This window comes from Ceratotherium simum, chromosome 13 (genome assembly GCF_057802395.1).
Source record: "Ceratotherium simum simum isolate JZ-2026a chromosome 13, ASM5780239v1, whole genome shotgun sequence".
NCBI lineage: Eukaryota > Metazoa > Chordata > Mammalia > Perissodactyla > Rhinocerotidae > Ceratotherium > Ceratotherium simum.
The window spans coordinates 38,159,805-38,212,647 of NC_141912.1; the positions used below are offsets into that span (position 1 = coordinate 38,159,805).

A 52,843-nucleotide genomic window follows, 5' to 3' on the forward strand; every position below is an offset into this window, starting at 1 on the left:
GGGTATGTACCTGAAGCAGAATTGCTGGGTCATAGGTTATGTGTGAATTATAATTTAATAGTTAACACCAGGCTATTTTCCAAAGTGGCTTTAGCAATTTACATTCCTACCAGCAGTGCTTGAGTTGCCATTGCTCCACTTCCTCACCAGCACTTAGTATTGTCAGTCTTTTTCATTTAAGCAATTCTGGAGCCTGTATAATATCTCAGTAGTCATTTCCCTAACTACTAATGATTAATGAAGTTGAATACTTTTTCATATGTGTATTTGCCATTTAGATATCCTCTTTTTTGATAACATCTTTTTGTGTTCAAATCTTCTGCCCATTTTTCTACTTGGCTGTTTGTCTTTTTCTTATTTGTGGAGTTCTTTATATATCCCGGACACAAGCTCTTTGTCAGTTTCTCTCACTCTACAGGTTGTCTTTTTGTTCTCTTAATCTTGCCTTTTGTTTTTTTTTTTTTAAAGATTTTATTTATTCAGTTTTTTCCCCCCAAAGCCCCAGTAGATAGTTGTATGTCATAGGGTCACATCCTTCTAGTTGCTGTACGTGGGACTCGGCCTCGCGTTGGACGGAGAAGTGGTGCCTCGGGGCGCTCCCGGGATCCGAACCCGGGCCGCCAGCATCAGAGCGCGCGCACTTAACCGCTAAGCCACGGAGCCGGCCCTTAATCTTGCCTTTTGATGATCAGAGTTTTCTAATTTTATTGTAGTCCAATGTATCAATTTGATTTCTTACAGAACATCTCAATTTTGACTAGCCACATTTCAAGTACTCAATAGTCACTTGCATGGCAATGGTATTGGATGCAGCAGCTCTAAAGTTTTTTTTTTTTCTGGGAAAGATTTGCCCTGAGCTAACATCTGTTGCCAATCTTCCTCTTTCTTTCTTTTTTCCTCCCCAAAGTCCCAGTACATAGTTGTATATTCTAGTTATAAGTCCTTCTAGTTCTTCTGTGAGCCACCGCCACAGCATGGCTACAGACAAATGAGTGGCATGCTTTCACGCCCAGGAACTGAACCCGAGCTGCCAAAGGGGAGCAGGGAACTTTAACCACTAAGCCATCAGGGCTGGCCCAGCTGTAAAGTTTCATTGTTTTGTTTTTCTCATATAGATCTGCAATGCACATAGAATTTACTTTGGTGTATGGTGTGAGGTAGGAGTCAAGTTTCATTTTTTCCTATATGGATATGCAACTGACCCAGCACCATTTATTGAAAGCATTATCCTTTCCTCACTCCTCTGTTGTACCTCTATGTTATAAAGCAACTGTCTATATACGTGTGGTTCTGTTTTTGATCTTTATTCTGTTTAATCGGTTTGCCTACCTCTGCATCAATATCACACTGCCTTTGCAGCTGTAATAAAAGTCTGAACCCAGTGGCATTTTGTTTGTAGATCTCTTGTAGAAGGCAGTTAAGATCTTTGGCACTAAAGACAAGGAAAGATAAGGGGCCTGGGTTCAAATCGTGACTCCACCACTCTATCGGTGTAATCGTGAGCAAGTTAAGCTTTCCACAAACCTCAGCTTGGTTGGTATGAGGATAAATGTTGTGGGGCTATTTACAACTTAGGGTTGTTGAACCAGTTTCACAAATATCAAGTGCTTAGTGATGTCTGGCACAGAGTAAGCTCTGACTAAATATTAAAGAATGGGCCATGTATAAATCAGAGCGATTTGTTTGCTTGTCTTTCTCTCTCTCTGACTAGGAGCTCCCAGAGGTAAGGGCCTGCCCGCCATTTACGTTTCCCTCCCACTCCCACCCCCCAATGCCTAACACGCTGCCTGGCACGCAGTAGGGCGGTCAATAAAAGCTTGTTGCATGAATCAGTTCAGCTATGAAGTCTGCGCTGGCGCAGCAAGGACACCCCGGCAATGACTGAAGGGGACTAAGGAGGAAGAACCAGACGCCAGGAAACAAGAACCCGCGCTCTCGTTATCCCGCGAGAGTTCCGCCGCGCGCCGCGACCTCGCGCGTTCTATTTCGGGCGGAAGCGCGAGGCGGAGGAGAAGGAGCTACCATACGGCGCGCGGCGTCGCCGGTGGGCGGGAGCAGCTTCCGGGTTGCGCGCCCGGAAGCAGGAAGTTGTCGGCCTCTCCTCCCCGCCCGGCGGCGGCTGTCCCCGAGGCGGGAGGAGCCCGAGGGGGCGCGGGCCCCGCATGTGAGTGATTGGGGCCCGAGGCCGGGAGGGGGGAGGCCGGTCTGTGACAGCCTCGCCGCCGCGCCCGTCTGTGACATCCTCGCGCAGCCCCTCCCTCGCCGTCACTGCCACCTCTTGCCCCTGCGCTGACCCCTTTTCTGAGCCTCTGGCGTTTTGCAGACTGACAGCATCCTCCGGCGATTCCCCGGGGGTCGACTCCCTTGAGACATCTCCGTTTCTTTCTCGGCTCTGCTGAGGAGAGCGAAGCAGGGTCGAGCCCGCTTGAACTTGTTTTGCGGGCGTCACAGCAGTGTCCAAAACATGAGCGGTGCTAGCGAAGTCTAGATTTCACTGCCCTTTTGACAGATGTCTAATTTTTTTGTATATTCAGAGTAGATTCCTCTCCTCGCTCCAAAACATCTTTTTCTAATAATTGTTAAGGAGGGAAATATTTTTTTTTAAGTGTGTACTTGGTATGTGATAAACATGGCATCTCGGATTTCAGAAAGGAATATGATTTGGTTTATTGACCCGAGTAAATGAGCTGTTTGTAATCGCCTGTTAGTACAAGGGAATTCGCCTGCTTCGTGTTTCGTTGTATTTTAAGGCCATTAACCCTCCAGGCCAGACTTTTTCTGGTCTAAGAGCCCACATAGTCTTGATATTTGCCAGTATATTTCTTTTAAAGTACTTAGTCATCACCTTATAATAGAAACTACTCACAGATACTTATTATTCTGACTTTTTCTGGTTGCTCATTTGGTTGTTCCCGTGGTGGAATCTTCTATGGGCATCTCTCCCTTAATAAATTTGTTTGAGTTTGAGTTATCACCATTTCCCTGTGAGGAACAGCATGGCTTAACCTAAATTCAACTTTGTTACATTGAAGTTTTGACTGAAGTTAACATGGCCCAATTTGTATACCAGAAAGAGGCCCTGTTTGCCCTGTTAGGCCCTTTCTGCTTTGGACCAAAGCATTCCAAGACCCAGTTTTAATCCCTGTGCCTACACAGCTCCCTGCAACACCACAGAGAATGTGCAAGTGTGAGGTTCCTAATCTGCTCAGCTAAACACTCATTAGCCTGATGTATTAAAAAAAAAAAAAAAGTAAAATGAATAAACCATTAATTACATTAAATTAGTTTGGGAACAGAATGATCACTTTAGGTCCTTTCTATAAATTTGTTCAACAGAGATTGATTCGATTCCATGTCTCTGAGATGAATTTCCATGTCTGTTCTTAGTTTCTTTTATTTTCTCCACTTATCTCTGCTTTCAAGAAACAATTTATTGTGAGAGGGAGACAGGAAATAGATGTAATACAGAGGGATAGAGTTGTGTTTAAGGTGCAGAGGGCAAAAATAAAGGTTGGCATAAAGAGTTCACTCACTGGACGAAGCCCTGGATACTCAGCTTTGTAGGAAGAGGAAATTATGTATACAAAAGCAAAAAGATGTGAAACGGTTTGGCAGTGAAGATTGTGAGGAAGGAAGAAATGAGACTGAACTAGTAGACAGTGACCAGATCATAGAAGGCCATGCTACATAATTTGGGCTTCATCTTTTTTTTTTTTCCGTTTTTTTCCCCAAAGCCCCAGTAGATAGTTGTATGTCATAGTTGCACATCCTTCTAGTTGCTGTATGTGGGATGCGGCTTCAGCATGGCCGGACAAGCGGTGTGTCAGTGCGCACCCGGGATCCAAACCCAGGCCGCCTGTAGCTGAACGCGCGCGCTTAACCGCTAAGCCCCGGGCTGTCCCCTGGACTTCATCTTATAACAATTATTGAGTATTTAATTTGGGTACTGGGACAAACGTTTTACATACCTCATCTTATAATCCCTTAACAACGTTGTTGGAAAGATACGATTATCCCCATTTTATGAGTGAAAACTGAGGCTTAGAAAGGTTAAGTAGTGTCTCATGAGCACACAGTAGATGGAGAATCTAGTATTTGCATCCAGCTTTTTCCAACTCCAGTGCCTGTGTTCTTAACCACCATGCTAAATTGTTCCCCACTAGGGCATGGGGAGTCAAGGAAGGTGCTTTATTTTTTATTTTTTTTTTTTTTAAAGATTTTATTTATTTTATTTTTCCCCCCAAAGCCCCAGTGGGTAGTTGTATGTCGTAGCTGCACATCCTTCTAGTTGCTGTATGTGGGACTCGGCCTCAGGATGAAGGGAGAAGTGGTGCCTCGATGCGCACCCGGGATCCGAACCCGGGCCACCAGCATCGCAGCGCGCGCACTTAACCACCAAGCCACAGGGCCGGCCCAAGGAAGGTGCTTTAAATAGATGAGTAATGTGAACCAATTTGTCTTTCAGAAAAGTAACTTGTGAAGAGGGTAGAGGATGGATCAGAGAGGAGAAGGAGGACTGAAAGTATAGAGATTACATATATGTTTATATGGTCCATGGGAGAGATGTGGATGGCTTTGACTGCCATTAATATAGAGCTAAAGAGGAAGTGATGAATGTGAGAACTATACAGGAGGTAGAATCGAGGATTTAGTGATTGGTTCATTGGTGGGGATGAGGAAGGAGGAGGAGAGGTTTTAAATTTGGAGAATCCATTAATTAAGAAAAAGAATATAGTAGGAGAAATGGGTTGCAGGGGGAAAATAATGTCAGTTAGGGACATTGCATATGGGGGACTATAGGAAATTTGGGCCACGGTGTCTGGTAGGTAGGTAGATAGATGGTGTCTTGAGTTCTGGAGACAGAACTTCTCCTAGACTGGAGAAGAGATTTGTGAATCACTAACAGCTGGTGGTTAAAGCCTTGAAGGGAATAAGAAGATCAAGGACAAATGTGATGAATCGCAACGTTCAGGGATGTAGACTCTGAGAAGAGAACCAGAGAATTATGCCAAAGTTTGAGAGCAGTTGAGGGAGATGATGGGTAGCAACGGCAGCTGCTGCAGAGAGGTCAGGTAAGGTGGTAACTGAAAAAACGTCCTTTGGTCTTGGCATGTAGAAAGCCATTGGTAACCTTAGTGAGAGCAGTATCAGTGGGTGAGGGGAGCAGAAATATGATTTCAACAGGTTCATAAACAAATGGAGACCTGAGAAACAAGAAGGTGAAGTGAGGCCCTTTTTTTGTTTTTTTAAAGGAGCTTGTCTCTGAAGGGAGGGAGAGTACGAGCACTGGAAATCTAGAGAGGAAGAAATTTTTTTAATAGTAGAAACTAGAAAAGGATAGGAGCAGGTAGAGATAAGTTTAAAAATGTGGGGGCTCCTGCTTCAAATATGTCGGTGTTGTAAAAGACAAAAGAAAAAAGAAAAAGCTAGGATCTGTTCTAGATTTAAGTAGACCAAGGAGACATGACAGTTAACTGCAATGTGTGATTGTTAGTTGGATCCTGGATTTCTAAAAAGGTATATGGCCTTTTTTTGGACAGTTAAGGAAATTTGACATGGACTGGATATTACATACTGTTGAAGAATTATTAATTTTAATAGGTATGATAATGATGCTTGTGGTTATATAGAATAATGTCCTTATTAGGAGATGCATGCTGAAACATTTAGAAGTGATTTCATGATGTATAGCAAGTAACTTTCAAAGGGTTCTGGTAAAAACAGAGAGACAGACAGACAGACAGAAAGCAAATATGGCCAAATGTTACCAGTTGATTAATCTAAGTGAAGGATATACAGTTGTTCATTGTACTATTTCAGTTTTTCTGAAATTTTTCAAAATAAAAAGTTGAGAGAAAAATGGAAGAGGCATATTTTCAGAAAGTGAAGAAAGTACCAGACTCTTCAAGTCTCACTGGGCAGAGATGTCCAGAAAGACTGTTAGATTCAAGTGATGATAAAAGTGCAAAAAAGCAGGGCCGGCCCAGTGGCGCAAGCGGTTAAGTGCATGCGCTCCGCTGCCGCGGCCCGGGGTTTGCTGGTTTGGATCCCGGGCGCGCACCGACGCACTGCTTCTCTGGCCATGCTGAGGCCACGTCCCACATACAGCAACTAGAAGGAAGTGCAGCTATGACATACAACTATCTACTGGGGCTTTGGGGGAAAAAATAAATAAAATTATAAAACAAAGAAAACCTTTAAAAAAAAAAAGTGCAAAAAAGTAGAATTCCTTCAACTGCAAGTTTTAAGCACTTATTATAGTTTCAAATTGCTACTCTTTTAAATCATATTGTTTTAATGTTTTATCAATTATTTTTTCTTTAAATATGATGTTTGTTTTTTCTTAGTGATTTTTACTATAATCCAAAAATCATATTTTTTACCCTTTAGTCAAACATGTCTTCAATTAATGGGAATCATTGGATAAAATAGGATGGAATATATTCATAACACTAAAGAATGGATTATCATACTACATAGCTAGCAGAATACTAAAAAACCTAGTAGGGGAAAAAGAAAATTTAGTATTACTCTGGATGTTGCTCCCATTCTTGAAGATTGGAACATATTTAGATGAGTCTTAGAAGCTTTCTTTCTGAACTATAGCGTTTCTTGTTTTGTGTTTTAACTAGGTGAATCAGTACTGCGTCTTAGAGTTGCCTAGCGGGCATAGCTGTTTAGTTTGGAAAACTGAGAACCTCCAAGGTGATGTCACATCAGTGTTTAGGACATATTTATATCAGTAGAGGAATTAATTCTTTATTAAACAGGGGAAAGGAGAGGTTTACATGTAATCTGACCTTTTAACCTGTTTTCTGCTTTAAACAAACATTTTTATTGATAAGTTCTATCGGAGTCATTCTATCAGCTGGGCCTCTGTCCTGTTTTTTCCTAGACTGAGACTCAGAAGGAATTGTGGAGAACATCTCATCAGAGCTGTCAGTTGCTTCCTCCTATTCCTGAAATGCTCCTTCAGAAGTGAACAGCCCCTGGCCTACCTCCCCCAGACCTCTCTTGAAAGCAGGATTTCTTTCTTTCTTTTTTTTTTTTTTATGTGAGGAAGCTCAGCCCTGAGCTAACATCTATGCCAATCCTCCTTTTTTGCTGAGAAAGACTGGCCCTGGGCTAACATCCGTGCCAGTCTTCCTCCACTTTACATGGGACACCGCCACAGCATGGCTTGACAAGCGTGTGTCGGTGCGCACCCGGGGTCCGAACCGTGGGCCGCAGCAGTGGAGCGGGTGCACCTAACCGCTGCGCCACCGGGCCAGCCCCAAAAGCAGGATTTTTTAACCTTAGCATTCCTAACAGTTTGAGCAGGACAGTTCTTTGTCTTGGGGGGCTGTCCTGTGCGTTGTAGGATGTTTAGTCTCTACCCACTAGATGCCAGTAGTACCCCTCCAGTTTTGACAATCAAAAATGTCTCCAGATATCGCCAAATGTCCCCTGGGGAGCAGAATCACCCCTAGAAGAGAACTGCTGTTCTAAAGCAGTGTCTCCTCGTTGGGAGTGTGCCTCTACTCAGCAGGGAAAAGGTTTGAAAACTTTTGCACCTGGGTCTCACTTCCAGAGGTTCTGGCAATTCAGTATGTCCAGGGTGGTGCATGATACCTTGATTTTTGTAACTGTCCTAGTGATCCTGCCTGTGCCCTTACAGGTATAAGCCACCGTTAAGAATCAAGCTCACTCTTTGGAACTTTCTTCTGTGGCAAAGCTCATTTCTGCCAGAGTTGGACCTTCTTTCTGGAGGTAAAGGGATTGCCATCAAGCCTCAGCTGATTTCACTCAGTCTGCTCATACTTAATGGTTAGCCATGACTTGTGTTTGATTTCTTTTTTAAAGGGACAGGATTTTTTTTATACAAACCTTTGTGTTGAGAGTGGACTTTCATTGGATCGCAGTGAGGGAGCTGCTCTGCTAGTATGAAACCCCGACCTAAAGGGACAAAATTTTTGTTGTTGTTTAATTAACATCATATCCACTAGATGCTAGTAGTACTTCTCAAGTGTGACAATCAAAAATGTCTCCAGATTTTCCAAATGTCCACTGGGGGGCAGAATAACCCCCAGTTGAGAACCACTGATCTAACCAAAGGCAAAAGGAGGACATATCATTAAGATTCCCATGTGCTCTTAGAAACTTCGCTAAATGGTTGGTAGCTACCTTCCCAATAACTTGGGAAATGTGTCAGAATCTCAGGGAAAAAGGATGTACAGCTTGCAAAAATATATTCAGTATCGTAAGATCATTGTATACTTGAATTACAAAAAAAAATTTTTTTGCAGTACAAACTGGGAGTTTAATGGGATTTTTATGTGTATCAGAAGGGGGCAGAGGTTTACAAAGATTGCGAAACAGTCATCAAAAATGATGATAGTTGGTCCTCCTTTTGTCCTCACCTACACTTCTGTCCTGTCCGCAGTTCTCCTAAGGGCATACCAACGTGACGTTCTCTTCTGCCTGAGGGAGACCTACATGTACCCTACCTCCCAACACTTTATAAGTTTTTACTAGGATCTTTTCTAGAATTCTCACCTCTTTCCTTTCTGATCCTCTACTGAGTTTTAATGGATTTCGACTGGGTATTGTTGGATAATTTATTGCGTTTGCTTAAATGAACATCCCTGCTTGCTTGCTTGCTTGCTTGCTTAGAATATCTTTGTTAATTTAAATAGGAAAATGCCATCTCTGGAATCACTAGTCACAAAATCAAGATGTAAAAAGTATTGTAATAAGTTATCACTTTATTCTTTTTCCAGGAATCATTGTAGTCGATCACTTTCCAGTTCTCAGCCACTCAGTTGTGATAATCGAGGGACACGGTGTTGTGGTTTCGGAACTGCCAGCTCAGAATAGGAAAATACTTGGTAAGGGAGGCAGCATGCATAAAGGTTAAAGGCACCAACCCTGAAGTCAGGCACACTGGGGTTCACATTCTGGCAAGTTATGAAAACTTTCTGAGCCTCAGTTTCAACATCTGTGAAATGAGATTAATTACACCTATCTTTATGGGATTGCTGTGATGATTTACTGAGATAATCTTTCTAGAGTGCTTAGCACAATGCCTGGCGTATAGGAAGGCATAACAGGAAATGATAATATAGGAATGCAATTGAACATAAGTCTTTCGTTTCAAATGAATTGAATTTTTTCTACTTCCTGAAGTGTTCATACTCTTAAAATTTTAGAGCCAGAGGGGACTTTAAAAATCTTCTGGATCAATCCTCTTATTTTTTGGATGAAGAAATAGACCAAGTGACTTAGCCAAAATCATAACAGTGTAGTGTAATAAATGCCACAACAGGAGTAGGTTCAAATTTTATAAATATTTTAAAAACATCTTTTAAATATTTTATATGCTGTAAAATTCACCATTTAAAATGTACAGTTCAGTGGTTTTCTGTATATTCACAAAGTTGTGCAACCATCACCACAATTTAAGTTTAGAACATTTTTGTCACTCCAGAAAGAAACTCTATTAACAGTCGCTCTTCATTCCTCCCCACCCCCTCCCCTAGAGAACCACTAATTAATCTACTTGCTGTCTCTACAAATTTGCCTATTCTTGACTTTTCATATAAATAGAGTCATATAATATGTGGTCTTTTGTGACTGTCTTTTTTTCACTTAGCATAATGTTTTCAAGGTTCATCTATGTTATAGCATGTATCAGTACTTCATTCCTTTTTATTGTCCAATGATATTCCATTGTATGGATATACCACATTTTCTCCATCCCTTTAGCAGTTCGTGATATTTGGATTACTTCCATTTTTGAGCTAGTATGAATAATGCTGCTTGAACATTCAGGTACAAGTTTTTGTGTGGATATATGTTTTAAATTCTCTTGGGTTCATACTTAGAAGTGGAACTGCTGGGTCATGTGGTGATTCTATGTTTACATTTTTGAGGAACTGCCAAACTGTTTTCCAAAGGAGCTGCACCATTTTACACTCCCATCAGTGGCGTATAAGGATTCCAATTGCTCAACATCTTTACCAACACTTGTTATTGTCTGCCTTTTTGATTATAGCCATCCCAGTGGGTATGAAGTGGTTTTGATTTGTATTTCCCTGATGGCTAACGATATTGAACATCTTTTCATGAGTTTATTGGCCATTTGTATATCTTCTCTGGAGAAATGTCTATTCAAATCCTTTGCCCATTTTCTAATAGGGTTGTCTTTTTATTATTGAGTTGTAAGAATTCTTTATGTACTCTGAAGACCAGTCCCTTATTAGATATATGATTTGCAAATATTTTCCCCCATTCTTTGGGTTGTAATTTCACTTTCTTGATGGTATCATTTGCAGCACAAAAATAGTTAATTTTTGATGTAGTCCAATTTATTTCTTCTTTTGCTGCTCATGCTTTTGGTGCCATATCTAAGAAACCATTGCTTAATCCAGTGTCATGAAGATTTTCCCTTTTGTTTTCTTCTAAGAAAAGAAGTAGTTTTATAGTTTTAGCTCTTAAGTATAGATCTTTGATCCATTTTGAGTCAATTTTTGTGTATGGTAGAAAGAAGGGTCCAACTTCATTGTTCTGCATGTGGATATCCAGTTGTCCCAGCACTGTTGTTGAAAATACACATTTTTTTAATTGATGTTTTAATAGTTTATAACATTGTGAAATTTTTGGTTGTACATTTTTGTTTGTCCGTCACCATATACATGTCTCCTTTCACCCCTTGTGCCCACCCCCTACCCCCATTGCCCCTGGTAACCACAATACAGTTTTCTCTGTCCATGTGTTGGTTTATATTCCACATATGAGTGAGATCATACGGTGTTTGTCTTTCTCTTTCTGGCTTACTTCACTTAACATAATACCCTCCAGGCCCATCCATGTTGTTGCAAATGGAACAATTTTGTCTTTTTTTATGGCTGAGTAGTATTCCATTGTATATATATACCACATTTTCTTGATCCAGTCTTCAGTCGAGGGACACTTAGGTTGCTTCCACTTCTTGGCTATAGTGAATAATGCTGCAATGAACATAGGGGTGCATAAGCCTCTTTGGATTGTTGATTTCAGGTTTGTTGGATAGATTCCCAGTAGTGGGATAGCTGGATCATAGGGGAAAATACACATTTTTAAATAGGGTTCACACCTTCTTTGACCTGAACCTTAAAATGAAGGCCTGTATGGCCTTAAAACAACACTTTTAGCAAGAGCAGAAAGTTTGGGGAAACAATGTATCCCCTTTAGCGTGTGGGGTTCCTCCTTCCAGTTCCTCCCCCAATTCCTCAAAGTCTGGATTACCTGCCTGTTAATCCACCATTAGAAATCTGATTCTGATTTAATTGGTCTGGCTTGGGGCCCTAGTATGAGCACTGATTAAAAGCTCTCTAGGTGGCTCTACTGTGCAGGCACAATTAAGAACTAGTGCAGTAAAAGGTTAATAGTCATAAAGAGGACCAAGCGGAGGGAGTCATTTGGAGACGCTGCTGGAAGAGGAGATAAGCTGAGGTGTGTGCTGGCTGTGGCATCTCAGGCCTCCTTTTCTCTGCTGGAGCTACATGACTGTTGTCCTCTGCTCTACAGGTGGCAGCATCTCCTTACTGAAATAGAGTTCTGCAGTCTCAGTGCTCTTTGAGATTAGAAGCACTTTGGAGATGAAGTATGTGAAATAAAAGGACCCTCTGCCTTAAAAAACAAGCCCAATATCAGAGGAAAACATAAATCCCAAGCACTGTTTTTCATCCCATAAAGGAAGAAAAATATTATTGTTCCATAACACAAGCACTTTTTTAAAAAAAACTATTTAATTTTATTTTACAAATAATACAGAGAGAATTCTAGTCTGCCACTTTGTTTTTCGCCTTTTCTTCTGTGGCCACTGTGAAACAATTTGGCTTTAAAATAACTAGGAGAACAAGTTGAATTTTGAAATAGTTATAGATCTTAGGTCTTTTAAGTATATAAAATACAAATAAAATGCCCTTTATTATCTAAAATTGTATTTGTGGAAAAGCATAAGGACTGCAACCTGCAAGGTCTGGAGAGCCCCCGTGTCGTGGTCTTCGTGTTGTCTGACATCCTTGCTCTGCCAGGAACAAAGTATATCAGCACGTTCCTCACAGCCAATCTTGCCTTCAGTGATCACTTCCTCCTCTTGTGTTGCTGAAAGTTCTGTCTGATGTAAATGGAAATAAAGAATTGATCAACAACACTCTCCATATTTCATTTCTTTTTATTTTAGTCAGTTACCAGTATTAGATCTCCTGTGGTTGGTTTCAGAAGTCATTTTGGCTGGCACTAGTGTTTCAGAGCCCCATTAGGGGTTTATTATGCTCTAGACCAGTTCTCCTTAAAGTGTTTGGGAACCAGTGCTGGTCTGTAAACTGTTAGTAGCCCACAATTAAGTAACACTTAACTTGTGTGGCAACTTGACATTGTCTAGACATATTCATTGTGTTTTGTGGAAGTGTTGGCCTGCAGTGGGTTGGGAAAAACACAAAACTAGTCCTTCCCCACAGATGGTCAAGAAGCACTGTACTAAAGGAAGTAGCTTTGAGGAGGAAGTACCTTAAAGAAACCATTGTTCTTTTTACATTTATTTTCTTTCTCCCAGGGATTTTGTATGGGAAGACATGGATCTTGCTGCCAACGAACTCAGCATTTATGACAAACTTGCAGAGACTGTTGATTTGGTGAGACAGACAGGCCATCAATGTGGCATGTCAGAGAAGGCAATTGAAAAATTTATCAGACAGCTGCTGGAAAAGAGTGAACCTCAGAGGGGGCCACCCCAGTATCCTCTCCTCATAGCTGTGTATAAGGTAAAAATGTGTTCTGACTTGGAAATAGCTTAGATGGAGCACAAACTCTTCAACTTTCTCCCCAAATATTGCTGTTGACTGATTCTACCATTGAACCTTGGTTTTTCTATGAATAAATTGGCCTTTGCTCTTGTTACCATGTGTTACTAGGAAATTTGCCAATGGCGTTAAATGTCCTAGAGGAAAGCTGTGTATTTATAATTAAACTGTACTCGTGTGTATTTTTTAATGGTGGACATAGCCCCTGGTCATATGATAGGAGCTTGGTGAGCCTTGTAATCCTCATAGTTTTTAAACCTTAAATGCTTTCGAAAGTGAATGTAAATGGCTTGTTTATGAAAATGGATTAGTTCTCAAGGGACATTGGGCATAGTAGAAGAGGCCTGTTTTTTTTCTTGGCATTAAAGTATTTTGTTTGCTGGGACAGTTATTAATCCTTTTCCTGTCTTTCCTTGTAGGTCCTCATAACCCTGGGATTAATCTTGCTCACTGCCTACTTTGTGATTCAACCTTTCAGCCCCTTACCACCTGAACCGGTGCTTTCTGGAGCTCACACCTGGCGCTCGCTCGTCCATCACATCCGGCTGATGTCCTTGCCCATTACCAAGAAGTATATGCCAGAAAATAAGGGAGTTCCTCTGCATGGGACTGATGAAGACAGACCCTTTCCAGGTAGAACACTGCATTTACTCCTTATGAGATACAGCTTTCTCGACAGTATATAATGGGAAAGGAAATAACATTTATTGACATCTAATGAGAGATACTTTCCCTATACTGTCTCATTTAATTCAATCCCCACTAAAACTCTATGGGATGGGTTTTATGATCCCCATTTTTGCATATTGAGAAACTGAGGCTCAGAGAGATTAAGAAACTTGCCAGAGAAACACATCTGGTGGAGCCAAATTCAAACCCCCTGATTCCAAAACACACTTGGTGGGGGTGAGTGTTTTTGTTCATAGGAAGGATTTGAATGTATCTTATTCTGCCCTTTTCTCTCCTGTGATCCCTATCCATAAGAGATATTTTAATAAGTAGCTATTGATTTATTGAAAGCATCTGGGTCCAGCTTGCTTTTAACCAGATCCTCTAATGTTGGGCTGGGTTTTTGTCTAGGTATATCCCCCTCTTCCTATTTAGTCTTTTCTCTCTGTCTCACAGTGCACTTATTTAGTGCTCCTAAGTGTATAATTTTGCCAATAAGTTAAATTTAAGAAACATTTAAATTTAGTAACAGTGCATCAGTGGCAGCTTAGGAATTCCTAGTCTGACAGACCATTTGAGAAGTTTCCTTTTGAGAATAGTGTAACATGTAGTAAGACTTGAAGTTTACTTTTTGAGAAAGAATAGAGGAATATTATTTGGGGATTTAATTTTTTTGGTGGTATTAATCTTATTTGCCCATATGAAGAAATATGTAAATTAATATCACAAATGGATTGTACATATTTGTGTAACTGTATTCTGAAACCATTAGGATCCGGCATAATTGTTTAGGAAGTTTGTTTTCTCTTTGGTGTTGTTTTCAGAAAAAATTTACTAGTTGAAGCTAAGCTTTATAATCATAATGTCATTCTTTAAGTCAAGACCTAATCAGTTATAAAAATCATCACTTGGATTGGGTCTCCTTTGAAAGCTATTTTTGTACACTTGAGGAAATCATGGAAAGATTTCCAAAATTATGTCAAAATCAAAGGAAGGGAACATTGTAAAACAGAAACTTAGCCTCGTAAGTTTTTTTAAAAATTAGCCCATATATTTGGAATTTTTAATTCCGGATATAACTTCCTTGTATTTATTGGGAAGATTGTTTTTGAATTGTCATCAACAAAGCTCAAAAGAAATGAAGTTTCCAACTCCTATCAGGAAGGTCCAGAGCCTGTGGGGGAAAGTATTAGTCAGGCCGGCCTGTGCTGCTTCCTCAGATGCACCTCTCCTTTCCTTCCTCCCCTCACTGCCTCCCTAAAGGCATCTTCTGCTCTTTGGCATGTGAGATGAAGTCAGCAGTTTTTAGGATCAGGTTGATGGCAGTTACTTTGTTTCTCCCCATCCTATAAAGTAAATCTCCATAAACTATTGAGTTAAGAAGTGATAGTCAGTGGACAATGATTGCTCATTCTCTAAATCAGAGTTTAAAAATTCAAGAAATGTTAGCATCTTGTCAACAAGCCAGGTTGTTTGGTCCACTCCAAGTGAACATTTTGCCTTGCAGATGGAAATAAAACGAGTCCTTGGAGCTCAGTTGTAAAGAGAGAGCATTGGAAGAGTGTGGTTTTAGCTCTTTAATGTTGATTCTATTCAAGTGCTGCTTTTACTTGTAAAAGTGGATATTGATGCACCTTATTTTCCTACGCGTGATAATTCTGGGAGGCTATAAATGTAAAACTAACAGCGTTTTGCATAGCATTTGGAAGGAAACAAGAATGCATAATGACATAAGGGATAAATAGAAACACATGGGGGGAAGTAGGTACAAGAAGTGGGAACTGCTGGGCCTATAAGAGGGCCAGAAAAGTAAAAAAATATACGTTATCATTCCTAATGTCATGGTACCAAAAACAACTGCCTTTCAGTTAGGATTACTTAGCAATACCTTTAAAGTGAACGTAGCGGGAGGATGGTGTGGCAGATTCCACTCCTGAAAGGAAAGCCCTGGAGTGTATTGTTTCCTAAGGGCTGGCCTGTCTAGTGTTCCCTGGGCTCCTCTGACACCCCTTGCAGAGGCGCCTTGGGGGTGGTGGAGGGGAGCAGGAGCAGTGGTGGTGTACCAGAAGCACCATCACCAGTGGTGGTAGGTTTCCTCCTCATCACTGGTAGTTTTTCCTCTTCCCTCCACCCAGGGAACAGAAGGTAACGAAGTGGGGTTCTTTTTCTAGGTTTCAGCCTTGGGTAGGAAATCCTGCCCCTAAATCCTCTTGATGAGGAGAATGAAGTGACTCTGTAGTGAGTCACGTAAACATCCCACTCTGTGACAGAAAGTAGATAAGCTGACCCTTATTTCGTACTTACCAGATGCCAGGCCCTGTTCAAAGGGCTTTCCATATATTGGCTCATTTCATCTTTATAATATCCTTATGAGGTAGGTTCTGGTTTTATGCCTATTTTACAGATGAAGACACTGAGGTACAGTGAGATTAGGTCATTTGCCCAAGGTCCCAAGGCTAGTAAGTCACAGAGCCATGATTTGAACCCAGGCAGCCCGTCTTCAGAGTATGAGCTCTTAACCTCTCATGTGAATAGTTTGTAGCTATGCAGTATACCTGAAGAGACTAGCTTTACGTTTGATTTTGGAGTTCTACGTTCTTTCTCTCAGGTCACCAGATGTTTTCTCTCTCAGCTTCCTAGTCCCTGAAGAAACAAGGTTTTTTCCAGATGGTACTGCAAGTCCAAAGATAAATGGCCCTCCAAGCTATTGGCCCATTAGAATTTTCCTGAACTAGTCTTTTCCTAGGCATTCAGCCCAGCTCGTCCTCCCAGTCTGCACCCTTATAGGTAATGTTTGACCTATTGTTTGACTTACTCTTTTCTCTTATTATACCATAGTTTTCCCTTCACATTCACATTCTTATGCCCTCCCCTTCCCCCACTGGCCTCATATCTTTGTATCCACTTTGACCCTGCCAGTCATCCTCTTGGCTTTCACCCTTTCATGGAATCACTGAGTCTTAGAGCTAAAAAGGAACTTTAGAGTTGATCTAGTACATACCCCCATTTTATAACGAGGAAATTGAGGTCAGGAGAGGTGAAGTGATTTGCTTACCCAGCTATAAGTGGGAAACTAGCAGTTGAACCTTGGTTTCTTAATTCTAGTCTGCATTCTTTCCATCACGCCACACTTACTGCCTGCTGTCTCTGCCTCCAGCCAAGCCAGGTTCCAGCATGTTAGGCTCAATTACTTTGTTTATTTTGGGCATTTATAATTTTTAATTATCACCCCCATTTACACTGAGGAGGCCTGGGTTGTTCTCGCAGACAGTGAGAAGGTGCATCTCTGTATCTGTACTGCATAATTAGGACTTGATGTATCCATGAACTGTCAAGGGAAGGTTGATGTGGATCTAGCAACACCAAGGAGTTTTGGGAAGAGCAGATCACTCATTGACTTAGCACTGAGCACCTAATCCAACCTAGAGTCCAGGCCAGTGCCCAAAGATGAAATGCTCAGACATCAGGGAATGCCTTACTCTTTTATTTGCAAATAAAAGGTGATAATAGCAGCTCTGTCAAGCACTTGCTGTATACCAGGCACCGTGCCATGTATTTTCTCAGTCTTTGCAGCAATCACATAAGGTGGTTACCGTTTTTATCTCCATTTCAAAGATGAGGAAACTGATGTGCAAGGGGATCGACTAACTTACCTAAGGTCTCACATTTAGAGACAAATTTTAATACAAGGAGAACTCATAAAAATAGGTGGACTCTATGGTTTATTTTTTTATTTTTTATTTTTTTATTAAATTTTTTTTTTTTAATAAACATTTATTTTATTTTTTTCCCCCCAAAGCCCCAGTGGATAGTTGTATGTCGTAGCTGCACATCCTTCTAGTTGCTGTATGCGGGACTCGGCCTCAGGATGAACGGAGAAGTGGTGCCTCGATGCGCACCCGGGATCCGAACCCGGGCCACCAGCATCGCAGCGCGCGCACTTAACCACCAAGCCACAGGGCCGGCCCAACTCTATGGTTTAGAGTGGTTCAAATGCATTGCTTCCTGAAGACCAGGCTATTGTTGAAATGATTTCTTGGGTTTCTTTTCTCCCTATGGTATGTGAAAATGGCCCTTGGCATGCTACCACCCTGGCCAAGGATGCCTTCACCATCAAGACTTCACCCTTGCCTCATGCCCAGGATGCTAGAAGAGGTGCTAAGCAAAACGAGCTGTTAGAGAGTAGCCTGATTAAATCCTAAGCACGTATCAGTGAAAGTCATGGAAACTGTCATGGGCTTTGCGGGCTTTGCAGGCTTTTTGTGGGTGCATTTCTAATATAAGAAATCTAATATAAGAAACCATGAGGTTATATTTATTTAATCTTTACTTTGAGGTTTCTTCAAATTCAGACTGCTGGTTTGATTTTTCTCCCCATAACAATAGGACTTAATCTTATTGTTAAAGTTTCTGAAAAGTCAAGGTTTCATTCATTCAGTCATTCAGTGAATGTGTATCGAGACCCTACTGTATGCCACGCGCTGTCCTCAACAGCACACTGAACACAACAGTCCTGTGCTCTTATGGAGCGAGGCTTGGCTTTGTGCCTTTCTTCTGCCCTATCCTTTTCACCAGGAGAGAGTCTTTTGTCCTGGAAAGAAATCTTTTTTTTTTTGCTTTTTGCCAGGTTAGTAATCTGCATAAAAGGACTCTCTCCGCTCAGAATTCCAGGGCGTGTTATGGTTGTCCACAGTGAGCCAGCCGAAGTGCATTTTTTTTTGTAAACAACTCTCAGGCACCAGGAAGCCTCCTGACAGGCTTTGGCCTCCACTTTTCTGCAGAGTGCCCAACTTGCAGAGAAGGCTGGAAGGTTACAGTTTCTGCCTTTCTTAACTTCACGGCTATGTTTTGTCTGAGAGACTGTTTTTGACATCTCAAGCGAAATGAGTCCGTATCATGGTGAGAATTTGGAATTCAGGTCATGAATTTTATTGAACTCTTACATGTGGAATTTCACTTCTCTGTCACACTTTTTTTGAGTATATAAAATAGCTAGTGTGAGGAGGATATCTGGAGTAAAGAAGCCTTGGAAATTAAAAGAAAGTTAGAAGTTGCTATCCAACTTCCACTGCCCTTTCTGTCTGGTGCTGCAGAGAGTGGATAGAAACAGAGGAGGCCTGGAAAGACGTGAGGTACAGCATGTTAGGTAGTTGAAGAAAAGCTATGGACTGGGCTGGTACGGGATGCCTCCATCTTTATATGGCCGTCTTCCCTCTGTGTGTCCTCTCCTCTTCTTATAAGGACACGATTTAGATTGGATTTAGGGCCTATTTCACTTCAGTATGACCTCATCTTATTTAATTACGTCTATAAAGACCCTGTCACATTCTGAGGTTCCAGAAGGACTTGAGTTTTGAGGGAACACTATTCAGCCCAGTATATTAGGTTGAATATGTATACATTTATTGAGTACACGTATATACTTCAGTTGAGTGTGTGTGTATATACCCACTTAACTGGGTATGTATATAAACCAGTACCTTTTTCAGGATTTTATATTATTCCATAGTTTAACAGTTTCTAGTTTTTTTGCTATTATAAAAAATGCACCTCGGATATTCATATACACGTATATTTATATACACGTACCATTATTTCTGTAAGATAGATTCTTGGAAGCAGATAGCTGGGTCAAAGGGCATATATACATGTTAAATTTTAATAAATACTACCAAATTGTCTTCATAAACTTATACCAGTGTATACTTTCATTAACAGCATAGATTGATCATCAACACTGGATGTTGTCATTGTTTGGCCAGTTAGAAAACTAAAGAATGATATCTCATTTTAAGTTGCATTTCTTTGATTATTAGTGGAGTTGGATGTCTTTTCATATGTTTTATAGGCCATTTATATTTATTTTTCTGTGAGTTGCTTTTTCATATTTTTTGCCCATTTGAAATTTCTTATCAAAGAGGAGTTCATTTTTATGTATTAGAGATATTAATTCTTTGCCTCTTACAGGCAAATACTGGTTGAATCTGTCCATTTTTTCTTTATAGTGTCTTGGTTTGTATCTTGCTTAGGAAGCCTTTCTTGCTCCCAAAATTATAAAAATCATCTCATGTTTTCCTCTAATTATTTTTAAAATTTTGTTTTATCCATTTATATCTTTAATTTATCTAGAATTTATTTCAGTGTATAGTGAAAGATAGGGCTCACACTTTATTTTCTTCCAAATAGATGGCCACTTGTCCCAATATCATTTACCAAATCCATCCTTTCTTCTCTGAATTAAGATTGACCTTTATCATGAATTAAATGTTATCATATATGTATACTGGATCTGTTGACACATCTTTATTCTGTTTTGTTAAGCTTTTTATTTGTTCCTGTATAAGAACATGCCATCGATTCTCATCATTTGCTGTAGTTATGTTTTATGAAGTTTCTGCAAATATTGAGTTAGTGAATACTGACACTTTGCCCCAAGGGGAGTACAGAGTTAGGTTCTTGAGAGTCTCTGGCCACATTTTCATCAACTGATCAATGCATCACCTTGTTTTATGTGTGTTTCTGTTTAAAGACACCTTATTTAATATATATTGTTGATTCATTAACATTGAGCTCACAGTCAACAGCACTATAACTCATGCCTGAACAAAGCTGATCTAACACATACATTTTCTCTGTAAGGCACAACACATCCTTCTTGCGTTTAGAAACACTAGCTAGTACTTTAGCACTATGCTTGGGGGCCTTTTTTAAATTAATAAACTATTTTTAGAGCAGTTTTAGGTTCACAGCAAAATTGAGCAGAAAATATGGAGTTCCCATATACCCGTCCACCCCACAAACACACAGCTCTCTTGGGGGCCAGTTTAAACAGCAAAATTTCCAACAAAAATGCAGAAAATGTGGCACTAAATAGACAGTGAAAAGGACACTTGTTTACAGTATGAGGTGAAACAAAAAGGCAGAGCATTGCCTTGTTCCACCTAAGCTGGGATTTGCTGTCCTGCACGTCTGTGGATGACTGCGAAAGCACCACAGATATTAATTTGGGGGTTACAAGTAAGTTTTAGAGAATAGGTAAATTCATAGTTAGAAATCTGTGAATAATGAGGATTGACTGTACTATTTTAATTACAGTAGCTTTATAGAATGCTACTATATTTTTACATCTGGTAGAGCAAGTCCCTCATTATTTTTTCTTTTTCAAGAATTTATTGTCATACAATTCAATAATAGAAAGACAAATAACCCAATTAAAAATGGGCAAGAGATGTGAATAGACATGTCTCCAGAAATGACTTACAGATAACCAATATGCACATTAAAACACGCTCAGCATCGTTAGCCATCAAGGAAATGCAAATCAAAAGCACAGTGAGAAGCCACTTCATACCCACGAGGATGGCTATAATAAAAAAGATAGACAATAAGAAGTATTGGCAAGGATGTGGAGAAATTGGAACCCTCATCCATTGCTGATGGGAATGTAAAATAGTGCAGCTTCTTTGGAAAACAGTTTGGTAGTTCCTCAAAAATTTAAACGTAGAGTTACCAGATGACCTAGTAATTCCATGCCTAGGTGTGTACGCAAGAGAACTGAAAACATATGCCCACACAAAAACTTGTACGCAAATGTTCATGGGAACATTATTCATAATAGCCCCAAAGTGGAAACAACCCAAATGTCCAACAACTTATGAATGAATAAACAAAATGTAGTATATCCACATAATGGAATATTACTCAGCAAGAGAAGGGAATGAGGAACTGATAGTGCTATAATATGGATGAACCTTGAAAACATTATGCTAAATTAAAGAAGCCAGACACAAAAGACCATATATTATATGAAATTCCATTTATATGAAATATCAGAATAGGCAAATCCATAGTGACTAAAAGATGAGTGGTTGCTTAGGGCTGGTGGAAGAGGGATTGGAATGGGAGGTGACTGCTAATAGGTACAGGGTTTATTGTTAGGGTGATAAAATGTTTTAAAGTTAGATAATGGTGATGGTAACACAAGTCTGTGAATATACTAAAAACCACTGAATTGTACAGTTAAATGGATGAATTTTATAGTATGTGATTTAAATAAAGCTGTTTTTTAAAAAAATATTCTTGGGCCGGCCCTGTGGCTTGGTGGTTAAGTGCGCGCGCTGCAATGCTGGCGGCCCGGGTTCGGATCCCGGGTGCGCATCGAGGCACCGCTTCTCCGTCCATCCTGAGGCCGAGTCCCACATGCCGCAACTAGAAGGATATGCAGCTATGACATACAACTATCTGCTGGGGCTTTGGGGGGAAAAAATAAAATAAATAAAATCTTTAAAAAAAAAAAATAAATAAATAAAAAATAAAAAAATATTCTCTACACAGAAAAAGCAAAATAATGCCCTTTCCCTCCACTCCTGCCCTCCTCCTGCCCAGCTGGAGAGAGGCCTGAGTCCTCCAGTGACCCATAAGCAGTCAGAGGTGAGGATCCTCAGGTCCACCATCCGCCCAGTGTCCATCATGTAAGGTTCTTTTTTTGTGTGTGTGAAGAAGATCAGCCCTGAGCTAACATCCATGCCAATCCTTCTCTTTTTCCTGAGGAAGACTGGCCCTGAGCTAACATCTGTGCCCATCTTCTTCCACTTTATGTGGGACTCTGCCACAGCATGGCCTGACAAGCGGTGCGTCAGTGCACGCCAGGGACCACCAGCAGCGGAGCGTGCGCACTTAACCGCTACGCCACGGGGCTGGCCCCCACATAAGGTTCTTAATATATTCTCTGACTGTATCTGTGCTGAGGGGAGTGCCCTCTGTAGATTTTAAGCAGTGACCATACTTCATGATTCCTTTGTATTACCCAAGATGCCTTCTAGCACTTAAATATTTCCAGAGTTAATTTGGGCAATGGGTGGGTTATTGCCTTTGCTATTCTCACATAGTTACTCTTCTAGATGAACTTTAGAATGCAGTTGTCACAGCCCCACCCCACCCTCGCCGTCACCAGTAAGAAACTCTGATGAGATTCTATCCAAGTTGTATTAAATTTATATATATGTTTTTCGGTAGACTTGACATCTTTATGATATTTAGTCTTCCCATCTAGGATCATGGTATGATATGTTTATTCAGGTCTTATTTTATATCCTTCAGTAAAATTTTAAAGTTTTACCTTGTTAAATTTATTGCTAGTTGTTATGAATGAGGTCATTTTCCATTTCAGGTTTTTTTTTTTTTTTTTTTTTGGTGAGAAAGATTACCCCTAAGCTAACATCTGTTGCCAATCTTCCTCTTTTTGTTGAGGAAGATTGCCCCTAAGCTAATATCTGTGCCAAGCTTCCTCCATTTTGTATGTGGGACGCTACCACAGCATGGCTTTATGAGTGGTATATAGGTCCACACCCAGGATCTGAACCCATGAACCCTGGGCCACCAAAGCAGAGTGCGTGAACTTAACCACTATGCCAGCAGGCCGGCCCCCTCCATTTCAGTTTTTAAATGATTATGGCTAGTAGAGTAAGAACACTATTGATGTTTACTTGTCTAGATATCTATATCTTGTATTCTGCCACATTATTAAATTCTCTTTTTAGTATTCTATTCTTGCTTTCTTTTTCTTTCTTGGTTTCTCTTCACTGGGTATTCTTCCTCTACCTGCTTTTCAAGGCATCTCTATCTGGAAATCTCAAGAATATCTAAAGCTCAGAATAAAACTAAGTTACAGTTAAAATAATCTCTCCTTACTCTTAGGTTCAGAACTGCTTGCTACTAGCCCATGAAGCACCTTTGTATAAATTAGAAGAAGGTACCCCTTTCTCCTGAGACTTTACTCTTATCTCCTGGGAAGATTGTCCTAGTTAACTGATTCGGTTGGAATGTGACACCTTACTGCAGAAAAATGTCATAATAAATCTGCAGATCTCTGATGTCTCCCCTGTCAGTGCCCCCTTAGATGAGGAGCTCTTGGGTGGTCTCAACCCGCACAAACGTTCTCGGTAGTGCTGCTGAGATCTCTGGGTTGTGTCATCACTGCCTCTGGAGTCACCCCTTTCTTCCCAAGCCCACAGCCTCAGTTTAGACTCTCATTATATTTCATCTCTCATTGCAGTACACCTGCCCCTACCCCAAAAAGACCAAAACAAAGTACAACCAGGTCTTCCTCTTCCTGGTCTCTCTCTTCTGGGACACACAAGTCACCACCCAGAGTAACCGTCCTAAAGCATCAGAGGCGTTTGATGGTTCCTTGTTTTGCTCCCAGTAGAGTCACAAGCCCTAGAAGCCCTCGTCACCATCTTCCTAGGCAGCCACTACTCTCTTATCTCCCCTCCCCACCCCACCCCCCACCTCGCCTCCTCTGTGCTCTTTTCACCACACTCTGGGGCCCTGGTAATAACTACTGCCTCTCGCTCTCAGTTTGTTCATCTGTGACAAGTAAGTGATACAGCTTGCAGAAATGACTAGCACAGGGCTTGGCACTTAGCAGGTTAGTTTCCTTCCCCTTCCCTCACAAGTACTTTGGAAACTGAAATGCTATATAACTGTAACATGTTGTTGTGATTATTTATGCTTCGTTGTATGTCCATTACCCAGAGTTCTTGTATTTTGGCAAGAATTCGTCATATTTGACCTCTAATAAGGAACATTTGAAAATATTCCAGAAGAAGAAAAAGGTGTAACTTTGCAGCCTCAGTGTGCCACTGAAACAGGTGCCACTGAAGAGTTTTCAGCTGTGCCTGAAGACTCCTGGTGAGCACCGCTCAGGAGAGAGGTGCAGCAGGAGTCTTCTGGTGGGTAATCTGCCCACGGGCCCAGACAGGTGAGAAGGGTAGGTGGCAGCGGCCTCGAGGAAACATGGGTTCTGTCTGCAAGAGACGGAGGGTGCTCAGGGGACGTGCTGAAATAAACATAGCCATTCCTTGATGAGGATTTCCTATGCTCCACTACTGCTGCCTTAAAAAAACAAGGAAAAGGTACTTGCTGCCGACCACAGAAAATGTGTTGTGGTTAAGAGTCAGTTTCCAAGTGTTTATTGGTTTAAAGAATTGACTTCATTTCAACCACATTTGGTTGTTTTCTTTTGTTCTAGACTCTCCTGATTTGGTTTCCATTGGGTTTTAATGAGAAACCACCTGGTGAAACATTTTGGATTCAAATTAGAGTTTATCACAAACACATAGAGAACACAGATGAACCCAGAATGGAACAGAAAGCAAACAAGAAATAATGCAATAACATTATAAATGGGATGGTGTTAGAGAAACTGAGAAGGGGTTATGTAGAAACAGAGCCAACCTCTCAGCGAAGGACCAACCAGGGCAAGGTGTCGGGAGCCGGCCAGCACTCCAGCAGGGGCTGGGTGGGACGTTTCATTTCTTTTTTTTTTTTTTTTAATATTTTTTATTTATTTATTTTTTTCCCCCAAAGCCCCAGTAGATAGTTGCATGTCATAGTTGCACATTCTTCTAGTTGCTGTATGTGGGACGCGGTCCCAGCATGGCTGGAGAAGTGGTGCGTCGGTGTGAACCCGGGATCCGAACCCGGGCCGCCAGCAGTGGAGCACACGCACCCAACCGCTAAGCCATGGGGCCGGCCCGGATGTTCCATTTCTGACCAACCTGCAGTCCTTGGGGGTGGAAACCATGGATATAGTCCTTACCTCTTTCTGAGCTGTGATAGAGCACTGTCTAATGGGCAGGTGCAATTACCTTTACTCCAGAGGTGGGCCCCTGGGAAGTCCTGTCTCTCCTCTCTGTCCCTTCTCTCTGCGCCTTTTCCTCACTTCCTTCACAGAGTCATCCTAGCCTCTACTTGTACTTGTGAAACGGGGGTCTAGGCACACACCCAGAGTGTTGGAGAAGACCCACAGTAGGCTCATCACTGATGGTGGGACCTCCCTTTTTGCCTGCCCCTCCCCCATGTGCTGCAGCTGTTTCAGACGTGGGGTCACAGGTCAGAAAACCATGAGAGAACTACATCTCCTCCCCCACGTCACTGAATGTCTTCTCCAACTGTTTGACTTGATTTGTTGATTTGACTTAGGAGATACATGTACATGTTAAAAAAGTATTTTCCATAAAGTACAGAAGAGTGTGCAGAGAAAAGTACCTCCCCTTCCCACCCCTGTCCCCTGGGCCCTCTGCTACCTCCTCAGAGGTTGCTTATTTCATATGTACCTTTTCAGAGGGCACCAGTGCTTATCACTGTTAGCTTTTAACAAGTGTTATACTGTCTTTCCTTTCTGTTTTCATTGCTGGGGCTTCCAGATTTACCCGCTGTGTTCTTCATACATCCACTCTCTCCATATCCCTTCCTCTCTCAGACTTTGACCCCTGGGGAACAAACGACTGTGAGCAGAATGAGTCGGACCCCATCCCTGCCAACTGCACTGGCTGTGCCCAGAAATTAGCCCTCAAGGTAATGCTCCTGGAAGATACCCCGAGGAGATTTGAGAGACTCCATCCGCTGGTGATTAAGGTGAGTAAGGAGCCTGATTCTCCCACTGATGGGTTACCTGTGTAATGGCTAGAAAACATCAAGCTCTGACATTTCTGATAAGTAACTCTGTGTTCTGCTTTGCTTTTGTTTTCTGCCTTGCCAAGACGGGACAGCCCCTGTTGTCTGAGGAGCTTCAGCATTTTCTCTGCCAGTACCCTGAGGCGACAGAAGGCTTCACCGAAGGGTTTTTCACCAAGTGGTGGCGCTGCTTTCCTGAACGATGGTTCCCATTTCATTACCCATGGTGAGTGTGAAGAGGGGCAGTTAGCCTGCGTGTAGAGAGGGGGCAGACCAAACGTCAGAACAGTAGGAGCTGCCACTGAGACCCTACCGTGTGCCCAGTGCTGCATGAGCACTTTACAGTACACCTGTCCAGTCAGGTGATTCTCAGGAGCTCGCTGTTGAAAACCAGTGATGAGAGAGAACGGGGGTGAGTGGAAGCGGTGTGACAAAAGGAGCACCCCCGCGGGCGGACACCAACACTGCCTAATAGAATCGTTATCTCTTTCTAAGTATGGATTCAGCATTTGTGTTTATGCAGATTGGGTCTTTAGTGTTGAGGGCGGGAGAGAGAGCATGAAGAACAGAAAGGAAACTTCATTTCTTTTGGTGCCTTGGTGCTTGTGCCTGTTGCTCATTGGTGATGCTCATCGTAGCTCTGGGAAGTAGGAATTATCACTGTCATTTTTCAGATCAGAGAAGTGGGAATTAGGGAGGTTAAGTACCTTGCTTAAGGTCACCCAGGCAGGATTGAAACCAGATCTATCTCCCTCTTCCTTCCTGTGTCCTATAGAAGACATGGTCCATTTCTTGGGGTGAAGGTTGCTCTCTAGAAAGAAAAGGAAAGCCAGTTTCCATCTAGAACCATTCCAAAAGAGAAAGTTGCTTTTTCAGACTTTTTGTTGGATAATTTCTTGATACTTCTGCCTTTTTGTAAATTTGCCGTTTACTTGCATGATTGAATACTCAGTTTAAGAAGCTAATCAGGCTTCGTGCCGCATACCACTCCACCTCAGAGGAAGATTCACCGTTTTCACCCCTCCTCCTCCCTTCTTCCCGTCTCCCGCCTGGCCTGCTATTATTTCAGTCTCTTTTCCAAGACAGAATAAATGGATTGTTTCTTTCCTTCCTCTGGGTTGTTTTAGCTGGATTTTGTAAACACTCCACCCACGTGTACAGATCATGGGGGTAGAGTTTGTGTGTGTGCGTGTACATGTTACAAGTAATTGATCTGTCATGACTGTTCTTCATGGACCTCATACATAAGATACTGTCCTGATATTTTTCCCTCTTCACCCCTGCCCACAGTTTTCCCACCTTCACTAGCTCTCCGTTAGTCATGGAGGTAGGCTGCCTTGCCAGTTTAATTACTTTTTTCTCTTTGCTACTTTTACAGGAGAAGACCTCTGAATAGATCCCACATTTTACGTGAGCTTTTTCCTGTTTTCACCTCCCTGCCATTTCCAAAAGATGCCTCCTTGAAAAAGTGCTTTCTTCTTCAGCCGGAACCTATTGTGGGGAGTAAGGTAGGGAATCTTGAGAGGACTTGGATCTAGAATTTTGAAACCTCATTTGGGACCTGGGCTCATGTCATAATCAAGGGCTTCCCTGCATGTCAACTTAGAGGGTGAAATGAGGGGACACCCACATAATCTAAACTCTCCCTCCTGTTACTAGCCAGGAGACCTGCATGGCCTGCCGTTTTATGAAGACATGCTTCCAGAAAGTCTAGTTACCTTGCAAATCTGTTTCCTGCACTTAACACCTGGGAGCAAGCTACTTTTCTACATTAAAGGAAATGGAATCCTAGAATTTGAAGGAACGTGGGCATGCGGTGCATCTGACTTTCCTACCTCAAAGTAGAAAGCATGCAAAATATAAATGAATAGTATGTAAATGAATGGTCCAGTTCACTCATTTTGTAAATAAGGAACCTGAGCCCCAGAGAGATTAAATGATTTGCCCAAAGGCACAGCAGGTTAATAGAAGGACTGTCTCCTCCCGCTACTCCCAGATTGGCTTTCCCCAGAAATGAACAATTGAGAGACTTCAGGTAGAGAACTGGGAGAGCGAAAAGCACTTGGGAGCCTGGAGAGGATTTGGGACAAAAAGGTTGATAGACATGTGCCCAAGGCAGGCAGCCCAGTTTGGATGGAAACCCTTCCACCACCAACTTCTGACCTTGGTCCACGGCCACATCCCCAGAACCCGCGTTTACCTCTCTTGGGCCTGCGAACTGGGCAGAGCTGTTGTGTTTGCATCTGTTTACTTTTCTCTGAATTGCTGTTTTGTTGAGCCTCATTCCTGAAGAAGGTTTTTGAGCCTGGATTGGTTTAGAAGAATTAAAAGGATGAATTTTCCTTTGTAAAAAAATTAAATTTCCCAAACTGTGATCTCTACCAATTCTGGGTTGTCTCTTCAACCTCCTGATACTATTATTTGGCTCCAATTTTGCTGAATCGTGTTAAAGGAATTTCAAAGCCTATAAAAACAATAATTTTGTCTAGAAGTAAGAACTTCTGTCTGCCAGAGCAGGGTGGAGGTGCTGGGCTCTTGCCTCAGATTTTAAAGAAGTTTATCCTGCTGTCGCTGGCTAAAACTCAGGGCCCTCGTGTGATTTCATCTTCATAATTGTGATAGAATTCTGGGCGAGGGCCATTATCTTTATCTTGGTTTTCCCACTTGAATCTGAAGTTAATTTCACCAGCCTGCTTAGCAGGGACATCAAGGAGCACAGCCAAAGGGTAAATACAAAGTTACTCAGACACCAATCAGAATCATCTTGTGGTTCTCGAGGATGTGTGGGGAAGGGGAGTGGCTCAAATAGGCAAAAATCCTGAGAGTCTGGTTTCGTAGAGCATCTGTTCCCCACCCTGGCCCAAGCTCTCCTTTCTTCACAGCCTTGTTACTCCACCCTGTTGTCCACGTCCCTGGGCCCTGACCCCTGTACAGTCACATGTCTGTGTGCCCAGAATCCAAGAGGCAGCCTTGGGATAGAAGATAAGAAGTGGGGATCCGATTGTTAAGAGGCTCTGGAGGAAGAGGTGAGGGGCTCCAAGGCCCACTTCACCTACTCCACAGTGTTGCCTAGGGCTGGCCCACTCCATCCTGTTGTCTGTTTCTTCCCATCCTGGGCATGGAGGAACATAGTCCTGCCCCCTCTCAGGCCTGTATGAAAGAGAGATACATCCACTGGTTTTTGGTTTTCTAGGATTTTTTCAAGACTGCAGACGTCAGAAGCAGTGTTAGTACCAGTCCATCGCAGGCCAGCTCGAGACACCAGTCCTCCTTCTGTCACTACAGCAGCAATGGAAATGGCTCTGGTGTTGCTCTGGAAACAGTCATGGCCAAGGCCTGTGGGAGCAACAGAGAAACCAGGGTTGGGGACAGGAGAGGATGGGGCCAAAACTCAAGGTTCTGGAGTGGTGAAGAGAAAACCAGACTTCTGACCCCTGCCTTATATGGGCATATATATAAAGGGTCTCTCTGAAGGGCAGGAGCTAGGAGGAGAAGTGGAGAGGGGAGGCCCTGGGGCCTTCTCTTAGCATCTAGGTAGGAAGAGAAACCTGAGCAAGACCAGTCTTTCCCTTTATCCCTACTCCTGCCCCGCCCCAACCCCAGGGTTCACAGCTCTGCCTGGCACAAAGGTTGCACTGGATGCCTGTTGGTGGCAGTAGTATGCCTTCAGAAGTGCGTTAGGTACCTGTGCATGTGCATACCCTGGTTATCGCCTTAGTTTTCAAAATCAGAGGCCAATCTTACTGTCAGTTTTAATCAGTAGCATGACATATCTGCTCACCTGGGTCCTGCCAGAAAGTGTAAACTTGAACTTACTGCTGTTCAGTTCTTATCAAAACCCTGGTAGTAAGAAATAATATTCCATGGAACGTTGCCCAAAGGTTATGCAGGCTATTTCTCTAAAAAGTCTGGATCAAATCAGACCCTCCAAAGACTGCATACTTAGACCACCACATGTTGGCCTCTGCTAGACTTTTGTAAAATTGCAATTAGATATTTTGCCTTCAGCCTACTTTGAAGCTGTAGCTAGGAATAGTTGTGAATTATGAAGCTCATGCCATATCTGCGATAGGGCTGTTGTTGAGGATGTTGCCCACTAAATCACACAGTGGCTCTTTAGGAGAACCCATAGAAGAAATTTTACCCTGATCTCAGTACTGGGAGATGCTATACTTATTTTTGTCTTTTGGACATAATTGTGAATTGTGGTGTTGGTTCTATTTTCCTCTTTGCTTAGGCTGCTGGGAAACTCAGAGCTATAAGTGTCAGGGCTTTTGTGTACTCATCTCCCAACTGCCCCTTGGATTTTATTTTGTTTTCTTTTCCTTCCATTTCTTCCCGCTTGCTTTTTGTTCCAGATGCACAGGATGCATGACCTGTTTACCATCGGCAGCGGTGAGGCCATGCTGCAGCTCATCCCTCCCTTCCAGTGCCGAAGACACTGCCAGTCCGTAGCGATGCCTCTGGAGCCGGGGGATATTGGTAGGTGGGGCCCGTGGAGGGCAAGGTCTGCCACAGGATCTTTTTAGTTTTTAACACAAAAAATATTCTAAGAATTAAATATGGGCTTCACCAAGGTTCAATTAAGTAGAGTCAAAATTAGCATTGTTTTATTAGCAGGGTTAATATTCATGCTTAGATGGAACACTAATGAGAAAATGTAGCAGAGAGAAATGTCTTGTTATATATGCATTTAGAATACATGTGTCCATTGGTCTTAGAAATTTCAAGTTAGGAGGATTCTGGAAAATATTTAGGGCAATCCCTTATTTTACAGATGAGGAGATTGGGACCCAGAGAGGAGAGGTGACCATCCCAAGGCCCCACCGTCAGTTAGGCAGATCATTCAGTCTTAAGCCTCTCCTTTAACAGAGTGAAGTCACGGGAGGTACCATTCCAGATTCGAGGAAACCCTTTCTCTGCCCATTTTGCTAATTAAACATTGCAAACAGTATGTGGGAGTACCAGCCACACAAGGAAATATAACCTTCCACGTGGGCCCCACAGTCAGGTCACAGCCGCACAGTCATGACTCACCCTTGGCTCCATGATTTCCCAACTGTGACTTGTTTTGTGCCTTATATTCTAAAAATCCATTCCAGAGAAACAAGTTGGAGTCAACTGCTGTCAGTAGCAATCAGTTTGACAGTAGAGTTTTTGTGGCAGAAGCAAATAAATCAGCAAGTGTCACCATTGTCCTTGTTTTTCCTGCCCCCCAAAACCTAGGGGAAGCCCGGAGTCCCTGGCTGAGCCCACTCGGGTTTTCCAATTGATTTCTTTTAGTTTTACCCATTTAGAAGACCTCAATCCCTAGAAACTTCTCACTTCATTTGGAGGTATGGTGCAGACTGTGAACCATGCCAAGCTTTAATCCAAGTTACATAACTTTTATTTCAGTTTAGAAATGAAAATATAAAAATAATGCACAAATGAAGCATTAATGATAATGAAGCATAGCTTGCCTGGCGTTTGTGAAAAAGAGGATTCTTGAGTGGATATTGTTCTGAACCCGTGTTCCTGTAGTGGAGTGACCCTTCCATGAGGGATCACTACTGCACAAGTCTTTGTGGCATTTGGGGTTGGGAGTGTGCAGTTGTGCTTGAAAAAGTTTTTGTTTTATGTTCTGCAAACGCCTGACAGTTCAGACAACTGCAGAAACACTTTAGTTATCCAAATTCCAGGTTTCCAGCTCCCACAAGCATCCAGAATGCCAATTACAGAATGAGGGGAAAAGGAAAAAATGGGTGACTGGCAGTGATCAAAGAGGCTTTGAGCATCAAAGCCTGGTAGGGACAGTCCAGAATAGCCTAAAATCCAGAGCGTGGTACCTGCCGTGCCGTGACTGGCCAGTTTGCCAACCAGAAGGAAAGGAGCCCTGTGGTTGGCAGTGTGCATGAAAGGCCAGCCACATGACAGGAATGTGGAGAAGGGGTGGGAGACCGAATAGAACAAGAGGAAGAGGGCAAATCTGGGAGAAGAACAGGGGTGGGGAGGGGTGGGGAGAACAGTGGGCACCTGAAGCTGAGGCGGAAACAGAAGCTGTGGCTGTAGCCACCACAGTTAAAAATGAGGACGGGAAAGCAGACTCTGACAGTGGAGGAGAATAATTCAGTGGTTGTAGGACAGAGGGCAGCTCCAGCACCTCAGGGACCCTTAAGAATGGCCCTGTGACAAGCAAGTCTGTGTTTTTTGACAAAATAAGCATTGTCCTGTGAAGGTTGAGGGGAAGGGGATAGGGTTACAGATCACCAGAAAACCAGTGATGGGAGGCATTTTCAAGAATGCTGTAGGGGTCAGGTGTCAGAGGCTGACACTGGTGAGCCCACGCATCTGCTCGCAGTGACCTTTCTTGAGTTACCAAGTAGAGGTTAAATGCTGTTCAGTGGTCTCAGTTTAAAGATGGGTAGGGTTCATCATACCCCAGAACATTTTCCATCAGGAGATTATTGAAGTGTTAAGAGTTTTTAAGTTTACCTTCCTGCTCACTCAAATGATAGAGGCCAGTGTTTCCTAAACAATTCTTCAGATTGTTCATGACCCCGGGGGGTGGGAACAGGAGCCCCTTGGAAAGGCCCTTGGCAAATAGGGCTCCTTGGGTCAGCTGACTTTGGGAAATGCCTGTCTGGTCAATACATAGTGCACATTCTTGTATAAAAGGCTCCGAAAAGCCTTGGAGGAACCTAGTGTTTCTCAAACTTACTTGACCATGGAACCCATTTTCCTTGGACTGTCTTATGGGATGCTGCTGTTTACAGAATACGGTTAGGAAATGCTGGTTTCAGTTAATCTGGATGTTCTGTAATGAGACCATATTATAGATAACTTCAGGAGAATTATATAGGCAGTCCCACTGCCCCTCAGAACTCATCCTGTCTTCTTGTTGATAAAGATGAGATCAGTCTGAGAATTGATGCCCAATGCCAGCCTTATCTAGAGCATCCTGCCTTTGTAAACCTGTGGAATTGTGATTCACAGTTACCCAGATGAGGGGTGGTGGTGAAGTGCTCTGGTTCACAGTGGCTCCTTTTGATGTCACGTTACAGAGAGGAGTGATAATAACTGGGAGTATTTATGCCAGGAAGAGCTAAAAGACCTTCAGAGCAAGATTTGCCTCTGACTCTGTGGGCGTGCCCTGAGGGCGGCTGCGGCCCACCTGCCTTGCTTGCCCAGTCCCTGACATTCACGTGCTTTCCTGTTGCTGTTTCCCTTCAAGGCTATGCCGGTGCCACCCACTGGAAGGTCTACATTATAGCCAGAGGGGCCCAGCCTTTGGTCATCTGCGATGGAACCACCCTGTCAGAACTATAGGAAACAGAACTGTATAAAGGAACACATTTGAGAGCTGAAGTCGAGATTGAAAGGGGAGAAATAAAAACAAAAACAATGAAACCACTTTCCAGGGGTTGGTTACTTAGTTACCTGCCCTATGCATGTGTGTGAGCCAGCTATGTGTTGGAGGCAGTGGCCAGAGCCCAGCCCTCCTGACTTTTCCAGCCCAGCTGCTTGGCCAGGACTTTGCCAATACCCGTCTGTCAGAGACTGGGCTCTTCCAGGCCTTTTGGCACCTCAGCCTTGAGGCTGCCCCTCAGGCAGGGAGCAGGATTGGTGCCTGCCCTCACTTGCATGGCCTGATCCCCTCTGCTGTCCCCTGGCCACAGAGAGGCAGTCAGCATGGCCTGACTTCAGAGCCATCCTTTACCAGGTGGGCCTGCTTGTCCTGTCTTCCTGGCCACACACGCTGTACTTTTTTGGAAAGCAATGGCTGATTAAAGAAGTCGTTGCAGTTTCCCAAGCAGAACAGAATCTAGAACCAGTAAAAAAAGATGGGATAACCTCAAATTGCACTCAAGAAGTGCACTTCTTTCCCGGAGTCCAGGCTCTTGGACTCTCAGTGATGCTAGATTGGAGTCTGATTATAGTTGAAATGGTAATTCCTACGGTCATACGTTTCTCCATTTTATCAGATTCGTATGCCTCCCCCAACTCCCCTCCCTTCTCCCTTGCTGGTCTGGATGGTTTCTCAGAAGTCAGGCTCCTGGTCCCCCTCCCTTGGCTAGGCCAGGGCCCTTTCCTGCTGAGGCAGCACTGCTCCTGTCAACTGCGTTGCTTTTCCCAAGTGTCCTCAGAGGGAATGAGTTAGAGTGCTGGCTGGGCAGAGGGTGCCTCCCTGGGTTTGATCTTTAGGCTCCGACTTTCTGCAGGAAAGATGTTTTACAGATGTGTCAAGCTGATGTTGTAATGTAGTCGGGGAAGGAACTTCAGACCCGAAGTGTTTGCCAGCTGGGTGTGCAGCTCTGTGATCCTCTGTCTTAAAATGAGTTCTCTCTCTGTACTGCGAAACAAGGTGAGGTATTTTTATTTTTTGTAATAATATAAAGCTGTGTTCTTTTGATTGGATGATTCAGTATGTTCAGTGTTTTCCCCAAGTCCTTTTAGTATGTATTAATCAAATAGTGTAAATGAGGACACTCTTTTCTTGTTTCCTTTTTTTCCTTTATTACTCCTTTATCAACACTGTTAAATATCTGGCCTCTGGTCATGCCATCACCACAATGAAGAAAAAACAGACTCCACTATGGTTCTGAATTGCAGAAACCAAATGGATGCAGGAGGTGTTTATGTCAGAGTTATGGCCCAGAGGCAGACAGTGGTGAGGGAAGATGGTGTGACTCCTTGGGGGTCCTCTTCATCCTTGGAGGCACCCCTGCGCCTTGTCCCCAGGCCCTTTCTCTATACATCTCATGAGCAGCAGTGGGGATCATCGGGTGCTTGAACTGCCTGTTCGTGGGCTTGTAAAGGCCAAGGAGGGTTCACAGAGCTCAGGGTGGAAACACTCAGCCTCCTCCGCGGGCTCGAATGAAACTAGGATGAACTGTACCTGAGGGAATTTCTCCTTAAAAGAATCAGCGGAAAAACAAAACTTTTTGTACGTATAAAAGTCATGCTTGCTAAGCAGTTATGATTTAAGAGGTTTTAAATCACAGAGATCATTTCAAGGCCAGCTTTGTGCAAGCTTTTAGAGCCTTTGCAGTGTCCTTATCCATGCTGCACATGGGAAAGGATTCTATGTAAACAAGTTCTTTAGAGGCGTCTCGGAGTTTTCTTCAGTGAGGCCCTTTGGGTTAAGAAGAGAGAGGGTTCCTTAGAAGCAAAGCAACTGTTTTAATGATTAAGATTTCTGTTTTGTTTTTATGAATTACTCTGTGTTTTTTACCCATTTCACTCCTGCTCTTCATACCTTAAATGTTCATAAAATACCCATTTCACCTCAAAACTTTGAAAACAAAGAAGCCCTTGCACATGTTGGTGTTCTGAGGCATCCGCTGGGAAGTCCCCTAAGCCCTTGACCTGTCTGCAATTCAACAACGAGTGGTATGGCGGCAGATAAGCGGAGACTTCTGTGTGTATACTACCCATTTTTCTTAAAGTCTATCCAGTTCAGAATTGAATATAGATTTATGTTAGGGGAGAAATTCTCCAAAGAGCGTTTTCTGCTCTTAATTACTGGGTACGTAAGAAGTAATTTGCCTTCTTCTCCAGGTAATTCTGGTAAGCAGAATCTACAACTGACCAGTCCTACATGAATGGCTTGGGGTTGCCAGCCAGTCCCTTTCTAGTTATCCAAGGCTTTGAGTGAGGGTGCTGTGGCATTTCCCCTGCTCACTTAGCTCTCAGGTCCTCCATGGAAGCAGCAAAAGTCCCTCCACATGACCTGCTGTGGAAAACAGGGTCGTCAAGTTGAGGAAGCAGGAATAGGGGCATGGTGGGACCACCTAACCAACTCCTCACCTCCACCACCACAATGAGAACAAAACCACAGGGCTCCAAGAAGAGGGAACTTGCTCACGAATTTGTTGAGTGTTAGCTAAGAGGTGACATGGCAGTGACTTCTGCACGTGGGTTAGGTTCACTTTCTTGCAGGTTCCCAGAGCAGAGACTCCTGTCCCTAGAAGTCAGCTGTCCGGGGAGGAAGGATGCTTTGGGACCAGTTTGAAGCATTTGTGTCCAGATATCCTGAGGTCTCCAGGAGTCAAGTATTGAACAGACACTAGACCTGTTCTGGCTTGTGAAAAGAGGCAGAGCTTATCCTCCCCCACTCACAATCTTTTTAGGGAAGGGAGGGAATAAAATAATAGTGGTTTATGAAGACAAAACCTACCTGTTTGGTGAAATACAAAATAGTTTATGAAATGGGCAGATTTGGGCTCATTTTCTGAGAGAAAGGAATAATGACATTTGTCCAGTCCATACCAATATAGGTATGGTATGGATTGGTATGGTATGGTAAGGATTATAAGATAATCCTTACTCAGTCCTGTAAAGTCGGTATTAGATCCTTATAAGTAAAGACACTAGGGCTCAGAACGGTGAACTGCTGGTGGGTAGATAGTTGGTTCCACAGCATGTTGTTTTCCTGCTACAGCATAGCGTGGGGCCCAAGAGTGAAGATGTGGAGTTAAGTGACTCGGGTTGCCCCCGTTGGCTAGGAGAACCTAGGGACGGGAACTCTTCAGGTTTGTTTTCAAAACTGTTTTGGACAGAAGTGGAGGTGGAATCTAACCAGATGACTTTTATAAAAATCCTTTCACTTTTTCCCTCTGCATTTGAAAACTCTTTGTAAGAGTGAGTGTTGCTGGAGTACAGCTGTGTCCAGCCATTTTCCCGTCACCACATGTTTCCAGATGTATGACCAGAAGAGGGACTCTGCCCACTTCCAGTTGTGGTTCCCCTTGGAGTTTACATCACTTGTTTTTCAGTTCTCGGTTTTCTGTTCCCTTCTTCCAAAATTTAGCATAGACCTCTATGGAGGAACAGTTATTTGAAAACAAAATCTCAAGTTTCTTAGCTGCAGGTGATGGCCTCAGTCATTTTAATATTGTCTGGAACGAGAGTTTATTTATTAACCAGTGGCTTCCCTACTGAACATTCAGAACCCCAAAGCAAATGTTCACTTCTCATCTCCTTGCCCAGCAGAAGGCCACGTTAGGGGAAAGAGAGGGAAAGCGCATGTCTGATTGCATGGAGAGAGGCGATCTTGGCTACCTTTTAGAGGTCTTTTAGGCTTTTGAGCTCTCCTAGCGATGGAACAGAAAGTCTCCTGTGTTCACAGGTTCCCCACTCATTACCTTTCAGTGGCGATCCATCACCCACTAAAATTGGTTGCAGGAAGGGAGTTCCAGAGATGTGCTTTAAAATAGTATTTTAGCTTGAGATTCTCTCCACGTTTGGCCCTGCGCACGTTGTGTACAGAGCCAATGTGTGTCAGGGCCAGGAGGCTGGGAAGGTGCAGGTGCTTATAGCAAGATGTAAGATGTCTTCTTACAGGAAGGTCGCCCTGTAGCAGATGAACCCTGAGGCTCTGGGCATGTGCTACGTCACCATCAGCGTGCATACTCCTGGCCTCCTTACTCCCACCCTCCTGATATCCAGCAGCTTTTTCCATAAAAGCATCTCAGAGGAGAGGGACAGATGTTCTCCCTCTCGTGCACCACATCTGAGTCCACCCACCCTAGACACAGTGTGGCTTTAAGTGCTGGCCTTGGTGAGAAACCCTCCAGCCAGCTTGTCTGTTGTCCAGGTCCCTTAGTGTCTGGTTTCCCTGCCCTGCATAATTTAAGCATTAGAGCTAAATACATCTGTCATTTTCTTCTCTCTGGAGACCGTGACATGTCCAGAGCTTTTCAGAATAGTGGAGAGAAGAAATGTTAAGTAACTCAAGGTGGAGGCCTAGAACTGTCCAGACATGGTGGGTCTGGCCCGGAGACCATTCCTCCTGCGCGTAGTGTGTCTGTCAGTCAGCCAGCCGGCATCAGTTCAATAGAGCAACAGCTGCAAGCATGGGGCAGAGAAGGGAAACTAGTTTTGTTTTGAGTTTCAAACAGAAATTGGAAAGTCGGGACATCTGCTTTGTGCCAGGCTTAATTTACGTCATTACTTCTCACAACAGCTCTATGGGGTAGGGGAGGTCATCCTGTGAAGCCACCTTCACTCAGATCAGCAGCGTCCCAGCCGTCAGACTTCAGCCCCTCAGAGCACTTTCAGCCTTTTCAGGAACAAACTCTCACTTATCTGTGAGAATTGGTGACAAGAACAGACGGACACATGGCATTCCAGAGAATTCCCGGTCTCATCGTAGGCAACTTTCCCTCCAAACTTCTTTCCATAGTTTCACCCTCAGAAGAATGCCGGCTGTGGCCTCTTCCCCCGCCTCCCTCTTGTGGGAAGGTCAGTAAGGATGCCTAGGCTGGGGGAGAAGGCTGGAGAGGCAGAGGTAAGCCAGGAACTCAGCCTCTCTCACCTGCTGTCGGGACAGGAGCCTGGGACAGCTGCAGGGCATCTTCAGGGGACCACGTGTGGTGGGCCTGTATGGTCCCAGAACGCAGGGGGAGACAGACTCCTCTCCCAACCACTCGTGCTCCGAATGGGCTAAGCTGTTAATATGTGTTCAGTGTGGAATGTTGACAGTAACTTAAATGTACTGCAAACTTGTAAAGACTTCCACCATGTAAAGAATGTATGTAAATTAAAGTTTTATGTAATGAAAGTTTTTACTTTTTGCAATTAAAAGTGTGTATGTTGGTTGATAAGAACTTTCCTATGCTTGGTGTCATTCTTTAATTTCCAGTTTTCTCTTCTTTCATAACTCAGGAGACTTCTAGCCACATCCTACTCGTGAGGCAGGCCTGTGGGGCTCCTGTGGGCCTCAGGGTCGCCTGTCCCTGCCTGGCCTTGGTCATCTCTAACATTCTCACCCAGCTTTGTGCTTGCTTGTGTTCAGACTCTTCTTTTATCCCCTATGCCAGCCCTTTGCCCACAATGGCTTCTGATTTGCTGTTCCCACAAATTCTCAAATCTCAGTGCTCCTGTTAATACCCTCCCCTGTCTCTGCACTTTGCCCAGAGTTCAAACAAGACCCTGGATGCGTTTTTCCTTCTCACCAGCTGGCTGCACATGGCCCACATGCCCTCTGTGTCGCCTCACCTGTGGATGTCCTCAGTTCTCACAGGAGGACAGCCAGGCCCCCTTGCTAGCTCACCCCAGCTGCCACCAGGGCCACTTGCAGCACTCACTTAACTCAATGCAGACTTGATTTAGGTCGTTTTTATCTGTTCATATTTTTTTGTGTAATTTCTGTTTTATACAATGTGTTCTCTATTCCATTCCATTGATCTATTTGTCTATTCTTTTGCCAGTACCACACTGTCTTGATTACTGTAGCTTTATAGTCAGTCTTGAAGTCGGGTAGTGTGAGTTCTCTGACTTAGTTCTTCTTCAATATTGAGTTGGCTATTCTGGGTCCTTTGACTTTACATATAAACTTTTTTTTTTTAATCTTTTTTTGCTGAGGAAGATTAGCCCTGAGCTAACATTTGTTGCCAATCTTCCTCTTTTTTTGTTTGATCTTCCTTTTTTTTGCTTGAGGAAGATTAGGCCTGAGCTAACACCTGTGCCAGTCTTCCTCCACTTTATATGTGGGTTGCCGCCACAGAATGGCTGATGAGCGGTGTGTAGGTCCACACCAGGGATTCGAACCTGCAAACCCCGGGCCGCCAAAGTGGAGCGCACCGAACCTAACTACTATGCCACCAGGCCGGCCCATCCATATAAACTTTAGAATCAGTTTGTCAATAGGCACAAAATAACTGGCTGGAATTTTGATTGGGATTGCGTTGACTCCGTGGATCAAGTGGCATCCAGGTTGTTTTTAATTAGAAGTTGTAATTCCTATCCCATGATAATATTTTTGAACTTCAGTATGTCTTTTTTTGCTCAGTTTGAATTCCAGTTTGTTACTGCACATTCCTCCAACATGACACATATCCTTTAAGCTTTCTTAATAAATAAAACTGACAAGCCTGCAGACACCACGTTGAAGACAGATATTTCACCAATCTTATTTCTTCAGAATAATGACTTTATTATTTTTGTAAAAATGGTACATTCTTCTTATAAAGAATTGAAAACAGTTTGGGTGATCTTATGAAAACCTTCACCCAGAGTAACTGCTAACATTAGGGGAACTGCATTCTAGGTGTCTCTAGGATATTACCAGCTAGAAGGCTAGATAGAAATGCTTTTATTAAAATGGGACCAGTCACGCTGTTTAAAAAATAAAAGTACTAAATCAATTTTAGGTGAATCTAACAGAAGAGAAAGAAACTGAAGTAGACATTTCTTCCCCACAAAAGATATTTAGTTCCTCAAAGATCTCTCTGAAGTTAAGATTATGAGAAACATTAAGAAACTAGAATTGTTCCTAATAAGGTTTCCTTTTCAGATAGTATGGTTCAAGGTTCTGAAGATGAGGAAATCGCTTGCTCTTTCTCCCACCTTCTCTCTGCCTCTTCCTAATTTGTATTAATTATACCTATATTGAGATTGTCAAAGTCTGTGCATTCCCTTCTGCTATGAAACCATAATTCTTACAGTTATTTAGCCTTCATTTTATATTTAATCTAATTTGTGACTCACCACTAGTACTTTTACCATCACTTCTTCATTCCTGAGTTGTTAAAACTCTTGATTGGCAGAATTTCATCATTTTTCAAGGATGGCTCAGGAATGGTGTGTTTTCTGTGTTTAAGAATGTTTCTGCTGGGCCAGCGCCATGGCTTAGTGGTTAAGTGTGTGCGTTCCGCTGCTGGCAGCCTGGGTTCAGATCCCGGGTGTGCACCAACGCACCGCTTCTCTGGCCATGGCGAGGCCACGTCCCACATACAGCAACTAGAAGGATGTGCAGCTATGACACACAACTATCTACTGGGGATTTGGGGGGGAAAAAAAACAATGTTTCTGTGGTCTTTATATTTGAATGCAACTTAGCTGAGTAAAATATTCTTGCATCACACTTTCTTCTGCTCAGAACTTTGGCGACATTTCTCCATTTTCATTTGGCAGCATTGTCTGTTGGTAAGAACAAGACTGAGGCCAGCCCAAGATTCCTCTTTAGAATGAAGGTGACTTTCTTTTTTTTCTTTCTTCTTCTCTTTTTTTAAATCTATATGCCTGAAGGACTCTTTCTTGTTCTTTATCAGTTTTTCGTGGAATAAGATGTGCTCTTTTGAGCTGCAATTCCATTCTTCATTCCAGGGAAGATGTCTTGTATTTTCTTCATGAATACTTTATCTTTTCCACTGGTTAGGTTCTGTTTCCAGATTCTATATTTATTTGTTTCATTGTCTTGATTTTTTATAGCTATTGTCTCTCTTTTTAGTACTTGTCTTTTTCTCCTTTACCACGATTATCTGAAGCCTTCCTTCTATATCAATTTATTTTTTAGCTATATCTATTCAGTTTCTTGTTATTTCTGATTAGTTTTATAAAAGCGCTCTCAGTTCCCTTTTTATCTCATTCTGTCATTTCATCTTGGCTTACTTTCTTGAATTCATGTTATTAAATTTCTCTATAGCTCAGAATGCTATAGGGATTTTTCTTTTCTGTCCCTTGGATTAAATTTTCTTCTAGATTTTGGTTTTCATCTGTTTTATGTTCCTTTTATTATTATTTTTTTTCCATATGTCTCTGTAGCTGCCATGCCATTTCTTTTCAATGTCTCGTGCTTAATGTGGCAGCTCTGGCCAGACCTTTGCTTCTGTATAATCTGGGTACATTCCCAATTCTAACAGTATCTGTACCCACCGCTGAGATTTAACAAATGTTAACAGTTTACCGTATTAACAAAGTATTGATTTACGCAATCCGTTTAAAACTTGCCACAAAAGCCCCATCTTTGCTCTTTCTTAATGGAGGATTCTCCTCACCAGATAGACAGCCGAGACTCTCTCTCCTTCCCTTCCTGACCTTGAGTTGACTTTCTCCTTCTTCACTTTGTCCTAATCAGGAACTCATATTTTCTTAACTGCCTACCATATTTCATCTTCTCGTTAAAAAAAAAAAAATCCTTATTTTCCACCCCTGCCAAGACAAAGCACTGAAAACTAAGTTAACGAAAACCTAGTAAATGTAAGAAAATATAGCATTAATCTAAAAACCGGTAGACTAATAGCCCTTCCTCTCCAACCGCTCAGGCACACACCACACACGGGCTCCCTGCCACCCGGGAGCCGCCCTGCAGTGGAAGGGCTGGGGGCTTGGAGCCAGAGGCCTGGGGGTGGGGGGTGGAGGGGAAGCCCAGTCCTGGCTCCTAGGAGAGTGACGGGGAGTTCCACGCACCTCTCTGGTTTGGGTTTCCTAATCGCTAAATGCGGCTAATCCCGTCTTCAGAGGTCAGCATAAAGATCCCCGAGACCGTGTGTGAGGTGCCAGCTCTGGCCCTGCACAGTGCAAGGACTCAATGCATGTTCTCCCATTTTCCTCCCGTCCTCAGCCTGTTTCCTCGAGGCCTCACTGTTAGCTTCTGCCCTCCACTGTGGACAGGCCTCCTCCAGCCTCAAGGGCCATCTTTGAAATCACCAAGGCCGGAGCTAGACCAGACCCAAAAGATCCTCTGACCACCTGCTCCTTTTTCATGAATAGGGGAGGGAGCTGAGGTCCGCACTTAGGGGCTGACTCTGGAGTAGAGGACCTACCCAGCACTCTTTTTTTTTTTTTTTTAATTTTATTTATTTATTTTTTTCCCCCAAAGCCCCAGTAGATAGTTGTATGTCATAGCTGCACGTCCCTCTAGTTGCTGTATGTGGGACTCGGCCTCAGCATGGCCGGAGAAGCAGTGCGTCCGTGCGAGCCCGGGATCCGAACCCGGGCCGCCAGCAGCGGAGCGCACCACCTAACCGCCAAGCCACGGGGCCGGCCCTACCAAGCACTCTTGACCACCAGTCCTCTTCAGTTTCTGGGAATACTGTCTGTTCCTCCTCCCCGCCCCCTCCATAGTTCTCGCCTTGGCTCCCCTTAGCCCAGTTCCATACTGAACCCTCTGTAAAAATCACCTGAAGGAGATCACCTCTCAGCCCCGCACCCAGCTCTACCTTCATCCTCTTTGCTGACTCCCAGCATTTAATGCTTTCCTCACCCTCTCTAGCCTGGGTTTGCAGGACAAAATTTTCAGCTGAACCCATCCCCAGCTCCTTCCAGATGCCAGACCCTTCAGTGTTCTGCCAAGGCCCTCTGCTCTCTCCTGCCCTCTGCTTCCCTAAGGCAGCTCACGTGATTCTCCTTCCACCCACATGGATCCCTTCCTGGCTGAGGACAAACTCTACACAGATGTGCAGCCCGACTGCACACTCAGGAGGCCTGGGAGAGAACTGTTCTATCCCAGAAGATACTTCCTGGCCCTCAGGCACCTCCACCCCTGCCCGGACCCTCAGTGCCAGGCAGCTCTGCCCCTGCCAATCTCTGGGCATCTCAAGTCCGGAGCTGGGCAAAGCCCCGAGGGCTGCACGTGTTAAGCTTTTGTCCAGATGTCCAGCTTTGGGCCCTGGGGGTTACAGAAAGGAATATAGTCCCGGCCCCTTGAGGGTTTATAATCTTGTTCAGGAGTCACAGAGAATAAGTTAAGGTGCATTTTAAGAACCAAACATTGGGAAGTAAGAATGCTGTCTGAGAATTAAACCATAAATCAATACAAAATGAATCAGAACAGATATGCAAAGTCACCTGAAGAAATGGTTTCCAGACTCGACTGAAATCAGAATGGAGATATAACACAGAGAAACATTAATGTAAAGATTATGCCCATCAGAAGAGGACAGTGGCCACCAATGGAAGCCTGGAGAAAGGCGAGCCTTGGAGGCAGAGGCTGCAGTACCTATCTGATTGGGGAGACAGTGCCCCCCAGGTGGTTGGCATGAGCATCCTGGCCCCTTCCAGGCCTACCCCTGTTGTATCAATGGTGCCACAGGCCGTCGATGCATGATTCCTGTCAAGAAGCCTCAGATTCTATAGTGAGCATCTCTTTTCTCTGCCCTCCTGCTCATCTAGCAACCCTCTGATAAATTGGCTGCCCACGTGGTGTGCCTCCAGGAGAGAAGTGTAATTGCATAAACAGACATTCCTGTTTCTGCGTGTCAGTCTCTTGTGAGGTGCCCAGAGGAGCATGCACTTCTGGGCCTCTGGGGTGGAGATCTTGTGAGGTGAGGGCCAGGCCTTCACTGGGGTTGGTGCTCCCACCTCCAGGTCCCCTTTCCAGGGCTCCAGGAAGCCAGCTTGCCTGACCCTCACTCCTGATGAACCCCAACCTTACTCGCACCTCTCTTGATTCCAAAGCTCCATCCATACTAAGCTTCAAGGGGAAGGCAGAGAGCTGGGAACTGGGTGGGCTGCAGTCTGTGAGCTCCATAAGGGCAGCTTCTCGTGAGCATTTTCTGAATGAATGAAACACTATCCCGGAGAAGGTGAGGCCTGAGCTGGCCCTCAAATATATTAGGGGACTAAGTATGGAGGGGCAGGAAGACAGACATTCCAGAATGAGGGGATGGGTGCTTACACGGAAAATGAGGCACAGAGGTGAGAACAGCATGATGCATACAAAGGACCGGAAGGAGGCTGGCAAACATAGGGAGTCATAGGGCAGGCTGGGTGGTGGGGGCCTGGGTCCAAGCAGAGGAGCTGAGATCAGATGCGACAGGCAGTGGGAGCCGTTGAGTTCCTGAGAAGGAAAGACACGGGTGGGAGTGGTGTTTGAGAACATTAGCCTGGCTGGGTGGGCGACGGCCGCCAGGAGAAGAATGAGCGTGTGAAGGGGCAGAGACTGGGCGGGCAGGCAGCCAGCAGGCTACAGAATAACCCGGGCTCAGGGTCATGGGACTGTCTACCACACTGGGCGCTGGAAATGAAGAAGTTAGGAAGGACACACAGAGATATGTACAAAGAGGACTGCTGCAGCATCGTTTGTGTTAGCGGAAAAACAGGAAAACAGCCCACATGTCCATCAGTAGGAAGATGGGTCAATGGATGGCTGTATATTCGCACAATAGACTGTTGTACTGCAGGGAAAATGAGCAGGGTAGCTCTGCATGCCTCGACTTCAAGAAATCTCAAAAAAAAAAAAAAAGGAGAAAAAGAAAGAAAGAGAAAAGCAAGTTTTAGAAGGATCTATCCAACACAGTAGCCACTGGCCACATGTGGCTATTTAAACTTAAAGTACAAAATGCAGTTCCTTAATCACTAGTCGCATTTCAAGTGCTTGATAAGCAAGCAGTTAGGGCTATGGTACTGGACAGCGCAGATAAAGAGCACTGCCTCCCTCACAGAGAGTTCCCTTGGACAGCGCTGATGTTTAAAACATGCAAAATAGGGCCGGCCCGGTGGCTTAGCGGTTAAGTGCACGTGCTCCCCTACTGGCGGCCCAGGTTCGGATCCCGGGCGCGCACCAACGCACCGCTTCTCTGGCCATGCTGAGGCTGCGTCCCACGTACAGCAACTAGAAGGATGTGCAGCTATGACATACAACTATCTACTGGGGCTTTGGGGAAAAAAAAAAAAGGAGGAGGATTGGCAATGGATGTTAGCTCAGAGCTGGTCTTCCTCAGCAAAAAGAGGAGGATTAGTATGGATGTTAGCTCAGGGCTGATATTCCTCGCAAAAAAAATAAATAAATAAAACATGCAAAATAATATTACATATCGGGCGTGGATACAGACTGTATAGTGGAAGTACAGTGGAAATCATGCAAATGTCAAACGACAGATTCAGACGGAGGTGACACCTGGGAAGGCGGGAGTGTTCGGGGTTGGAGAAGGGATGCTGAGGGCCTCTGTGTTTTAGCTCCGAAGCTAGGTGGTGGCTATGTGGATGCTCATGATTTTATTATCTATACTTTTATATGCCTGAAGCATTTCAGAGGAAAAGCATTGTTAAAGAGGATGGACTGGGCGTGAGGGACGCTGTGATGGAGACTGAATATAGGACAGGCAGGAGACCAAAATGGCTTGAATTTCTCGTCTGGGAAACAGGGAAGGGGGCTGGCTGTGGGGACATCTGGCCTTCCTCCTGGTGTCCACACATCCTGGTGTCCCACGTGTGCCATTCATCTGCTCCCTTGTCACCACCACCATCCTACGTCCTCATAGACACTCCTCTCTGGTCCTCGTTGCCGTGGTCTACCTGGCCTCCAGACAGCTATGACGGGGTCGGGCACAAACATCTGCACAGGCTGGCCTCCTGCTGGTCACCTCTTGGGTGTCCCTCCTGCTTACTCAGCCACAGCCCCCACCATTCTGACCCCTTCCCACAGGCTCCTGACCCCAGCTTCAAAACCAAGCTGATCTCACTCTCCTAAAGAGGGCCGCTTACGTCCCATGAGAGTGCCCGCGAGGCCTGGGACAGCTGTGCTCTGTCAGGAATTTATCTGCACCAGGAAGCCAGTGGCCCAGGGGAGGTCTGGGCCAGGTGCCCAGCCAGCCCTGCTGAGGCCAAGGGCTGCCAGCCACAGGCTTTGGGCATTGGCTGAGCTTGGCATTTTGGCGGGGAGAGGGAGCCTCTGTCTCCACTAGGCAAGGAAGAGCCAGGGCCTGGTTAAGATCTGGGGTCGGCGGGGCAGCCAGGCCCTCCTCTTTGAGGAATACGTTGTGGTCCCCGCTATGGGGGTGATGTCCTCTCCTCAGAGCCCCTCAGGCCCTATTGTCGGAGCCCTGAGACCCCAGACCAGGATATTAGCAGATCCCATTCAGTCCCTGCTGAGGCCCCTGGAACCTCCTGCTCTTTCTACCTATTTGAAACAGCTAAGTTTACCAAGTGCTAAGTGTTTGACATTCATTTTATTGAATCACTCCAGCAATTCTCTGAGGTAGGTGTTATTATCCCATTTTTCATATGAACAAAGTGAGGTTTGAGGGGGTAAATGATTTGTCCAGCTAGCAAATGACAGTAAGGATTAGACCCTGGATGGGTCTGATCTGCTTCCGCCTCTGAACTCTCTTGACCCACTTTTTCTCTTCCTTCCTCTGTTGCTCATCCTGCCTCCCCATCCTTCTGTCTGTCTCTGTGCCATTCTGTGTGACTCTCTCCTCTACTCCTCTCTCCTCGCCCCATCTCCCATCTCCTCTACCTCTTCTCCTTCCCCATCACAGAGAAAGGGAAGCATTACTTTTAACATATTAGTCTTAACAATTGAGTCAAGTTTTAAGCCCACCATTCTTATTTTTAAATGAGTTCAATTATTCAAATTTCTTTTCTTAATTAAAAAAACCTAAACCAGAGCCAGCCCGGATGGCCTAGTGGTTAAAGTTCAGTGCTCACTGCTTTGGTGGCCCGGGTTCATTTCCCGGTCACGGAACCACACCACCTGTCTGTCAGTTGCCATGCTGTGGTGGTGGCTCACATAGAAGAACTAGAACTGCTTACAACTAGGATATACAACCATGCGCTGGGGCTTTGGGGAGGGAAAAAAAACCCTAAACCAAATTAAATTGCTTCTGCTTGTCTGTTAGGAAAAGGGTTCTCACCCCAGCTTTATATCCTGCCCCATCTTAGCTGGGCTTCGAGAATCCCAAGAGGATAAAGACCTGTGCCCTGTCCTGGGAAGCTTTCCTTCTCTCTGGGAAGACAGGACCCAGAAACACAAAGATAATTCACCCTGCAGAGAAGGCAGGCTTCCCAGAGTGTCCTTGAGGGGCAGATACTGTGGGTTCCAGCCAAGTGAGGCACGTACCCTAGGGAATTCAGGCCTTCCCGGTTCACAGGAGCCAGGTGGCCCCTTCCCTGGTGGCTTCCTTCCCCGGCTTCACCCCCCACCCCCCACCATCTTAGGCGAAGACTGTGTGGAGAGGAGTCCTTGAAACTGCTCCAGGGAGAAAGAGCTCCGAAGGGGCTTACAGGGTTTCCGTGAACAGGTGTCACCCTTAGTTTGAGGCAGGAGTGACAGGAAGGAGGTGTTGGGAGTGGTGGGGTGGTAGGGGTAAGGGGAAGCAAAGGCAGGGAACAATTCCACAAACCAAGAGAGTGTGAGGCACTGGGGGGAAATGAGAGACACCTCTAGTCTCCTGAGGCCCCCACACATCAGCCCCCTAATGACAGCAATGACTAGTTTTTGGATGGGGCCCTTCCCAAATCGGTCCCCTCATCATTACTTCCCAAAACGCTGGGCAGAGCAGGCCTGGAGAGGTTCAGACCTGCCCAGGTGGTCCATGACAAGCTGCAGATCTTGTATCTGTTGCTTAGGGCTGACTGAAGAGGGTGCAAAGCCAGATGAGAGATACTAGATGAGGGGCAATCCTTTGATTCAGAAGGAGAATGAGGAAAAGGAAAGGAGACAGGATAGTTGCAGCTGCCTGAAACATGGATCTGAAAAACCAAGAGGGCAGTTTCCAGGTGAGGGGGCAGCCCCGGGGTGCAGAGGAAGAGGCGAGAATCGAATGGACGAGAGGAAAGGAGGCCTGGCATTTTCTTCTCTATGACCCCCTGATTCAGAACCGTCTATTTTCAGCATTTTGAACAGACTGGTTCTCTGATGCTATCTGAGGCACTTGTCTGTCCTTTAGAATGATCTCCGTGTTTTTCTCACTGACTGCTCCCCCTGGTTTGCAGTTCACTGTGATGGATCTCAAGTACAATTTCATAGCAACTCTACTATTGTTGTCCCATCAAGGGGCTGGGACTGCAAAAGCCAGGCTTCCGGGATGGTTTGGATTCAGTGCTGGGGACCTTTTGTTTCCATGAGAACACAGAATGTGGCAACCAGCAATCTGGCCTGAGCCTGACGTCTAAATTCTAATAAAGGAGCTACAACAGGGAGAATGGAAACAAACAAAAAGATATCCACATTATAAGAAAAAGCCTTGTGCCCAAAGGTGAGCGACTCAGAGTTGTTTATAAGACCCTAAAATGGCCAGCAACCTGATGTCTAGCCTTGGGAACGGGCGGAGGCAGTTACAGCACAGCTACTGTATGGGATATTTTGCAAACATTGAAAGTGGTAGTTAGAAAGATACAGAGCAAGTGGGAGGTACTGTTTATGATACATTATCTGGGAAAAAGAAAGTCAGGACCTAACATTGTACATCTGCTATTGTTTCATCAAGAGAAGAAAAAGGAAAGATACTAGGTCTGTGCTTCTCAAACTATCAATGGTGAAGGACCAGTTTGTTTTTGTAAAATTCCCAGTCCATCACAAACCAATAGTTTTATAAAATACTGTAAAAATAAATGACAAACATATATCCATCAAAAGGCTATATCTGAAATATATATTTAAAAACTCTCAAAACTCAACAGTAAAAAAACAAAACAATCCAATTAGAAACGGACAGAAGGGCCGGCCCGGTGGCTTAGTGGTTAAGTGCGCGCGCTCCGCTGCTGGCGGCCTGGGGTTCGGATCCCGGGCGCGCACCGACGCACCGCTTCTCTGGCCATGCTGAGGCCGCGTCCCACATACAGCAACTAGAAGGATGTGCAACTATGACATACAACTATCTACTGGGACTTTGGGGGAAAAAATAAATAAATAAAATTAAAAAAAAAAAGAAATGGACAGAAGACGTGAACAGACACTTCATCAAAGAGGATGGCAAATAAGCACATGAAAAGATGTTCACGTCATTATCCACTAAGAAATGCAAATTAAAACCACAATGCGATCTCACTACACACCTAGTAGAATGACACATCAATTTCCGAGGGCTGCATAACAGATTACCACAAACCAGGAGGCTCAAAACAACAGAAGTTTATTCTCTCACAGTCCTGGAGGCCAGAAGTCTGAAATCAAGGTGTCGTGAGGGCCATGCCCCCTCCAAACACGCTAGGGAAGACTCCCTCCTGGCCTGTTTCAGCTTCTTGAGGCTGCTAGACATCCTTGCCATCCTTGTGTTCATTGGCGTGCAGCTGCAGCACTCCAGCCTCTGCTTCCATCGTCACACGGCCCTCCCCGCCATGCCTTCACTGGCTTCTTATACGGACACCAGCCGTTGGTGTCAGGGCCCACCCTAACCCAGTATGACTTCACCATAACTTGGTTGTATCTGTAAAGACGTTCTTTCCAAATAAGGTCATATTCCTAGGTACTGGGGATTAGAACTTGAACATATCTTTTAGGGGCACATAATTCAACCTGTGAAAATGGCTAAAATAAAAAATAGAGATAACCACAAACGCTGGCAAGGATGTGGAGGAACTAGATCTCTCATACATTGCAGCTGGAAAATAGTTTGGCAGTTTTTATAAAACTAAATATGTACTTAGGATATGACCTAGCAATCGTATTCTTGGGCATTTATCTCAGAAAAATGAAAACTCATGTTCATACAAAAATCTGTACACAATGTTTATAGCAGCTTAATTCATAATAATCAAAAACTGGAAACAATCCAAATGTCTTTCAATCAGTGAATGGTTAAACAAACTGTGGTACATCCATACCATGGATGACTACTCAGCCATGTAAAGGAAAGAGCTGTTGATACATACAACAACCTGGATGGCTCTCAAAGGCATTTATGCTTAGTGAAAAAGCCAATCTCAAAAAGTTACACGCTCTGTGATTCCATTTATATAATGTTCTTGAAATGATAAAACTATGGCTATGGAGAACAAAGTAGTGGTTGTCAGCAGACAGGGTTGGGGTGGGGGGGGGTTAGACTTTGAAGGGGTAGCAGGAGGGAATTGCTCTAAGTTCTGTATCTTGGTTGTATCATGATGCCTACGTGAATCTGAGATCAAATTGCACGGAACCACACACCTACACGTATATGCACGCACACATACACAGGTGAGGGAAATCTGAAGAAGGTCTATAATTCAGTTAACAGTATTGTACCAATGCCAATTTCCTTGTTTTGATATTGTACCACAGTTATGTAAGATGGCACCATTGGGGGAAGCTAAGTTAAGGGTTCATGGGACTCTCTGTGTTATTTTTGTGACTTTCTGTGAGTCTATAATTATTTTGAAATAAAAAGTTAAAAAAAATAATTAGAATAACAAAATGAAAAGCAGATATATAAAATATAAGCCCCATTTTTAAATCACGGATTCAACAGACATAAAACAACCATGTCAAATTGCTATAGGAGTTTCTCAATACCCACTCTAGTTTTATGCACCCGTTGTGCTGAGGAGCAGTAACAAACATTTGGCAGAATGGCACTGGGCCGTGGACCACACTTTGAGTAGCACCTGCTCAAAGACGAGAAGCCAATACTAGAGATGGAATTTTTTTCCCTCTTTGGCTTAATTTTTTGTGGTGGAGTTATACTGCTGTTCAAAATGAAACTTGATTTAAAATACGTATAGATAACAACTCTAGATAACAACTCAAAAGAAAATATACATTTCCTCCGAGTCCTGGTTTATAGATAAAAACACAGCTAATGTGAACCACAGCCTATCCTCCCTGTGTCTGATTCTGGCATTTCTCCCTCCCTCTCCCTCTCCCCTAACTTCACCTCCTGTCCTCCACTCCTCTCTGTCCCCGATCTGCTTGCCCTCAACCTCCCTCTCTCCCTGGTGGCAGCTCCAGGCTCTGGTCCCACCCCCACCCCCTACCCCAACATTGGGGAAATCACTTTATCTCTCTGAGCACCAATTTCCTTGTGTGCGGTGATTGTGAGACCCACGTCAGAGCTGTCATATGAGAAGTAAATGAGGTCACCCAATGGCGAGGACTCTGAGAGCCGCGTGGGAATGTGTACATGCAGAGCAGGGCTCTCTGGCTGCATGCCCTTGGTCCTCAAACCTCCGGGCTGGCTCCCGTCAGCCTCCCAGTCTTTGTTCCCCTCTCAGGCAAACCAGGCCCTCGTTCTCTGCCTCCCAGTCTGCATCCCCTGCACCACTCACACCAGCGCCCCTGCCCCTCAGAGGTGTGTGCATCCTTCCCTTTTAGCTGCGAGCTCTCTAGGCCAAGGGGGCTCCTCCCCAGGGGAACAGCAGGGCTAGGCTACTGTATTTTTCTCTCTGCTACAAGTCGAGGCACTGTAAATTCTCCCACCTGTAATAATAATACTAATAACAATGAATGCATTCACATTGGCTAACTCAGTGAGCACTTAGGATGTGCTAGGCACTATCCCAAGTCCTATCCATGTACTAACTCATTTAATGCTCACAGCCATCCTGTGAGGTAGGTTCTGTTCTAAGCCCAATTTACAGATGAGGAAACTAAGGCTAGCAAGCAGAGAAATAGCTTGCCCAAGGCCACCCAGATGGTAAGCCCCACACTCTTATCCTCAACGCTATATGTGTTTCCTGGTGAGTCTCCTGCTTCATGATGGTGGGGACCGGGTCCATCTTATTCTCCCAGCTCAGAGCCTGGTGCAATGGAGAAACTATGTAAATTTTTGTTGAATGAATGAATGAATGAGTGAGTGAATGAATGCTGCCCATTGTGCTGAGCCTACAAAGCTCTTTTACCCTGCTGTAGGGAGCCAGGCAGAGGTCACAGAGGTGACCACACCAAGGCAGCCTGTAGTTCCGGTGCCTGCGTTTGCCCAGGAGGCATCTGAGAACTGTGTCCGTCCCACTCCTGAGTCCAGCACCTCCCAGGCCAGGTCTTCAGCACTGTAACTCCCTGGGACATCTCTGTTTTCCTCTAAGTCTCCTTACTTCTATCTCAAACCCAAGCTGTCAGGCACTTGCCACGTTCTCCTGTCCACAGAGGAAAGATGTCCATCTCACAGCTTCATCAGCTAAACCCGCTGGGAGAGCCGCCCGGGGGGCGGGGCTGGAGGTCTGATCTGGTCCCTCTCAGTCTTCACTCCTCCACTCTGATTTCCCCCCAATAGCCTCTCCTCCTCCCCACAGACTAACCCATTTTCCTAGACTCTCTAATTCTCTCCCACCCCATGCTCCACTCCCCTCCTAAGTCTTTCTTCCTCCTTTTTCAGCTACCTGTTTATTTCCTTAATTATTTTAAATATAGTTATTTGAAATGCTTCCAGATTGTTCTATCATCTCAAGTTTTGGGGAGAGAAATCCTCCTGTTTGTGTTGTATGCTGTTGCTCATGGTAGCTCAGCTCCTCACATGTTTTATAATTCCTGATTGTGGGACCAACTGGGCATT

The 52,843-nt window shown here is 44.1% G+C and overlaps 1 protein-coding gene across 6 annotated transcripts; it reads left to right on the top strand.

The window, feature by feature from the left end:
* The first annotated feature begins 2,061 nt into the window (after positions 1 to 2,061).
* Positions 2,062 to 34,418, top strand: C13H6orf89 (chromosome 13 C6orf89 homolog). 6 transcript variants are annotated; one of them, XM_087438528.1, is made up of 10 exons: positions 2,062 to 2,164; positions 7,658 to 7,806; positions 8,760 to 8,867; positions 12,578 to 12,785; positions 13,244 to 13,457; positions 25,759 to 25,913; positions 26,039 to 26,178; positions 27,331 to 27,460; positions 30,311 to 30,434; positions 33,166 to 34,418. In XM_087438528.1, exons 4-10 carry the CDS (start codon positions 12,597 to 12,599, stop codon positions 33,258 to 33,260), a joined length of 1,047 nt encoding a protein of 348 aa, XP_087294654.1. In that variant the 5' UTR covers positions 2,062 to 2,164; positions 7,658 to 7,806; positions 8,760 to 8,867; positions 12,578 to 12,596; the 3' UTR covers positions 33,261 to 34,418. The 6 variants fall into 6 exon arrangements, with proteins under 6 accessions (XP_087294654.1, XP_087294652.1, XP_087294655.1 ...); XM_087438526.1 differs by having other exon boundaries at positions 7,658 to 7,749; XM_087438529.1 differs by lacking the exon at positions 8,760 to 8,867 and having other exon boundaries at positions 7,658 to 7,749.
* Positions 34,419 to 52,843: the final 18,425 nt, after the last annotated feature.

What these genes read in the sequence shown, in the direction of transcription:
- C13H6orf89 (XM_004424198.3), top strand. An exon ending in TCCTCATAGCTGTGTATAAG is followed by an intron (nt 12,786 to 13,243) that starts GTAAAAATGTGT and finishes CTTTCCTTGTAG; the next exon opens with GTCCTCATAACCCTGGGATT. An exon ending in TCTGGAGCCGGGGGATATTG is followed by an intron (nt 30,435 to 33,165) that starts GTAGGTGGGGCC and finishes TTTCCCTTCAAG; the next exon opens with GCTATGCCGGTGCCACCCAC.